General features: G+C 51.9%; 2 protein-coding genes across 3 annotated transcripts; both read left to right on the forward strand.

Moving 5' to 3' along the window:
- The first annotated feature begins 9,124 nt into the window (after window positions 1-9,124).
- On the forward strand, window positions 9,125-18,322 carry AKAP17A (A-kinase anchoring protein 17A). 2 transcript variants are annotated; one of them, XM_068533788.1, is made up of 6 exons: window positions 9,125-9,281; window positions 10,904-11,681; window positions 12,295-12,443; window positions 15,386-15,626; window positions 16,365-17,329; window positions 17,566-18,322. In XM_068533788.1, exons 2-6 carry the CDS (start codon window positions 10,920-10,922, stop codon window positions 17,588-17,590), a joined length of 2,142 nt encoding a protein of 713 aa, XP_068389889.1. In that variant the 5' UTR covers window positions 9,125-9,281; window positions 10,904-10,919; the 3' UTR covers window positions 17,591-18,322. The 2 variants fall into 2 exon arrangements, with proteins under 2 accessions (XP_068389889.1, XP_068389890.1); XM_068533789.1 differs by having other exon boundaries at window positions 16,365-18,322.
- A 9,660-nt stretch (window positions 18,323-27,982) lies between these two features.
- On the forward strand, window positions 27,983-56,923 carry ASMT (acetylserotonin O-methyltransferase). Its single transcript, XM_068534097.1, has 9 exons — window positions 27,983-28,066; window positions 29,167-29,280; window positions 34,355-34,529; window positions 36,724-36,853; window positions 39,839-39,907; window positions 42,639-42,757; window positions 44,684-44,824; window positions 53,348-53,470; window positions 54,429-56,923. The coding sequence occupies exons 1-9, from the start codon at window positions 27,983-27,985 to the stop codon at window positions 54,503-54,505; spliced, it is 1,032 nt and encodes a 343-aa protein (XP_068390198.1). The 3' UTR covers window positions 54,506-56,923.
- The last annotated feature ends 13,184 nt before the right edge of the window (window positions 56,924-70,107 follow it).

Consider the following 70,107-nt stretch of genomic DNA (forward strand, 5'->3'; position numbering starts at 1 on the left):
TGCCCAGGCTGGGAGGTGTTCATTACCAGAAAGGCTTGCTCTTCTGAGCTTCAGGAAGGTGCTGAGTTCCCGTGGACAAGCCTTCCAGTGAGAAGGCGGTGCTCAGGTTTGGGTCTACGGACAAGAAGATCGAGCAAATACCATTGTTCCTGCATCCAGGCTAAGCTTACCCTCACAGCTTTCCGTGTGCAAGGAAGAAAATCATAAAGCTAGCTTGCGTTTCTGCAGCTGCCTGGGACAAGAGGGTGGTACAGTGAATGCTAGGAAACTGGCTGGTTTATGGAGAGAGCCGGGCGTGGTGACCCTGGCCACAGTGGGTAGAGGGAGAAGGGGGACATGGCAGGCAACACTTTCTCCAGCTCTAAACATCCCTGGAATTGTGCATGTCAGTCGTGTCCCAGTGGCCACAGGATGCCTGGTGAGCCATGAGGTGAAAATGGAACAGAAAGAAGGCAGGAAATGAAGAGCCGGCCTGAGCCACCCCTCACCATGGGGAGCTGAACGGTCACCGAAGCCCCACCTCTCAGCGAGCCTGGGTGACTGAGAAGGGCTGGCAACCCAGCTGTTGGGGGGAAAACCCAGCACTACTGGTGAGAGTTTCCCTGGGTTTGCTGATTGCACGTCCTGCGGGGGCAAAATAGAACCATCGTGCCCCAAATTCAGTCATCGGCGTAACGATGCTCATGTCATGTGATCACTGACAACAATAAAAATTGATGCAAAAATCCACAAGGAACAAAACGTTAGCATTTTAAATAAGGATGGGACCCATGAGGTGAAGTTAATTAAACATTATGAGAGGTTGATGGTCCCTTGGTCAAGAGAATTTTGTCAAGTCGGGCAATTCTCTCAACCTAAGATGAGATGGGTGAAGAAGGAGACTTTGAGAATATTTTTTGATGAGCGTTCATCCATCAAGGTTGGGACAGTAGAAATGTAGGAAGGATGGATGGATGGGTGGATGGGTGGCTGGATGGGTGGGTGGGTGGGTGGATGGGTGGCTGGATGGGTGGATGGATGGATGGATGGATGAGTGGGTAGGTGGGAGGTTGGATGGGTGGATGGATGGGTGAATGGATGGCTGGAGAGGACAAAGGTGGCCAGTGCTCTAACATTGGACCCTAGTTCAGTTCACTGGTCGCTGGGATTCTTGATCCTTGCAACTGTGAATGAAAAATATTGCCTGCCATATCAGTAAATAAAGGATGTTGCGGCCATCAGGCCACTACAGCCACTGCCAACGGTGCACCCTGGGGGGACTCAGGATGGAGAAAACCAGGATCCTGGCCCCAGATAGCTAAGGTGCACATCAAAGGAATGATTCTGATGAGCCCAGACTCTTGCATCTTCCCATACATAGAAACGCGCTAAATTCATGCACTTGAAATGTCTGGTTTTCTTTAATTAGCTGTGATCTTTTAATGTTCCCACCACCTGGTCTTTGTTGCAAAAACCCCTAGATACCCTGGCTCTTCCCTGACCTCTTGGCAGCAGTGCCTCAGAGCCATCTGAGAGGCTGCCTCCCGGACTTAAGTCCTCAGCAAGTCCACCAAACAGAACACAATTCTCAACTCTTAGCTTGTGCATTTTTTTCAGTCCACACAATGCTTACCCACTGCCCCCGTCGCCCTCGGGGTCCAGCTACAGGAGGCGAGAACCCGGTCCCCGAGGATGAGTCCTTCTCTCGCCGACCTCTCGGGACCGGGCTCTGTCTGTGAGTCTGTCTGGCAGCCCTCACTTGTTGGGGGCCTCTTGACCACAGTCCTGGGCCTCCCCCACCCCCAGCTGTCACCTGCCATGGGAAACTTCCAGTTGGCCATCCGTACACAGGTGGCTCTGGAGACCATGCTCCTTCCTGGCTCTGCTCATCCCGGCCAGACACCTTCCACTCTGCTCTGAATTACACCCCTGTTGCCCTAAAGAGGAAAGGGAAGGCCCGCACGTTGGTGACAGACCTCAGGACGTCATTTCTGTGAAGGGTGGGACTCTCCTTTATCTCAGATTTGTATCTTTATCTCCTGTTCTGAGACTGCCCTCTGCTCTGATCTTCACAACATCTGATTTTCTCCTCCTCACACAGGAAATAAGACCCCCCCCCCCACATAACATATAAGACCCCACCCCCCCATAGCATATCTCCTTAAAATATCACTTGCACATCAACAGCTAATGAATTCCCGGAATCTGCAACACAGGAAGCAGCATTTTCTCATCAGGCTACGTTTTCAATGAAATCTCCCTGCCCCCCTGTTCCTTAGCAACCTTAGATAACCTATCGTGGTGCCCTGGGTCCTTTCTCATGGAGTGTATTTGATTCTTGTGATCTCATCATTAACAGGGCTAGACATGGATGATCTCTCCTGGTGACCTCACCTCCAGACCACTTCCAGTGACTGGGATGGTGTCTGTCTCCTGTCGACCACCCCTTAGGTCTCTGTGTCCGCAAACCCAAGCTCAGATGATTAACGTGTAGTGCAGTGGGGGGAAGAGAAAGGGACGGTGGGAGAAAGTCTCTGAGAGAACCACACACGTAATACCTTTCCTTCCAAAGACTTGGAGAGGTGAGGCTGGTACCGTTTACTAAAAAAAAAAAAAAAATTCCAGCTCTAATTATGCAGATCTGGGTGGGGGGAAAGAATGTAGAGATTTAAGGAACGCTCTCGAGAAATGACGGGGAAGGCACCAAAGCATGAAGACACTTTACTCATGTCTACAAAGTGGGAACAACCACCCTGAAAATATAGTCCGTCTTTGCACAGAGTGAGGAGGGAGGGCCCTTGCTAAACTGACCTTCTGCTCCAGGAAACACTGTGTGTCTCTCTGCGATCGTGTGATGGGCCACATGGGCCACATAGGCTGCGATTGTGTCATGGGCCACATAGGGGAGGGGATTGGGAGATGAAATCCATCTTAACGCAGCAATATGTAACCGCAGCCTCCACTTGGATGCTGACGGCTGGTGTATGGTTCAGCCTCTCCTGGACCCGCCAGGATCTAGTTGTCCTGGGGACCCCACCGGAGGGCTCTGTGACCTCCCCCAGGGAAAGTCCCATAAGGACATTTGGCCACTCCTGTCTGGGCTTGTGCAGAGGACGTCTTTCCGCACCAGGAGGCCAGGTTCCCTTCAACTTCCTTCCACAAGCCCTGCAGCACTGCCCTTAAAGCTCTCGCCCTGTTCTCCTGAGGGGACCCACCCTCGCCCTCCCCAGGCTTTATGTCACCCTTTCTCATCTTCCTTCAAAGCACTGCCATAAATTGTAGCACTTCTGTGCTTTGCTTGTGTGTAGTGAAGACTTAACCTGACCCAAAGACAGGCCTGTCTTTGCCCTCTACCCCTGAGAGGTGACCTCCAGGCCCCTGCAGTGTCCTGCTTCATAGGCGTGTCTTTGTTTGCTTGGGGACTTTGGCTGCTGGACCCTTTAACGATGCGATTTATGATGGGGACTTTGGGACATGCCATATCAGTTCCAAACTCCAGGAGAAGATGGAGACTACAAATATTAGTATCCTGAACCTCTGGAAGGGGCCGGAGACTAAAGGACAGCCACGTGGATAGTCCGTGGTTGAGTACCAATAAATACTGGATGCTGAGGCTCAGGTGAGTTTCCCTAGTGGACAATATTCTGTGCATATTGTCACACATTGATGCGTGCATGCATGGATGGGTGGATGGATGGATGGATGGCTGGCTGGCTGGATGGATGGATGGGTGGATGGATGGATGGGTGGATGGATGGATGGATGGATGATGGATGGATGGATGGATGGATGATGGATGGATGGATGCATGCATGGATGGGTGGATGGATGATGGATGGATGGATGGATGGGTGGGTGGATGGATGGATGGATGATGGATGGATGGCTGGATGGATGGAAGGATGGATGGATGATGGATGGATGATGGCTGGCTGGCTGGATGGATGGATGATGGATGGATGGATGGATGGATGGATGATGGCTGGCTGGCTGGCTGGCTGGATGGATGATGGATGGATGGATGGATGGATGGATGAAATGGATGGATGAATTGGGGGATAGATGGATGGATGGTTGGATTGTGCCCAGTATCTTCTCCTGTACCGGGGATGCACCTCCAATATCATGGTTTTTCCTGCTCTAGACTCCCCCAGGGCTCCTGAGTTTACAGGACAGCTCCCTTAAGGCTGCGGGCACCTCCAAGCTAAGTCAGCCCTCCTGGACCCACCTGCCTCCTTCCCCTTCCAAACTGAACCTTCTTCTGTTGGTTCCCCCTCAGTGCATGTCATTGACCTCACCCGGTGGCCAGAGCCTGGGACCTCAGAGTCATTCTTATCCCACCACCCCTGACCCCTGTAATCCAACCAGACACCCTTGATCAATCCCTGAGTCCTTTATCCCAGCCTAATCCCCTTTCTCTATCTTCGACAGTGATGCGGTCACCCACCCCAAACTACTGATTCCACAGTCTGAAGTCACCGTTGAGTACCACTGTATCATCACAACAGTGGGGGCGTGTAACACGTCTGCAGCATGAGGTTTTCATGTAACACTCAGCGAGTGAGTGGGTGAGTATATCTGTGCCTGACTCAGCACAAGGGTTGCTGTAACGGCTTACTCAGCATCCTGTGTGTGTGCATTAGGGCTGTTTCCAATTTCAGGTCTCCTAATGCAGCCAGAAGCATTAATTGCACATATATCTTTTATACCTACAGGGACTCTCTCTCTCTCTATATATATATATATATACACACACATATATATATGTATATACACACATATGTACATTATATATGCATACTACATATATGTGTGTGTGTGGCCACACACACACGTATGCAGAACTTACACATATACTTTTGTATATCTGTGGGGAATAATTCTATAGGATGAATTACCAACACTGAGACTGAAGACTCAAAGAGAATGTGGGCACTTTAAAAATGGTAATTGATAGATTTTGTTGAATTTATTTTTGAACATCAGGCTAATTTGTACCACCAACACCAGCAGAGGCGAGAGTGCATTTCTGCAGTGTCTTCAATTGTGGTGTGCCTTTTTCTTTTTATTGTGCTGCTTAGGGCATGATAAATTGCGTAGAAAGTTCTGGAATAAATAAAAAATGATCTAATAGGAGACTGAGTGGCAGAAGGTGGATTCCATAAATAGGGGAATGTTCATGGGAAATGACTGGACTGATACCTTTGCTGAGGATGGATGACCCTTCAGACTTTGGCTTCACATCCAGACCAGAGGATTAATATGGCGGAGCTCTCGCCAGTGTTCATTAAGGAGGTGGGTGCGCCACCTGGTGGAAAGGGGTTGTTTTGAATAAAGTGTTGAGAGGCATGGATCTGTGAGGTGGATGGAGAGAGGGATGGCTGGGTGGGTAGGCGGATCGATGGGCAGATGAACAGGTGGGTGAGTGGGTGGATGGAAGGATGGGTGGATGGATGGGTGAGTGGACAGATAGGCTGATGAGTGGGTGGGTGGGTAGACCAATGGATGAGTGGATGGATGGATGAATGGATGGATGGATGGACGGATGAAGAGACAGACAGATGGAGTGTGGAGGATGAATGGACAGATGAACGGACACACAGGTGGATGACTGGATGGACAGCCAGACAAATGGTTGGATGGATGGATGGATTGTTGGATGAAAGGACAGATAGGTCAATGGGTGGATAGATAGATGGGTAGATGAATGGATGGATGGGTGGGTGGGTACATGGATGAATGGGTGATGGACAGACGAATGGGTGGATGGGTGGAGGGTGAATGGACACACAGATGGATAGGTGGATGGATGGATGGATGGATGGGTGGGTGGATGAGTGGCTGGATGGGTCAATGGATGGATGGATAGATGGGTAGATGAATGGATGGATGGGTGGGTGGATGGATGGATGAACAGATGGATACGTAGGTAGATGGATAGATGACCAGATAGGTAGATGTCTGCATACGTATATACATACATTTACAGATACCCATACTAACACCAGGCACTTTTCTCGTAGGAATGGATTAACAGGGTCCCTCGATATGGCTCAAAGTGAAAGGAATACTGATACAGAGGGGGGAAGGTGTCTAACCTGGAGGGAAGTATCTGAATCTAGATGGAAGCCAGAACTGGAGTAGCTCTGGGTTCAGAAACAGGTGTCCAGCTTACTGTTCTCAATTCTCGCAGTGCCTCATTGAATGCCTACATCCAGCATGAACCTGAGTACCCCTGTATCAGCTGTAATTGGTTACTCTAAGATGAGGGCACAGTGGAGGAGGGTGGGTCTAATCTAACGTGAACGGGGCCCTTATGAGAAAAAGAGATGGAGACACACACACAGAGGGAGGACGATCCTTTGAGGATAGAGGCAGAGATGGCAGTGAGGCTGCCACAAGCCAAGGGACACTGGAGATTGCCAGCAAACCACCCAAAGCCAGGAGACAGACCTGGGACAGATCCTTCCTTGGAGCCCTCAGAAGGAACCCACCCAGCCCACACCTTGGTTTCAGACTTCTGGTCTGAAGGGGGTACATTTCTGTGCTGTCTGGGGTAATGTGTTACAGCAGTCCTAAAAACTGAATCGAGCGATGATAAGAAAATCACTGCTTATTTAAGCACGAGAGGAGGTCATTTTCTGCGTGGGGTAAAGAGGCATGTTCTTCTGTGATTAAGGAGGGCTGAGGATCCATATGTTTATTCCAGATGTAGCAGTCATATATGGCTGGGTAACAAAGGGCTCCCAACGTAGAGGCTGTAAACAACACATGTTTATCATCTCCCAGTTTCCCTAAGTCAGGAGTCCAGGCAGGGACTAATGGCGTCCTCTGCTCAAGGGTTCACTGGGCTGAAATCAAGCTGTCAGCCAGGGCTAGGGGTCTCACCGGGGGCTTGGGGCTCTCTTCAAAGCTCAGTGCTTGTTGGAAGAATTTCAGTTTCTTGTGTTGGAGCATTAAGACCGTCATCTCCCAGAAGCCACCTGCCAATCCCGGCCAAGTGGTCTTTTTCCACCAGGCAGTTTGCTTCCTCGAGGCAAGCAGGCAGTTCCTCTGTTGTTTCAAAGCTCTCCGACGGCTTAGCCCTGACTCCGACACCTGATTAGGTCAGGCCCATCCAGAATAATCTCTCTTTCCATTAGCTTGAATCAGTGGATTATAGACTTTAATTACAACCACACAATTCCTTCACCATTGCCATATAATCCTGGGAGCGAGATCTCATCCGATCCCCCGTCCCCGTCACGCTCAACGAGAGTGATTTATATACCCACGCATATATCACGCCAGGACAAAGGATTAGGGCTACAGGTAATTGGGAACTTTCTTTGTTTCTGGGGTATATCCCCTGAAGGAACGTTTTGCTCAAAATTGTAAAAGGATTTTCCTTGAACATTTCCCAAATTATTACAATCCTCTCTTAGTCTTGCCGCTTCCAAAGAAGTGAATACCTCATTTCTTAATTCACTTTGCAAATTGCTTGGTAGAACACAGCGGAGAAGCAGTTTCCAAATTTAACAGTTCTCCTGGGAAATAAGCAAGCCATCCACATGCAAGCAGCCTTTGGGAGAACGGCTTTCAAGGGAACACCAAACACCTTTATGTTCTCCAGAAGCAGAAGACAAAAGAAAACAGAAAAGATGCATATACCCCACTGAGAAGCCTGCCTGTGTTCAAAGAGGGACCCTCTTACCTTGGGGGACCCTGGAGCCTCCGTTTCCTCCTTGTCAGGTGGATGTCATGATCATATTTGACTATATGGGTAGCATTTAATTCGACTACATATCTCACCCATAGCAGATACCCAGCAAATACCCAGGAGCCTCTTTTCAAAACTCCACCTGACATAGGGTGGAGTTACCCACCCTCGCCCCTTCTGAAGCAAATGCTTTGGCACTTTCCGTGTTGAAAAACAGAGGGTCTGTGCTCTTGTTCTCCGACCCTGGGTTTTTTTTTTTTAAATAAATTCATCTACTTATTTATTTTTATTTTTGGCTGTGTTGGGTCTTCGTTGCTGCGCACTGGCTCTAGGCGCGCGGACTTCAGTAGTTGTGGCGCGCGGGCTCAGTAATTGCGGCTCATGGGCTCTAGAGCGCAGGCTCAGTAGTTGTGACTCACGGGCTATAGAGCGCAGGCTCAGTAGCTGTGGCGCACGGGCTTAGTTGCTCCGCCGCATGTGGGATCTTCCCAGGTCAGGGCTCGAACCCGTTTCCCTTGCATTGGCAGGCGGATTCTTAACCACTGCACCACCAGGGAAGCCCCCAACCCTGAATTTTCAATGTGGGGACTTGTGACATATTTGGGGCATCAGAATCACATGACTTGTGCAGCGCCTGGCATAAAGTGGGAGCTTAATAAATTGTCATTTGTTAATTTATATCATAAAATTATATGTATATTATTATGCATAAAATATATGTAACATGTAAAGTTATGCAAAAGTTCATTACATATGAAATATGTTACGTATAACGCCTAAAGCATATTATTACTTATTTACAGTTAAATTTTAGATATTATTAGGCTTCACCTTAAAATGATAAAATACATAAAGTATATGTCAAGTAATTAAAAATAATCGGTGTGTAATTTCTGTCATTTTCAGATATTATTAAAAATAAATATTATAGAAAAATAAATGTTAAAATGTAAAACTTTCAAAATGTAAAAATAATATATGTTTACACTAACATTGTATTACATATGTAGATGTAATTACCTTATAATATAATAACGTTATGCAACGAATCAATTCCTATAATACAATAATCAATATGTAATTAGATAATAGTTTATAATGAAATTATACTATATATTATGTGCGATGCATAATTATAATAGTAATTTAGGCCCAAACACCTGGTCCCGGTCCTAAGTCAGGTGGCCTCACACTCCTGCCCCAGGTGTGGCCTCCGCCTGGACCTGAACACAGGTAGCGGCCTGGGGGCGGGGTGGGCTCGCGCATGAGCAGTGCAAAGCCCGGGAGGGGGGAGGGGAGGCCCCGGCCGGCACCACCCCCTCGTCTCCGGAAGTCCCGCCTCTGGGGGCGGGACCAGGGCCTGGAGGAGAAACAGGGAGCCGCCGCGCGGCCGCTTCCGCGGGCCCCGGCGCCGGAAGCGGAGATGCGTCACAGGGGCGGGCGACGGCGGCGGCGGCGGCGGCGGCGGGTCGCGTTGGGGGTGCCTCCGGTGGACGGTCGCGACGCCGGGCGGGGAGGCCGCGCCTGCCAGGGTCGTCGGGGGCCCGCGGAGAGCTGGGGCCAGGGCGGCGGCGGCCTGGGACGCAAGCGGAACCCCGCGCCGGTGAGCGCCGGCCGCAGCCGCCTCCGCCTGCGAGCCGGGCGGGGGTCTGGGGGCGGGGACCCAGTGGCCGTGGTATCAGAGGGCCGGGGTCTGCGGGGCTCTCGGGAACGGGGACCCAGGGGCGGGGGACCCAGAGGTCGGGAGTCTGCGGGCGGCCAGGGGGCGGGGGTCGTAGGCCTGGGGACCTGGAGTCGGGGAATCGAGGGCCGAGGTCTGTGAGGAGCCGGGGGCGGGGGACCTGAGGTGACGAGGTAGCAGGGGCCGAGGTCTGCGGGGATCTTGGGGCCGAGGACACCGGGGGCTGGGAGAGGAGCCAAAGGCGGCCAGGGAGACGGGCGTTCCCAGGAGGCCACTGGTCCCCGGGGGGGGGGGCGGGGGGGAGGGCAGGGCCGGTGCCAGAGAGGTAAGGAGGCGGGGCCGGGGGGCTGGGGGTTCCGAGGTTAATGGGGTTGGCGGGGGTGTCCGGGACCACAGGCAGCGGCCCGAGACAGGGAAGGCGGGAACTGGGGGACGTGGGGGGGCAGTTGGAGGGGCTGGAGGTCCTGGGGACCGCGTAGGGGCAGCTGGTGGTATCAGGGCAGCGAAGGGGCTGGGGGTCGCGCCCAGGATGCAGGAGAAGCCAGGCGACCAGGGAAGCTGGGAATACCAGGGCTCCCGGCAGGCAGGCGGGGGAGGGGGGGTGGGTGTCCCAGGGCTCTGGTTTGGGCCCTCCCTGCGGTCTTTGGGGTCCTGTGGAGGGGGGAGTCACAGGTCTCAGCCCAGGCCAGAGTCCCTCTGCGGTGCCCCTGACCCTGCCACGTGGCTCTTCCCTCCAGCTGGGAGGCCCGCACCCCTTGGGTTCCTCCTGGATCTGGGGAGGGAGCTCCGAGAGCTAGCGGGTGGGCGGGCAGACCGGCTGAGGCCGCCACCTGTAGGGCTTGGTGTCCGTGGGTCTGGGTCAGGCTCAGCGCTGCTGCGGCCTGGCTTTCTGGAAGCAGGCACTTGTCCCACCAGGAGGGAAGAGCTGGGGGAGGAGGCCCCCCCCCCCGGTTTCCGAAAGGCCCTGTCACTTTTATGCTTTATTTGGGCACAGAGAGGGTGCCTCTGCCCACAGTGGGGAAATTGAAGTCGATGGCCCTTGGCTGTTTTTTTCAGCCTGAAACTTCCTTCCTGTTTCTTCCGTGGAAACACAGGGCCGCCGCCTCCACAGACCCTCCCAGATGCCTGTCCTGGGCCGTCCCTTCCCTCCCCCGTGAGGTGTCTGCACCTTCTGGTGGAGGTGGCGGGTGGAGCCGGCCTGCCCCGTGTACGCTGAGGGCAGCGACCGACCCCGCCGAGCTGGGCTCCCGCCGCCCTGGCCCCAGGAGAGCTGCCTCTGGGTACTGGGGGCAGGTAGCGCTGCTGGAGGAGTCGGGCTGCCAGCTGTGCCTAAACGTTTTGTCGGCCCGTTTTCTCCCCTGCTTTAGTGTAATCTCATTAAAAGCGCCAGCGTCTCGGGCTGAGGGCCTTTCCCTACGTAGAGGCCCGTGTGCCTGACGTACAGAGAGCAGACTTGCCTCCCTGCGCTGGGCCCGCGGCACCGGCCAGCCTGGGACACCTCGCCCCGGTGCCCGGCCCTGACCCCTCGCGCGCGTGTTTTTCAGGCCTGAGGTCCCGGCTATGGCTGCGGCTACCATCGTGCACGACACGTCCGAGGCGGTGGAGCTGTGCCCTCCCTACGGCCTGTACCTGAAGCCCATCACGAAGATGACCATCAGCGTGGCGCTCCCGCAGCTGAAGCAGCCGGGCAAGTCCATCTCCAACTGGGAGGTGATGGAGCGCCTGAAGGGCATGGTGCACAACCACCAGTTCTCCACGCTGCGCATCTCCAAGAGCACCATGGACTTCATCCGCTTCGAGGGCGAGGTGGAGAACAAGAGCCTGGTCAGGTCCTTCCTGGCCTGCCTGGACGGCAAGACCATCAAGCTCAGCGGCTTCTCCGACATCCTCAAGGTGCGCGCCGCCGAGTTCAAGATCGACTTCCCCACCCGCCACGACTGGGACTCCTTCTTCCGGGACGCCAAGGACATGAACGAGACGCTGCCGGGCGAACGGCCCGACACCATCCACCTGGAGGGGCTGCCCTGCAAGTGGTTCGCCCTGAAGGAGTCGGGCTCCGAGAAGCCCAGCGAGGGGGTGCTGGTGCGGGTGTTTGAGCGCTTCGGGGAGATCCGCAACGTGGACATCCCCATGCTGGACCCCTACCGCGAGGAGATGACGGGCCGCAACTTCCACACCTTCAGCTTCGGGGGCCACCTGAACTTCGAGGCCTACGTGCAGTACCGCGAGTACGCGGGCTTCATCCAGGCCATGAGCGCCCTGCGCGGCATGAAGCTCATGTACAAGGGCGAGGACGGCAAGGCAGTGGCCTGCAACATCAAGGTGCGCGCGGGGCCCCGGGGGATAGGCCCCAGCGGCAGGCCCGCGTCCTGCAGGACGTCAGGCGCGGGGAGGGGAGCGGGCGGCCCTGTTCTTCTCACGGAAGCTGCGTCTTCAGGGAGGCGTGAGGGAGCCCAGCGTCTTCCCGTGGCCACGCGGGGGGGGGGGACGGGCGGGCACGCCCTGGAAGGAGCTCCAGCCGGGCCCGGCCGGCGCACCGCAGGCCCCCACACGTCCCTGAGACGAGGCGACGGCTCTTTTACGGCCGTGCGCTGTGCCTCGTGCCGGGCGGCTCGGGCGCCTGGGCGGTGGAGGCGCGGCCGCCTGGCTGCGGGGCCGGGCGCGGGGCTTCCCAGGAGGAGGAGTGACCCGGAGCAGTGGCACGGGTGCGGGGGTGTCCCTCTGGTTCGTGGTCCCCTTCCCTCGGGAGGAGTCGGGTCCCGAGCGCTGTGAGGCTCGGGGCCGCGAGCACTCAGCGGGAGGGCGTCCCGGGAGCCCCTTCCCTGCGGTGGGTCTGGGGGAGCCGGCCTCAACGCGGGCGGGCGGAGCTGCCACCGTCAGGGAGGCTCTCGGGTCGCACCAACCCGCCCCAACCCGCCCCGTTCTCCCTCGGAAGGTTTCTTTCGATTCGACCAAACACCTGAGCGACGCCTCCATCAAGAAACGGCAGCTCGAGCGGCAGAAGCTTCAGGAGCTGGAGCAGCAGCGGGAGGAGCAGAAGCGCCGGGAGAAGGAGGCGGAGGAGAGGCAGAGGGCCGAGGAGAGGTGCGTCCTGCCCGGGCCCGGGCCGGGCCTCGCCCCGCCCCGCCCCGCCCCGCCCCGCCCCGCCCCGGGAGCGCCCGCCTGGCCGCCGTGTGCGCATGCGTCTGCGGGCTCGGGCGCATCTGTGCGCGCGTCTGCGGGCGTGGGCGCGTCTGCGGGCGGGGGTGCGTCTGTGTGCGCGTCTGCGGGCTCGGGCGCGGGCGGCAGCCGGAGACCCCGCGGGCAGGTGCGCCCCCCGCCCCCTCCCCGGAGATCGCCGCCCGCCTCCCGCGTGGCCCCTGCCCCGTTCCCCGCACGGGCCTTTCCCTCCGAGCCTCCCTGAGCGCCATGCGCGGGTCCTGCCGACACAGGCACGGAATCTTGGCTGTTCTGCAGGTTTTTGCGTTCAGGCTGAAGCTGCTTTTAAGTGAAGTATAGAACTGATGACGCTCGCGGGTTTTAACAAAAAAGCCTCACGTAGTAGGTCTGTAGAGTAACTGAGGTTCACGCGTCTAAAGGCAAACTCGGGGGACGACCTTTCCCCCTTTTATCTTTTACTTTGTGACTTATAAAAGCAACCTGACCAACGATACTACCTGCATTTTGGAAAACAAGGAGAGATTCTTCTTGGTCCGTCACGGCTGCTGTGCGTTTGTTTCTTTCCAGCGTGTGTGTGTGTGTGTGTGTGTGTGTGTGTGTTACAGTCAAGGTTTCGTGTGTTTTGCAGAGTGTTGTTCAGTCTTAGGCGTGCGTGATCTGGGCAGTTCATTGCTCACCAGTCTGTTTACCTGTTGGCTGAATTGACTTAGCTCTTGCCCCGGCTGTCGGGTTCCTGTTTTGTTTTCCCTTCTTCACCGATAGCAGTAACACAGATGCGGAGATGTCTCGGCGGGTAGCAGTTCCTTTGTCTGCACCGGAACCCAGCTCCAGGGTGGCGGGTCCGCACGCCGCCGCTGTTCTCCGCTCAGCCCCACGTGGCTCCCGCGGGGAGGCGGGGGTGGCTGGGCAGGGGCGAGCGTGTGGCCGTTGGTCGGGGGCCAGGAGCCCCGGAGTGAGGCCGTCGGTGCAGAGAGAGGAACGGGCGCCCGGGGAGTGTAGGCCGTGCCCTCGGCGTGGCTGTCCTCAGGAGGCGGCCCTTGGCGGGGACGGTTTGGGTCGCGCACTGAACCGGGCCGCGGCGCCAGCACGGCCCCCTCAGGCAGAACCGGGAAGCGCCAGTGGCGTGTGGACCACCCACTCGCCCTTGTCCCAAACGGGCCTTGTCCTGCCTCTTCCAGGCTGGACCGTGACCACAGGCCCCCGAGCTGGGGGGCGTAGAAGTTACCCCACGGCCTTCCTGACAGCAGCTCTGAGGTCTCGTTAAAGGCAGTTTGCTTGACCTTAATGGCAGGAAAAGCGGGCGGGGACCCGGGGCTGAGAGTGGCCTTTGAGGACAGAGAGCAGGATACGTCCTGGCGAGGACCCGGGTTCACAGCCGCAGGGCGGCGCCCCGGCTGTGGCCGCGGAGGGGGCAGGGCTGGCCTTGGACGAGCGGTGGGCCCGGGAGGCGCCCAGGGTGCGCTCTGGTGGGCAGGGCTGTGGGGCGGAGCCTCGGCGTCTGCGCCCCATCACGGGCGGGCGTGTCTGGGTCCTCTGGTGTTCATAAGGAACGGAGTGCAGCCGGCCAGCAGCGGTCACGTTCCTGGTCGTGGCAGGTCGTGGGCCATGAGCTCCACGCTTGAGGGCTGTGGTCACTTGAGGCCCGTGAGGCCGCTAGGACCCGCAGCTCTTGACGGACACCTGCTGCGGGAGGCCTTCAGGTGTGTGTGGCCTCCTGGACACCGGCACCCTCGAGCTGTCCTGCTTCCCCGCGTTAGCCCGGCCTCGGTGCCCAGCCCGCCCCCTTCCTGCGTGTCCGGGCGAGCTTGGGTCCTCCCGCCTCCTCGTCCGGGCCTGGCGCCCTGGGAGTGATGTCGGCTCTTCTGCAGACGGTCTGCCTCCTGGCCTCAGGGGTCTCTTCTGTGTCTGGTCCTGCCCAGAGCGACCTCGCCTCTCTGCTGTGCCGGCCCCACCGGCGACTCGGCGAACTTTAAAGCTCGAGGGAGATGCGGGTGTGCCGGGTGGAGACATCCGTTGGTCTTCAGACCTTCCCTGGGGGTCTGGAGCCATCCTGCTTTCGGTGGCATCCTCATTTCCGAACGAGGAAAGGATGTTGTTAGGGTCTAGGCTGGCGGGTGTGGTGCGGGGGTGTTCATGGAACAGTCGCTGTCTCCAGGGCGTGTGTATGCAGTGACCTCGCAGGGTGTCCCCAGGCAGTGCGTGCTCTCGGGACCCCTTGATCGGGGGACACCCCAGGGCAGACCGGGTCGGGTTTGCGTCCCCTTGCCTTTGTCGTTTCTACCACTTCCTGTGAAAGGCCATGCAGTACAGTCTCTCGTGTTTGGTCTTGCCCTTAGCTCGCTGCTTCCGGAACCTTCCTGCGGCCATGTACGTTGCTGATTCCCTCCCGCTCAGGGCCCACGGGTTCCCGGGGTGTGAAAGCCCGGGCCGGGTGTCTCCGCTGCCACTGGGACTGGGGCCGGTCCAGCACGCTGGCTCTGTGCTCGGGGTGCGTGCGGCCGGCGGAGGGGCGTCGTCTCCCCGCGCTCCGCGCCGCTGCTGCCGCAGCCCTTTCCCCGTCCGTCTGTCGTCGCCCCTCCACCAGCGCGGTGCATCTTGTTCAAAACTCAGCTTCCGACGCGTCCTCCCCGGCCGTCCGTCCCTTTCTTCACGTTTCCGGGCTGGGGTCGCACTCAGCGAGACTCTCCCTCGGACGGCGCCGGAAACTCTCACCCCCTGTGCCCCGCGCTCCTCGGGTCCTCGGATGCGGCTGAGCTTTCTCCGGGGATAAAGCGCTGAGATGATGAGTCCCGCGATCGCCGTCCCGGGGCCCCCTTCCCCGCGCGGCCCGCGGGCCTCACGGAGCCCCGTGTGTGTCGCTCGCGCAGGAAGCAGAAGGAGCTGGAGGCGCAGGAGCGCGAGAGGAAGCGGGAGGAGAAGCTGCGCAGGCGCGAGCAGAAGCAGCGGGACCGCGAGCTGCGCCGCAGCCAGAAGCAGCTGGAGAAGCTGCAGGCGGAGGCGCAGCGGAAGCTGCAGGAGAAGATCCGGCTGGAGGAGCGCAAGCTGCTGCTGGCCCAGCGCAACCTGCAGTCGCTCCGGCTCGTCACCGAGCTGCTGAGCCGCGCCAAGGTACCGCCTGCCGGGGGTCGGGGCGGAGGCCGGAAGATGCGCGGTCCTCGCCGGGGCCCCGGGAAGCCAGGCGCCTGGAGCCGGGCCGTGCCCCCTCGGTCCGCAGCTGCAGAGCTGACGGGTCTCAGCGGCGCTGTGCGGACGGCCCTCCCGGTTCCCCTCGCTGCTCCTGCTGGAGGCCAGGCCGGTAACTCCCGCGAGCCGGGCCGGGGGCGTGGACGGACCTTGCTGGGCGCTCGTGGTGCTCAGGCGGGCCGCGGAGTGAGGCGCGGGGCGACCCTAACCTGTTGTCTGGTTACAGTTGTGATCAGTCCGCGGGAAGGAGCGTGGCGGGCGCGCTGAGACCTGTGGCAGCGTGTTCTTGTTTCATGGTGAATATTGAAGACCCTGAGCAGGCCCGGCCTCGCGCCTCCGCGCCGTAATCTCAGCTCCCCGTGGCCGGCGACCTTCGCACCGACAGCAGGCCCCGTCCGCCAGCTGGAGGGGCCCGGCCCGCGCAGAAGGCCCGCCCCGGGGCTGCGGCGAGGAGCTTGGCCAGGGCTTTCCTCTCCCGGCTGGGCAGGACGCGCGGGCGTGGTCAGGTCAGGTGGGGCGGGCCAGGCTCCAGCCGGGCCACCCGCCCGCCCGCCGGCCCGGTCCCCCAGGCCCCCCAGGCCGTCCGCCTGCAGAGCCGCGCGGCCTCGGAGCGTCCGTGTGGGCTCAGAGCCCAGCTCAGGCGCGGCCCCCTCTGTCCCGCAGGCCGTGAAGCTGCGGGCGCAGGAGCAGCAGGAGGAGACGCTGCGGCTGCAGCAGCAGGAGGAGCGCCGGCGGCTGCAGGAGGCGGAGCTGCGGCGCGTGGAGGAGGAGAAGGAGCGCGCGCTGGGCCTGCAGCGCCGGGAGCGCGAGCTGCGGGAGCGCCTGCTCAGCATCCTGCTCAGCAAGAAGGCGGACGGGCCCCGCGCGCCCGCCGAGCCGGGCGCCTCGCACGCCCACCTGCTGCAGCCCGTGCTGGACATGCTGCACACCGTGTCGGCCGGCTGCGCGGGCGCCGCCCCGCCCCCGCCCCCGCCCTGCGGCCCCCGGGAGGCCCCGCCCCGGCCGGCCGCCGGCCCCGCCCCCGGCCCCGCCCAGAGCGTGAACGGGAACGCCGCGGAGGAGGAGGCCGCGAGCAAGGAGGGGCAGCAGCCTCGCCGGGTCGCCGCCGACGACGGCCCCTCCGGCCCCGCCGAGAAGAGGTGCCCCGGCGTCCTCGCCTGCATCCCCGACAACAACCAGCAGCCGAAGGCCGCGCCCGCCGCCTGCGAGCAGAGCGCGCCCAGGAAGGACGCGCGCTCCGAGCAAGACAAGTGCAACCGCGAGCCCAGCGGGGGCCGCGGCCGGGCCAGCGGGGACCGGGGCAGCGACGACAGGCCCAAGCGGGAGCGCAGCCGGCCGCGGCGGGCGGGCAGCCGGGAGGACGCGAGGCCGCACAAGGAGCGGCGGCCGCACCGGAAGCGCTCGCACCAGGACGGCAGCCCCCGCCGGCGCAGCGCCAGCCCCGAGCGCGAGCGCGAGCACGAGCACGGCCGGTCGCGGAGGTCCCACAGCGGAGACCGGCACGGCCGGCGGGAGAGGAGCCGGGACCGGGACCGCAGGGGCAGCTCGGGCAGGAAGCGCAGCCGCCACCGGCGCAGCGAGAGGTCGCGCTCGGGCTCCCCCAGCCGGCACCGCAGCACCTGGAACAGGTAATGCACGGAGGGCCCAGGCAGCCGTCCCGGAGGACCAGGACGGGGGAGCGCACGTCCTGCAACTCGCTGCCCCCACGCCCCCCACGCCCCCCCCCCCCCCAGCACACCCAGGGAGCCCCCTGGTGAGGAAGGCAGCGCCTCCAGTCTCCTCTCCTTCGTGGCCGTGGGTCTGGTTCAGAGGCATCGTCCCCGGTCACGAGCTTTCGTTTCCCTTAAAACTGTTGATCCAATAGCTTTAACGTCAGCAGCCCTCTCTGAATCAGGAGGAGCACGTAGGCCGCCCGCCGTGAGAATTGCAGACCACCCCGCCCCGCCTGCCCGCCCGCCCGCCCCGGGCACACAGGCTGGCAGCGCCGAATCCCTGCACCTGCTCGGAGACGCCTCTCGTACTCACTTCACGGGAGCCGCCTGTCGCCTCTCGGGGACGGACTGTCCAGTGTGGCGGCCGCAGCCCCACGGGGCGTGGAAACGAGGAAGTCTCGCCCTGCGGGTGTTTTTTTGTTTTTTGGTTTTTTCCGTCATTTGTAAGTTCAACGGATTGGGAACAGAGTTTGGGTGGGATGCCAAAGGAAAATGGCTCTGGTGCATATAAGTCATCGGCGGGGAAGCTGTACATTCTGCAACACGGAAACTCAGATGTGCCATCTTTCTAGGTGTGGGCAGGTGCGGAAGTGGTGCGGAGGGTCCCAGACACTCACTTTTTTACAAATTCAAGTAATTCAGCGTAAAAAAAAAAAGGTTGATGAAAGTTAGTTTTGGTTCCTAGTCAAGGTTAGCCTGTGTGGTTTTTTTTAAGAAACCGTTTTGCTAAATTATTTTTACTTGGAACGTTTCAGATTTAATGCTGCAAACATGTTAAATTTTATAATCGTTGGCTTCTCTGAGTGAAGCTCAGAAATACTTAAAAATAGCTGTATCGTCCGCCTTAGGAGAGATGGTGTTTATTCCAGTTTGCATTTTTATGGTGAAATAAAATCCTTTTCCAATGAACTAATGTTCCCCATACTTACGTGTTTTCTTTCTTAAGTTCTTTGGGCTACTTCACTGACCTGAGCGTAATTTGGCATATTTGAAATCGCCGATTTCTAAAGATTCATTTCACATGCTGTGACTATTGTAAAATAACCCCCTGGAGGAGAACACGCGTCCTGGGACTCATTTGATTTGTGTACCAGGAACATAAAAAGTTTAGCAAGTTCACAGAAGCAGTCTTTAAAGCTACAGTGCCATTAAAAAAAAAAAAAAGATTTAAAGAAAGTGGTTCTCTTCCCACCTTGAGTTGATGTAGCAGGTAGGTGTCAGTGCCCCTGTTGGGACCCCGAGCTGCAAGTGATCCCTCTGTCTGTCTGTGTTTAAGTCAAACCCAGATCTTCTCAGCACGTGGAGGGCAGTTATATGCCTTTTCCACCCTAGTCACATCATCGTCAAAATCCAGGTCGGCACAACAGACTTGCACTTTCCTTCTCTGCGCTGGCATTGGTCTGGTCTGTCACCAGCCGAGGTGTGGGTGCAGGACGTGCTCAGATGCCCAGTGATTGGAGATGCCTCTCGGAGATGCACACGGGCAGCTGTGTCAGGATTCCTGCAGCCTGGCATGGAGTGTTTTTTGCCCCATCAGCAGCTCTGAGAAGGTCGGGGGACTGGGTGTCACCCTGGGTGCCCAGGATATGTTGCTGGGTGAGACAGGCCCCCTGAAACATGGGGATCTTGAAGGAGCAAGTACAGGAATGAGGAGCAGGCCACGTGGCGCTGTGTGTGTATGTAGGGGAGGTCTCTGAAGTCAAGGGAGATCTCCGTGAGGTCAGAGGAGGTTTCTCTGAAGTGAGGGAGAGTCAGATCAGGGGGCATCTCTGAAGTAGGGGAGGTATCGCTGTGGACGAGAGTCAGGCATCTGAATTCTAAACCTGTTCCACTGATGATGCATCTTCCACCTCCAACACCACTGAGCTACGCGGCAGAAGGCGGAGGCGTGATAAATGCTGCCCAGGCCAATCGTCCCTTACTGACCGGTCCTCCGCCTGTTGGATCTGTCAGTTCCTGAGAGAGGGGTGGCATTGACATCTCCAACCGTAGCAGCAGATGCATCTTTTTCTCCTCAAAGGCCTATCCGTTTCTGCCTTTTGTGTTTGACGCTGTGTTGTTAGTTGCATACAAGTTAAGGATTGTCACGTCTCCTTGGAGAACTGGCTCCTTGGTCGTTTGCAGTGCCCTTCTGTACCTTGATAATTTTCCTTGTCCTGAAGTCTGTTTGGTGGTAAATGGGGAGGAAAGGAATTTGATGGAAAGAGATGTCCGTTACGTGTATGTGTCTCCTAGACACACACACAGCATCCAAGGGTGTCAGGGAAGAAGAAGGTTTTGGCGTAAGCCATGATTGTTCTCTCTTTTCAAGCCAAGCTCTGCAGAGGAGAGGACAGTAGTCTTTTGTTGTGACACAGCAGATACTTTTAGAGGCAGCGTGACTAAGAATGAGGATTCGGGAGCCTGGCTTAGAACCGTTTCACCCAACAGCCCCTCTTCTGTGAGGCCGACGGCAGTGATTTGCATGGGGACCAGGTGAAGAGCACCCCTACTGCCCGTGTGGGATCCTGGTCGTTTGAACTTATCTTGGCTTTAAGACACTTGTCATCCTTATGACTTAGGGTGGGATTTCCCAGGTTACCAGTGCAACCAACCCTTACATCCACGGATTCAGTGAACCGCAGGTTGAATACTATGTTTACCATCCGCGGTTGGTTGAATCCGTGTGTGCGGAACCATGGATACGGGAGGTGGACTCTGGGACTTCAGCATCGGCGAAGTTTGGTACCGGCGGTGGGTCCTGGAACCGATCCCCGTAGATACCGAGGGACAGTTGTGCTTTCATTTATTTTCTAAAAGTTCTCTTGTTTTCTGTAGGAGTTGTTAGCGATAAAAAATAGAGATTAATTGAAACACGTCTGTTAACTGATTGGATTTTATCTTCACAAACCAGGATTTTTCTTAGTTCTAAGGTGACTAGATTGTAACCAAGGGCGCTGTGACTAAGGAACACGTTTATTGAGGAAACAGAAGGTTTCCACCCTAGAAGCATTGTCCTGCCAACTTCTGGGGTGAATGAATGGGAGGTTTGCTCCTCCTTTTCTGTCTGTCTGTCTCATAGCATTTTGTCCTGAGCCTCTTTCTAGCCGAGTGGGATCATTATCTCATTGTGGGTAAATAAAAACCACCCCCAATTTGTCACAGTTTCACCCGGTGGAGATGTTCTCCAGACCTAAGGGCCTGGGGGTCACAAGGTGGTCTGGGATTTGGGACTTGACTGTGGCTCTTGTGTCCTCTGGAACCTAGCAACCTGCATTTGAGGAGAGATTGGGAAATGACAAAAGGCGCAGAGCTCTCAGGGAGGGCTCCAGGGAAGAACGAGATTAACGTGGTGTCGGGCAGTTGATTCACCCCTTTCACTGCCATCTTCACTCCTGCAAACCCTGAATCTAACAGGCAACTATCGATACAAAGGGATTGTTGACCTGCTTTCGTTTTATGGTTGCTTATTTACCTGGATTTTTAAAGTACTGCCATAGAGGAGGTTGTCATCACCGTAACCATTCCTTGCCCTCCAGGCATATCCCTGCTCAGCACGCACGGCAGAAACCCCTCCGACTCACCCGAGTCACCTAGGCTGCCGTCTTGCTCGATTCCCCAATTCCTGTCTTTGCCCTGTAATCTCCCACCTGGGGTTTCATGCCAGCTCACGGGGTCCTTGACGCACACACCGTTTGAAGGGGATCGGGTCCATTTCTGAGTCCTCGGCTTCGCTCTAAACTTGTTCTTGTAACTGATCGTCCTGGGAGAGTGGCTCCAGCGTCCCCTTTCTCCTCCCTCTCCCGGCCCCCATGGAGGCACCGTGCCTCCTCCTTCCTCGTACTTGGGCTCTGCGCCCCAAGATGACACGGCTTCTAGGGTCCCAGTGTCACCTGGAGAGGTGGGTCTGGGAGTGACACGGTGACAGCGGAACGGAAGAAGGGCCTCCCGGAGGTGTCTGCTGGGAGATGGTTAAAAAGGAAATGACACCCTTCTGTCCATGTTTCTGCTCCCATCGAGTGCATGAACCAGGTTCCCCCAGACACAAGGAGAACCGGGAAAAAGTTCGTTCTGAGCCGTCATGAGAGGAAGCCCTGTCTCCCTCGTTTAGAGGACGCATTTCCGATCGAACGTCAGTTAATACTTAACATTTGCAAAGTTCTCATTTATACACCTGCTCGTGATGAATCAGAGCACATAAAACACATAAAACCTTCTGTTAACAGTAAAAAAACACACAAAACGTAAATTCTCATACAATTTCAATTTATATGTTTTATTTTTTCTAGTTTTATTGAGATATAATTGACATATTGGTTGGATATTTGTGTATACTGCAAAACGATCACCACAAAAAGCTAGTTAACCTCCGTCACCTCGTGTATAGACATCTTACTTCACAAGTATGATGGGATGACCAGGTACATTTCTAAGCACAAAAAATAGAGCCCAGAATCCTGGCGGGGAGAAAAGTGAGTTGAGAATGCGGATAGAACTAGAAAAGGAAACCATATAACATTATTATTTTAAACACACTGTTATTTTGTGGGGTTTTAAGTGGCTGCATATAGTTATTAAATCGCTAGGGTGTTTAGATTCTATCAGACACACTCTAAAGAATGCAGCAAATTTGAAAAATGTCTATTATATGCCAAACATTGCACCATTTGCATTTGCATTTAGATGATATTTAAAAAAAAAAAAAGCGTAGGGGGTCCCTGAAAGACCCCTGCCCCAGGATGGCGGTCTGGTTTCAGACTTGCAGGTGTTCTGGACTCACCTCGGGGTGAGAGGAAAAGGCAGGATTCCACCCGGCAGGTGTGGGGGGGCGGATGGAGCACCTGTAACAGGTGTTTTCCAGGTGGTGCTGATGCAGTGTCGGAGGAGGGCGTGCACTTCGCGGAGCGTCCCTTCCCGCCCCTCCCACCTGCCCCGCTGCCCACGCGCACATGGCGTGCCTGAGGCCCAGCCCCCTCCTCCGGGCAGGCCTTGCCGGGTGCCATACGCACCCCCCTCTCACATCAGGCCCCTCCAGTCAGCCCGCGGACAGGCTGACGTCTCCACCCCCAAGCTGTGTATGGGTCTCCCCACACCCGCTTCAGCCTGAGTGCCCCCATCTCTGCTCTCGTCCATAAAACCCCCGCAGGAGGGTCTTCTCTCCTGCCCTGCAACTCAGGCACTGCCCTCACACTCCCACCACCCTCACCGCCCCGTCAGAACGCTCGCACCCAGGCGCTGTAGATGGAACGTTTGCGTCCCCCCAAACTCAGACGTGTTGGGGGGGGCCCTTACCCCCAAGGCGATGGTGTCAGGAGGTGGGGCCTCTGGGAGGTGACGAGGTCATGAGGGTGGAGCCCCCGTGGATGGGATTAGTGTCCTTAGAAAAAGAGACCCCAGAGAGCTCCCTGGCCCCTTCCTCCGTGTGAGGACACAGCGAGAAGACGTCCATCTAGGAACCAGGAGGAGGGTCCTCACCAGATGCTAAATCTGCCCTCACCGGGATCTCGGACGTCCAGCCTCCGGGACCGTGAGGAATAAATGTGTGTTGTTTATAAGCCCCCAGTCTGAGGTATTACAGGATCTGCAAGTAATGAATACCAGGTGGTCTCCAAGTACGTCTGAACTCACGCTTCTCCAATCACGTTCCCTCTTGCTTTAGGGCAGCAAGTTAAATCGTCCTGCGGCCCCAGGCTCCAAACTAAAAAGAAAACAAATTGCTCAATTAAAAAAACCAAAACCCACTAGAACGCAATACTACTACTCTACTAATCATCATCACTGATAGTAATAATAAAAGGGAAATAAACACTGACGAGGATGTGGAGAAATTGGGTCCGTTTGCACTGTTGGTGGGAATGTAAATAGGGCAGCTGCTGTGGGAAGCAGTTTAGCAGTTTCCTAAAAACTTAAACAGAGACGTACCGTGGGACCCCGTCATCCCACTGCTAAGTGTACGCCCAGAGGAACTGAAAACAGTCATCTAAGAAAAGCTTGTACAGGGATATTCATAACAGCAGTATTTACAACGTCGATAAATGTGGAAACAACCCAGGTGTCCATGGATGGATGGATGGATGGATACGCAGAATGGGGTGTAATATGACTCAGCCGTGAAAAGGAGTGAAGCCCCGACACAGGCTACCACGTGGGTGGACCTTGAACTCACGATGCTCAGTGAGAGAAGCAGACCCAGAAGGACACAGTGTGTGATTCCGTTGATAGGAAACGTCCAGAACAGGCCAATCCATAGAGACAAGAAAGGAGATTCATGGTTGTCAGGGGCTGGGGGAGGGGGAGGGGGAATGACTTTTCATGGGGACGGGGTCTCCTTGGGGGGATGGGAACGTTTGACAGAGGCGATGTTTGCACAACACTGTGAAAGTCCTAAATGCTTCTGAGCTGTTTACTTTAAGTGGTTAAAATGGTCAGTTTTATGTTATGTGCACTTTACACGAATAAAAACCTAAGAATATGGTGTTTTGGCTTTTTCTTTGATTTCTCCTTTCCCGGGTTCTTGGTCTAACTCTGTAACGGAACCAAACTCGGGTCCGCTCACCTGTGCGCAGTAAAGCCAATCTCCTTCACCCCTGTGGCGAAGGAAAGTGCAGCTTTATTGCAGGGCCCAGCAAGGAGAACAGGGCTGGTGCTCAAAAAACCCAAACTCCCCGAAGGGTTTCGACAAAGCATTTTTAAAGGCAAAGTGCGGTAGGCGTGTCCCAGGATGTGTGATCAGCTCCTGCACGATTCTCTGATTGACTGACGGTGAGGTACCAGGACGGGGTCACAGGGGTTAACGTCATCAGTCCTTAGGTGCCAGTAGGCCTGGGGGCTGCGTGCTCATGATCATCAGGTAGTTCATTTCTTCCACCTGGTGGTGGTTTTAGCATCTGCAAAACAACTCCGGGAACCTGCCTCAGATACTGTTATCTAAGTACTTTAGGGAGGAGCTACGGCAGAGGGCATGGGGGAGGGGTCTGTCCCGGGAAGGCCCCAGAGGGTCCTACTCGGTTACAAGTCCCTGGGCGCCTCGATCTTTGAAAAGGTTTAGAAGGCTGGTTTGGTTCCGGGGCTGGAGGGTGTACAGCTCCCCAGACGTCGGCCAGCCCCGCCCTCCTGGGCCGCGGGGCGGAGCAGAGGATGGTGAGGCCCCGCCCACCCGCCATGCTTCAGCCTCTCCAGGCTTAGGCCCACGCGGCTCACAGCCCGGGGCGTCTCTCCTGCTCGTGCATCGTCCTTACGCCAGCTGAGTATCTCCTCAGCCTTGGACCCCACCCGCTGCAAGGCGCAGAGTTAGGGGTGCACCTCTGAAACAGGAACCCTGCCGTCCGCTCCTGAGCCGTGACTCGCCGCTCCTGGTGAGAAATCTGTATGGGTTTCCTGGGGCGTCTGTGACAGATGGCCACAAGCTGGGGGCTTAAAATAACAAACAGTCATCCTTCCCCAGTCCTGGAGGCCACGCATGTGAGGGTCAAGGTGTCCCAGGGCCGAGGTCCCTCCAGAGTCTCCAGGGGAGGGTCCTTCCCGCCTCTTCCAGCTTCTGGGGGCTCCAGGCGTCCCTGGGCTTGTGGCCGCCTCGCTCCCGTCTCTGCCTCTGTCTTCACGGGGCTTCTCCTCTGTGTCTGGGTCTCTCCTCTTCTGTGTCTTAGAAGGACCCTGTCATTGGATGTAGGGCCACCCTCCTCCAGGAGGACCACATCTCAGACCCTTCACTGCATCACACACGCAAAGACTGCTTTTCCAAATAAGGTCTTTTCTGAGGCTCCAGGAATTTTAGGGGGACAGTCTTCAACCCAGTGCAACATCCCAATTTCAGAGATGTTAAGTGTTTGGGTTTTTTGAATGTACATTTTGGAATTGATTCAACCATTTCTCACCTAATGACTAGATCATGTTGAATCTCTGATTTTCCATCTTCCTTGCACGTCAGCCCTGGGAGTGTTTAAAAAGCCGAAAGCCTGATTTCCTGATTCGGGGGTCCAAGCCAGCCCAGGAACGGCCCCTCCCCCAGGCGGCTCCCACATGCAATCAAGGTGGAGGACTTGGGCAGGTAGAGGGTCCTGCTCCTTCTCTGTTTCCTTAAATCCTACTGTGGTTCCTGAGGTCAGAGCCTGTGGCCAGATGTGAGGGTAACCGTCTCGAGAACGAGGTGTCTCGATGCTGAAATCATCAGAGGCTCCAAGTCCGTGGATTCACCCCCTAAGCTTCCTTAGACCTTTTGACAAAAGTGCCCGCGATTCACGGGTTAACTTTGGGGAGATCCCACGTTTCTACCGCAGCAGCCGTGTTGGGAATCACAGTATAGATTTTTCTCTCCAGGAAAGGGGATTTCTCTCCATCAATTAAACTCCCTGTGATGTTCTCTGGGCAGGCGTGAAAGCATTCTTCAGAGACATTATACATTTGTGCCTACGTTTAAGTTAGAGATTTTAAAAAAACATTTATTTTATGGAGGTAGAGTTGATTTACAATGTGTTAATTTCTGCTGCACAGCAAAGTGTTTCAGTTATACGTGTATATGTATTCTTTTTCATATTCTTTTCCATGATGGTTTATCCCGGGATATTGAATATAGTCCCCTGTGCTCTACAGTAGGACCTTGTTGTTGATCCATCCTAAATGTCATAGTTTGCATCTACTAACCCCAAACTCCCGATCCATCCCTCCCCCACCCCCCCCCCCCTTGGCGATCACAAGTCTATTCTCTATGTCTGTGAGTTTGTTTCTGTTTCGTAGGTGTTTGTGTCATATTTTAGATTCCACGTATAAGTGACATTATATGACATTTCTCTTTCTCGGGCTGGCTTGCTTCACTCAGTATGATCACCTCTAGGTCCACCACATTGCTGCAAATAGCATGATTTCATTCTTTTTTATAGCTGAGTCGTATTCCATTGTGTATCTGTGCCACGTCTTCTTTATCCATTCCTCTGCCGATGGACACTTAGGTGGCTTCCGTGTCTTGGCTACTGTGAATAGTGCTGCTGTGAACATAGGGGCGCGTGGATCTTGACCAGTCAGTGTTTTACTGGATCGTATGATTTAGAGATGTTCTTAAAACGCGTATGGTTGTTTGCAGTGAAAGCAGAAGAGGCTGTTTGCAAGCTCCCGTGCTGGAAGCAGAGGAGCGGTGGGCATATCCGCCTCTGCCCTGCTCGTGTGTGTCCTCAACACTGACGTGCAGGGACCCCCGGAGACAGAGGCAGGGAGGCCACGCGGCCCAGAGCAGGCCGTGCATTTTCCTGCAGCCTGTGCGTGCGATCACCCGAGGCTACTTTCGTGCTCTGGTTCTTCCTAAGTTTCCACGGATGGGCAGACCTTGTTTCGTCATGCTTTGCTTTACTGCACTTTACAGATGGTGGACTTTTTAGAAATGGAAGGTTTGGGGCCCCCCTGCGTCTAGCAAGTCTATCAGCGCCATTTTCCCAACATCATTTGCTCACTTTGTGTCTCTGTGTCACATTTTGGTCGTTCTCGCAGCATTTCAAACCTTTAAATTATTTGTTACGGTGTCTATGGTTTTTGATGTTATTACTATGACTTACAATATTTGTTTTACTGGGGTGGCCTGGAACCAAACCCGCAATCTCTCCAGCGGATATCTGTGTGCCTTTTGCTTTTATTTTCTTTGGCCTCGCTGCGCGGCACGTGGCATCTTAATTCCCCAACCGGGGGATCGAACCCACGCCCCCTGCCGTGGAGGCGCGGAGTCTTCTTAACCACTGCACTGCCAGGGAAGCCCCTAGACTCATTTTTAAAGAGCACTCGTCAACATAACTTCTTTTCTGGCCGATGAGAGTAGCCTTCTGTCAGGATGCCGTCTTCCTTCTTCTGGTAGAAACGGGGGCCGTTCAGGGCCCGGCTGCGGCAGCTCGGCACGGCCAGGCCCCTTGGGGCTCTCGTGGCCTCCAAGTCCTTCTGAGACGGGCCGGGACCCGGGACCCTTTGCTGCAGGGCTTGCACCTGGACACACCTCTCCTGGAGCAGCAAAATACAAAGAAACTCTAAGGGACTAAAAATAACTGCGTGCATGCGCAGTTGGGGCCAATCTGGACAAAAGATAAAAAGACCAAAAACCCAGCTGTGACCTCTGAAGAGCCAGGAGCAAAAGCAAGGCACTGCGCATGCCCCCTGCACACGACACCACCTAAGGGGTGGGCAGCCCACCTAAGCCGCCTCCCCTCCAGCCCGACCCCTGGACACACCCCTACCCTCACCCCGTATAAGGAACCAGCTCCCCCCTCCTCGGGGAGCGGGGCCAGGGCACCTGGTACCTGTTCTCGCTCCCCCGCTGCTGCAGCAGGGACCCCAGTAAAGCTTTGCCTGAATTTCTTGTCTGGCCTCTGGTCAATTTCTATTGCTTAAGGAGGCCAAGACCCCTGGTCGGGAACACTTTCTGCCCCTGGAAGAGTAAATCCAAGCCCCGACCTTGAATTTCATAGGTTCAGACTCTGCGTGTGTCCTGGTTCTTCTCATCGCTCAATCTCATTACTAGACTAATCCCCTTAAGTGAAGATCCCGCATTGATCCTGCAGCCAAGGGGGATTTGGCTGAGAAAGGGCTGCTTGCGTTTTAATCAAGCAAATGGTCTCGATGGCCAGTCCCTCTGCCCTCCTGTGGGTCCCTCCCAGGGGTCCCCCATCGCTCTCGCCTTCAGGCTGTGTCCACCGTGGCATGGTCAGCTGGCACTGAGGTCCTGCTTGCCGGGATCCAGGGTTGAAAAAGGCAGGAGGGCCACCACGGCAGGGGCAGGTGCGGGGGGAAGCTGCAGCCCCCATCTGGGCTCTGAGGGTTTAAACCTGAGCGTTAGAAATGGCTGGAAAAGTTGGGGAGCAGCTCCCCAGCGGGGCTGGGCCGTGGCAGGACCCGGTTCAGGGCGGGTTCTGGGCTTCCTCTGGGATTAGCATGGCTCACCATGGTTCATTGGTGATTGAAACGCCTCCAGTGGCAATAACTGATCACCCTGGTGTAGCGGATTAAATGATGGCGCCCCCCAAAACATATGTCCTTGTCCTAATCCCCAGAACCCAGGAACGGGACCTTATTTGGAAAAGGGGTGTTTGCAGATATGATGAAGTGAAGGGTCTGAGATGAGGTCATCTGGATGAGGGTGGCCCTACATCCAATGACAGGGTCCTTCTAACAGACAGAAGAGGAGAGACACAGACACAGAGGAGAAGCCCCGGGAAGACAGAGGCAGAGACGGGAGGGAGGAGGCCACAAGCCCAGGGACGCCTGGAGCCCCCAGAAGCTGGAAGAGGCGGGAAGGACCCTCCCCTGGAGCCTCTGGAGGGACCTTGGCCCTGGGACACCTTGACCTCAGACGTCTGGTCTCCAGGACTAGGTGAGGATGAATGTTTGTGGTTTACAGCCCCCCAGTTTGTGGTCATTTGTTACAGCTGCACCAGAAAATTCATACACCCCCTCTCTCCCCATATGAAGGGCCCAGAGCCTGTTCAATCCATCCAATGAGTCATCAGCGCCAGGGATTAGTGGGCATATGGGTCTGGGACCAGTTCCACAGCTGATGGTGCAAGGGCGGGCAGGGGCTGGGGGTGCGGGTGATTTTAGGGCTGTGTGCTCATCAGGGACAGAAGGAGTGCGCAGAAACCCCGGGGGTCCCCATAAGCTTTGTCATCCCCTTAATCAAGCTGATGGAATTTTCTAGAATAATCCATCTTGGGCTCACTCCCGGGCCTCCAGCAAAGAGCTTGTGGCATCAGCACTGAGCCCCTGGCCGTCCCCTCAGCTTGCTCACAGACCCGTGATTCCCGAAGCCAGGACGATTGGGCCCTCCAAGCCAGGCTGGCCTGGAAGGAAGATGGGTTCCCCCTGGGGAGGAGGGCTACCGTCTCCTGAAGGAATATTCCAGTGCCTTCATGGTCTCCCAGGTAGGAAGCTCTGAGAGCTAGCGGGTGGGCGGGCAGACAGCCTGAGGCCGCCACCTGGATTGTTTGGTCTCCTCTGGGGGTGGGGGGTGAGAATGTCCTGGAACTCTGGACAAGACTATGTGCAGAAGCTTGGCCCTCGGGGCCTGGGGCCCTTCTGGGGATCTGTTGACCCCCATGGACTGCGTCTCAGAATGGTGTTCATGAAAGCTTAACCTGAGCTAGATAAGATTACAAGGGAGATGGTGGTTATTGGAATACAGGTAGCAACTTATTTCAAGCACTCTGTGGTCGAGGAATACGGGTGCTCGTCTGCTACACCCTAAACACAAGGTGATGCGTTTAAAATCGAGGCAGCTTTGAAAGGTTCACCCACGATGTAGTAGACGTGAGCGTTTCATCCCTTCTCGTGGCTGAATGAACGTTACGTGCGGTGAAAGTGCCAGACACAGAAGGTCACAGGGTGTGTGACTCTGTTTATAGGAGCCGTCCAGGACAGGCAAATCAGACAGACAGAGAGTGGGTTTGTGGTGCCAGGGGCTGGAGAGTAACGGCTCATGGGGACGGGGTCTCCTTTGGGGGGAGTGAGAAGTTTCTGGAACCAGACAGAGGTGGTGGTTACACAACATTGTGAATGTGCTAAACGCCCCTGAGCTGTTTAGTCTAAAATGGTTAAAGGTGATTCCTGTGCTACTTGAATTTTTGCTTCAATGAGAAGTGGAGGGAAGTTAGAGTTGGACTTCACGCTGTAGAGAGACAGGGGTGGCGGGTGTGTTGAATGAGGTTGTGAGCGGCGGGTGCCGGCCTTCGGCCGGATGCACTGGGAACCCAGTCCGTCCTCGCTTTGGGGTCCAGGTGGTGAAGGTCGCCGTGTGCAGAGCCGCTGGGCGGCGGGTAGGGGCAAAAGCCAGTCTCCCGCTTGCTTGAGGGCGAGCCAGTCTCCTCCGCTTGCTTGAGGGCGAGGCTGGGCCTGTCTCCGGGAGAGCACAATCCCTCCAGGCTGTCTCGAGTGAGCCTCCAGCCTCACCACGTGGCAGCTGACCGTCCTCGGGGCCTAGAGATGCCCCGAGCTTGGCCACGCTGGCGGGAGGGGAGGGGTGTGCGGGTCTGCGGCAGCAGGACGGGGCGCTGTCTGCAGCTGGTGGTCCATGCAGACCCCCGGCTTCGGGGAGGGCACTGCCGGCCGGCAGGGTCCCACGGTCTGTGCGGCCGCTGTCGTGCACCTGAGGCTCCTGGCCACGTGGTCACACGTGCGTGGTCTGGGCGGACTTTGTCCTCGAGGCGGGTGCTCAGATTCAGGAAGGGTGGACCGAAAAGGGGAGCGAAGCGTCTTCCCCATCCAAGCCCCGGGTCCCCCGAATGCTACCCGGGGACCCCCGAGGGCCACGACGCCTATCTTAGCGCCACTGAGATAGAGGGAAGAGGACCTTACAGAAAACAGAGTAACTTGCTGCCTCCCCCTGGCTTGAACACGCGACCTGGCTGTGCTGCCATCCCGTCCCCAGCCGGCTGGGGCTGCCCGCTCTTTACTCGGTGCCAGCTGCGTGCTCACAGGGCGTTCGGTGGCTTGTAAATCTTGGGAGGAAAGTCGCTTTGGTGCACGCAGTTTCGTGCCATGTGCTGTCACCCGTAACAGAACCAGCGCAGATGCAATTGTACTAGAATAAAACTTAATACAACCTGAACAGAACGAGAGAGTTAATAAAATCTCCGTAGAATAAAGCTGAATGCAGCCTTAAAAGACTAAGTCAGGGCTTCCCTGGTGGCGCAGTGGTTGAGAATCTGCCTGCTAATGCAGGAGACGCGGGTTCGAGCCCTGGTCTGGGAAGATCCCACATGCCGCGGAGGAACTCGGCCCGTGAGCCACAACTACTGAGCCTGCGCGTCTGGAGCCTGTGCTCCGCAACAAGAGAGGCCGCGATAGTGAGAGGCCCGCGCACCGCGATGAGGAGTGGCCCCCGCTTGCCGCAACTGGAGAAAGCCCTCGCACAGAAACGAAGACCCAACACAGCCATACATACATACATACATACATACATAAAAAGAATGTAAGCAGACAAGAATATCATTAAAAAAAAAAAAAAAGAATAAGTCAATAACCTCCCAATAGAAGCGTGATGACAGCTTTACTATAATAAGAGTTAATACAACCTCACTACATAAAAGCTAACACCGTCTTAATCAGATAAAACAATACAACCGTTAATAGGACAAGAGTCAATAGAATCTCAATACGATAAGAGGTTCATCCAACGTTAAGAGAATAAAACGTACTACAACCACATAGAATAAGAGTTCATAAAATCTTCATACACAAAGAGTGGCTACAACCTTAATACGGGAGCTCATACAATCATAACAGGGTAAGAGGTAATGCAAACCTCACAGAGGGAGAATCAACACAACTTTAACAGAAGAAGAACTAGTACCATCTTTAGAGAATACACCTTAACACATCCTTAGTAGAACGAGACTTAATAAAACCTTAATAGAAAAACTCTGAATACAACCTTCATGGAATGAGAGTTAATAACATCTCAATAGAACAGGAGTGATTGCCATTTACTATACCAGGAGTTAATACAACCTCACTACAAGAGCTAATACCATCTTAATAGGATACAACTTAGTGCAGCCTTAATGCGGTAAGACTTCATGTGCCCTTAATAGGATAACAGCCAATAGTCCCTTAAGAAGAGTAGATACAACCTTAATAAAATAAGAGTTACTGCAACCTTAAGGGAATAGGAGTGGATACAATCTTAAGGAGAGTTAATATAAAATATGATCTTCGTAGAGTGAGCCGTTGATGGAACTTTATTTTAATATAATGGTTCTCAAATGGGGACTGTGCCCCCAGGGGCACACTTGTCAAGGTCTGGGGACATGTTTGCTTGTCACAGCTGGGGTGGGGGGAGGGGGCGCTCCTGACATCTGGTGGGTGGAGACCAGGGAAGCTGGTCCACACCCCGCAGTGCCCAGCACGCCCCGCATCAGAGGATGATACAGCCCCAAACGTCGGTAGTGCTGCTGCCTTAATAGAATAACAGTTACTAGAACCTTAATAACAGAATTAGGAATGAACACAACAGTATTACACTCCCCTCTCCCACACGCATTTGGAGGGCTTTCCAGTGTAATCGTGGGTCGGGAAGCAGCAACTTCCCTAGTTAACATAGACACAGGTCTTATTTTTATGCTGTTAAAACAAGCCTCATAGTAAGTGTGGGCAACACACTGTCTCAAGAAACCGTCTCTCCACTGCACACCTGAAACTAAGACAACACGGTAAACCAACTCTACTCCAGCAAACTTTTTTTTAATTTTTAAAAATGAAAAAGAATAGATAAGCAATAAGGACCTACTGTATAGCGCAGGGAACTATACTCAATATTTTGTAATCTATATGGGAAAAGAATCTGAAAAAGAACGTATACCTGTATTCTTTGATATGTAACTGAATCACTTTGCTGTACACCTGAAACTAACACGACATTGTAAATCCATTCTACTTCAAAAAAATAAAAATAAAAATTGTACCCGAAATCTAGGGTACAATTCTGGAAAAGAAAAAAAGAAAAAAAATTGTCTCTCCTCGTGGGGTGTTGATGGATCCACCTCTCATGGCCAGTATTATCCCAAACCATGTGTGCAAGGGAAAAAAAATGCATTGATGGTTTATTCATTTTTTTTACCCTTTATGTATTATTTGGAGGCACCCTATTCACTTCTTTAGATGGAGAGAGGAAAAGAGAAACCATCTTAAGACTCTTGACACCAGCAGGTAGGGAACACCGCTGACACCTTAAGGGAAAAAAAAGGAATGCGTATATTTCCTTGTTTGGAAAATGAAAACAATGCAGAAGGAAGGGTCCAGAATGAAAAGGCAGAAGGCCTTGTCTGTCCCCCATCCCCCGAATTTCTGCTCCCAGGTGATCACTGTGACTAGCGAGGGACAGAGAGAGGATTATAGGATTCTGAAAACTCACGGGTGGTCTCCCGTGGTTGCATGTGCCCCTCGCTATCCCTCGGGCGTCCCCTTTGGGGACCTCGGAGTCCCTCACGGGGGGCGTGCATTTCCCAGGACAGGCTCCTGCTGTTCTTTCTGCAGCCTGAGGCTGTTCCGGGCGGGTTCCGTGAAGAGCTTCTGTGGACGGACAGGGCGGGGGCAGCTGCTGCAGACGCCTGGACCTCCCAGGCTCCCACACCTTTGCTCCTGCCCGGCTGGCCAGCCCATGAATGACCCCCTTGGCCCCTGCCTCTAGGGGGGCAGCCCCCACCGGGTCCTGGCGCCCACCCTCCCTGGGGACCAATCCATCCTCTCCATGGGGCAGGATTAGGGCTCAACCCCTCAAACAGCAGGATCAGTCTCTTCTTGGGTGCAAGGTGGAAGCATCACTTAAAAAATGTTTTTGTTGTGGTAAAATAGACATACTCTAAAATTTACCATTTCAGCCATTTTTAAGGGCACAGTTCATTGGCATCAAGTCCATTTATATTGTTGGGCAACCGTCCCCACCATCATGTCCAGAACTTTCTCATCTTCCCAAACTTTGTCCCCATTAAACCCTGACTCCCCCTCCCCGAGCCCCTGGACCCACCATCTACTTTCTGTGAATTTGACTCTTCTAGGGAACCCCGATACGTGTCCTTCTGTGTCTGGCTTCTCTCACTCAGCGTCATGTCCTCAAGGTTCATCCACATTTTACCTGGATCAGAATTCCCATCTTTTCTAAGACTGAGTCATATTCCATTGTTTTTACACTGTATTTTGTTTATCCATCCATCCATCAGTGGACACCTGGGTGGCATCCACCTTTTGGCCATTATGAAGAATGCTTCACGTGAACACACGGGTGTCCACGCTATCTGTTCGGCTCCCTACTTTTGGTTCTTTTGGGTCTACACCCAGCAGTGGAATTGCTAGATCCTATGGTCATCCTATGCTGAATTTTCTGAGGAACTGCCCTGTTCTCCTGAGCACTTCCAGATGCACGCTCCCTTCCCACGGTGTGTGCCTCTGAGCGTGGTTCTTAAGAGAATTAAAGCTGAGTCTGGTTTCTGCCGTTGCCCCGAGGTTCTCTTCGCCGCCTGTGAGCTGGGAGTCTTTGACCTTCTGGCCGAGGCCCCGGAGGCCCTGGGCTCGGCTGCAGTGGCTGCACGTCTGGGCGTCAGCTCCCGAGGGACAGAGCTACTGCTGGATGCCTGTGTGTCCCTGAAGCTGCTTCAAGTGGAAGTGAGGAGAGAAAAAGGTAAGCATCCTGGCTATTTTGAAGGAGGCATTTTAAAGGTGCACCCTCAGCACATTTTTTTTTTTTCTGTAAAGGGCCAGACAGTAAGTACTCTCAGCCTTGTGGGCTGGCCGTGTGGTCTCTGCAGCTGCCACCCATCTCTGCCTTTGGCGCACCCAAGCAGCTGGAGACAAACAAATGGGCGGGGCTGAGTGCCAATAAAACTTCATTGACAACACAGGTGGTAGGCCAGGGTTCCAATAAAACTTTATTAACAAAACAGGTGGTGGAACAGGGTTCCACTAAAACTTTATTGACAAAACAGGTGGTGGGCCAGGGTTCCAACAAAACTTTATTGACAACACAGGTGGTGGGCCAGGGTTCCAACAAAACTTTATTGACAACACAGGTGGTGGGCCAGGGTTCCAATAAAACTTTATTGACAACACAGGTGGTGGGCCAGGGTTCCAATAAAACTTTATTGACAAAACAGGTGGTGGGCCAGGGTTCCAATAAAACTTTATTGATAAAACAGGTGGTGGGCCAGGGTTCCAATAAAACTTTATTGACAACACAGGTGGTGGGCCAGGGTTCCAATAAAACTTTATTGACAAAAACAGGCAGAGGGCCCAAACCAGAGAGCAAATGTGGGATGTCATTTACCAACTCCCGATCTAGAGGTTTCCTCAGGCTGGTGTATGCACTGGAACCCCAATGAAGTATCCAAGGAACAAGATACAGATGTGAAAAAAAAATCTCTAGGGAGTAATTTTCCATCAAGCTGAATTGATTCAATTCAGGGGTTGCCGTTTATGATGCGAGTATATTATTTTGGTGTTGAAGCTGCTTTTCTCTTATGGAAGGTGGTGATGGTAGGTGGGTTTTTTTTTTGTTTTTAATGTCCTTCCTTTGCAGAATTCAAAATTGTCAACCCTGTGTCGGTCATCCAGATGGTTCTTTAGAGTTTTGTCAATCCGTGAAATTGCAAAGTGTAGGGACTATCGCTTGATAGAACAAGAGTGGGTGGCCCGGAGGTGGGAGGGGTGGGTGGTGGGCTTTTTTCTTGCAGCAAGGACTTGTGTACCTGTTGGATTTCTGGGGTGCAAACAGCGGGGGCGAGTTAACTTGAACAGGAAGACATAATCTGAGGGGTTGACAGCGCTCAGATAGCCCGGCTTGGAAATCAAGCAGGTGCCAGCCACACCACGTGAACAAGCTTTGCAGGTCCCCCTCCCGGCCCCCACTGCAGCACTGCCCCTGAATGCCCAGCCCATGCTGAAACCCGGCCAGGACACACCCGTGGAGGATGCTGGACGTTCTGTGGGAAGCATCTGGGGGTGGGAGGAGCCTGTGGTCCCCGCTGACACGCGGCCCAGGCAGGTGAGCATCTGGGCAAGCGCACAGGCTAGGAAGCCCCGTGACGGCAGCGTCCACTCCGGCTCTGCCTCTGGGGTCCCCGTGGAGACCCGCAAACATTGGGCAGGTACACATTGTGCAGAAGCAATGAAAGGCTAGATCCTTCCTCCTCATGAGCAGGGCAAGCCGCTCCTGTCCTAGGAGGGACGCCATGAACAAGAACAGGACCACGCTGGACCCCAAGCACCGCAGCTGGGCCCCCGGGACGGGCTCAGGCACCGGACGAGCCTTTCGGACATGTGGCCCCGAGATGCCCAGGGCCGTCCCCCCTTGTCGGGGGCTGGAGGGATGGAGTGGCTTAGGGTCCAGCCGGGGAGCACGGTGCCGTCTGCCCCGGGGGCTGTGGGCCTCCTGCACCTTGTGGGGAAGATGACGGCCCCACCAGGCTCGGGTCCCTGCTGCACAGCTGAGCTCACCCCAAAAGCGCCCCTTTCTCCCCTGATCTTTGTTTCCTCTGCACGAGTCGGGCTGTTGCCCCCATATGTCCATTTTAAAACCAGTTGTTATTTAAAGGTCCGCAGACCGTAATATACATTTCCCTCGGGCTCGTTGGCTGTTTCCACCCGCTCCACCGGATCGCCCCGTGGGATTTGCCAAAGCTGAACCCAGCAGGTGCGTCTGCTGCCCACAGGTCAGCCGGTCCTTCAGGACGAGGGTCGAGCTGTTGGGATTTCCATGGTCCCAGGCAGGAATCGCGCTTCGCGCAGGATGTTGCCAATGCTGGTGTCGGCATGTCGGCGATGCCTCGGTATCTAACGCGTTTTGGTTTTTTTTTTCCCTCTGTTCTGTGTGTTTTCAGCTGTGTATGAAAGCACAGAGCTCGCCAGCACCTACCTGGCCAGAGCCAGCCCCAAGTCCCAGCGGGACATGCTGCTGTACACGGCCAGGACCACCTACCTGTGCTGGGGCCACCTGGCCGCGGCTGTCAGGTGGGTGCGGTGTCGGTGGCGCTCCTGAGTCCCAGGGCTGCCTGGGGGCTGGTTGCAGGGCATCCGAGGAATCGAAATGCCGGGTTTCTTGTAGAACCAAACGCGACAGCATTAGCTTTGGGAAGGAAGGTGATCTCCGCGTCTTACTCTTCCGCCGTCTTCTCAGCATTAGCTTTGGGAATCTGGAGCAGATGTGTGAAGTCACCTGGTGTCGACCGACGGGATTAATCTAATGATGTCGTGATGAGAATCCTTTTGCTTCGGGAGTCTCCAGGGGAAGTAGGGCTGCCCCAGGGCAAAGCAGGAGGATAATCTGGAACATGCGGGTGGAAAACCCTGTGTGCTGCTCTCTGTGTGATCGCCCGTGCTCCGCACCGGGCTTCTCAGCCTCCCCCCGCTGGCATCTGGGGCTGGAGGACTCTCTGATGCGGGGCGTGCTGGGCCCTGCGGGGTGCGGCATCTTCCCTGGTCTCCACCCGCCAGGTGCCAGGAGCACCCCCTCCCCCCAGTGCGACAACCAACAATGTCCCCAGACATTGACAAGTGTCTCCTGGGGGCAAAATCAGTTGTAATTGGGAATCACTATGGTAGAGACAGGTGGATAGAGCTATAGACAAGTGACAGATATTGATAGATCAATATTATTAGATAAATACTGATAGATAACTAGTGATACATTATAGATGATAGATGATCGATAGATAATATTGATAGTTTGATAGGTGATTGATAGATATTGATAGATATTGATAAAATGATAGCTATTGATAGGTGTGGATAGATGATAGGTAGATAGATGGATCTATAGATACGTGAATCTATAGGTAGATGTTGTTGATAGATAAATATTGTTAGATAAATGCTGATAGATAAGTACTGATAGATAGTGATCAATAGATGATAGATATTGACAGATGATTGATAGGTAATACGGATAGTTTGAGAGATAGATGATGATGGATAGGCATTGCTGATAAATATTGATAGAAGATGATGAATATTGATAGGTGGGTCTAGATAGATGATAGAGAGATAGATGAATACAGCAGTCCCCAACCTTTCTGACACCAGGGACCGGTTTCATGGATGACAGTTTTTCCACGGATGGGGCGAGGGGGGTGGCAGGATAACCCGGGCAGTAATGCAAGCGATGGCGGGATAGTTCAGACGGTAATGCGAGCCGCGGGGAGCGATGGGGAGACAGGTGAAGCTTCGCTCGTTTGCCCACTGGTCACCTCCTGCTGTGCGGCCCGGTTCCTAACAGGCTGTGGACCGGTACCGGTCCGCGGCCCAGGGGTTGGGGAACCCTGGCTGAATAGATAGATAGATAATAAATGATAGATAATAGAATTATAATAGGTGACTTACAGAGAGAATCTCTGATGCTAGGTCAGGGTTTCTCTGCACTACTGACATTGGGGCTGCGTGACTCTGTGATGAGGGGCGTCCCGGGCCCTGTGCGGTGTGGGGCAGCTCCCCTGGTCTCCACCCGCCACGTGCCAGGAGCTCCCTCTCCCCCCAGTTGTGACAACCAACTGAAGACATTGACATTATTGAGAACCGTGGCTCTACATTTTCTTTCTTAATTACTTTAACTTAAACCCCATCTTGAGCCTCCGGTAGCTTAGCTGTGAGAACCCGGGGACCCAGTTCTGCCACTGGTTTTGGAAAAGATACAGGTCATCAGATTCACGCTTATCATCGTTGTTTGACTTCACGTCTCTCTTCCAAAGTCACACCCACGTGAGACTCACCGCGCACGTAGTGTCAATGCTGTTCTGAGCGTCTGCAGGTGGCCCAGGGCTGGTGTGTAAAGTGCCTCAGGGTCGGGCCCACAGCTTGGAGCCAAGGGGACTCTCAGTAAGTCTCTGAGGGAGACCAGCGTGTCAGGGGTCTCGTGTCACAAGCAGACAAGAGGGCCCAGTAGGGGCAGTGGCACCGCAGAGCATGGACGCCTGTCTAAAGGGCCAGCCCCCCATCAGCTCACACCAGTTGTTCCCACGCGGCCATGGGGTGACAGCTGCCCCAGCTTCCGAGCTTTGTGTTTTACAAGAAGCAGGGTGTCTCGATTTTAAGGGGACGTCCCCTGAGTTTTTGACCTTCGGGCCCGTTCAGTTAAAGAAAGAAGCCGTGAGCAGCAAAGCAAGCACAGCACGAGCTGGACACAGCCCAGTGGACACTGCCCGAGGGTGCAGGTAACCAGCAGCGCCTCCACGTCTCCGCAGCTCTGGCTGGACCCTCTGGAGTCGGTCCGAGGGACTTCAGTGCTTTGTCCCATGTGCAAAAGGAGCCTGGTTTTGGAGCAGTGGAGAGGAACAGTCTTCTTCCTTCTGCCTCGTGCTGGTGTGTCTGGGTCCCACGCGTAGGCACGGATTTCTGCTGCTGTGTATTTTTCATCAGCGTCTCCCGAAGGTCAGGTGGGAAGGAGATGCCTCACCTGACCGAAGGCTGGGTCACCTCATATCCGTGGAAGGTGCAGGGGGCTGATTGCGGCCAGACTAGATCCAGGATGGAAGGGGGACACACCGCAGGGAGACAGCACACCTGTACATCAGGGAGCCGGGCAGCGGGGCCCAGGAGGACCCAGAAATCCCCCGCCCCCACCCCCGGCCTCAGGGGAGCCGGAAGAAGCTGTGGGTAGACCCGCTGGCCCTCCATCTGCAAGGAGGGTCCCATCCCCAGGTGCCAGGGGCTGCGTCCGCCTGGACCGAGGCGTCGCCCCATTTCACGTCATCTTTACACTCTCTTTAGACTGTCGTTCGTTTCTTCTTTCCTCACATCAGAGAGGCCTGCTAGATGGGTAACCTGCAGCTCTGAATGTGCAGTTATTTATTGCAAATTAGAAAGGAATTCGTGAGTGTCTTGGGTTACTTGTTTCCTGTTTGTTCTGTCTGCGATGTAAGGACGGGGTCTGTGAGCGCCAGTGTGCGGTAACTAATGGGCAGTAAAGTCTCAGAACCTGAGTGATGCCCGCCCCGTTTTCAGAGACGGGAAGAACCAGTATCTGAAGGCCTTTGGGGTTCCCTCCGAGGAGCTCTTCACTGCCATCTACAGGTCATGCCAAGCACCTGCTTTTTTTTTTTTTTTTTTTTTTTTTTTTTGGCCTTGCTGCACGGCATGTGGGATCTTAGCTCCCCAACCAGGCGTTGAACCCGAGCCCCCTGCAGTAGAAGTGCAGGAGTCTTAACCACTGGACCACCAGGGAAGTCCCAAGCACCTGCTCTGATAGGGTTATGCTTATTATATTTTAAAATTTTATTGAAGTGTAGTTGATTGACAGTGTTGTGTTACTGTCTGCTGTACAGCAAAGCGACTCAGTTATACACATATATACAATCTTTAATATTCTTTTCCATGATGGTTTATCCCAGGATATTGTGTATAGTTCCCTGTGCCCTACAGTAGGACCTTGTTGTGTATCCATCCTGTATACACGAGGCTGCATCTGCTAATCCTGACCTTCCAACCCTTCCCTCCCCCACCCCCTCCCCCTTGGCCACCACTAGTCTGTTCTCTGTGTCTGTGAGTCTGTTTCTGTTTCATAGATAAGGTTCATTTGTGTCATATTTTAGATTCCACACATGAGTGATATCATATGGTATTTGTCTTTCTCTGACTTAACTTCACTTACCTGATCATCTCTAGGTCCATCCATGTTTCTGCAAATGGCATTATTTCATTCTTTTTTATGGCTGAGTAATATTCCATTGTATATATGTACCACATCTTCTTTATCTGTTCATCTGTCGATGGACACTTAGGTTGCTTCCATGTCTTGGCTATTGTAAATAGTGCTGCGATGAACATTGGGGTGCATGTATCTTTTTGGATTAGGGTTTCATCTGGATATACGCCCAGCAGTGGGATTGCTGGATCATATGGTAGCTCTATTTTTAGTTTTTTAAGGAACCTCCATACTGTTCTCCATAGTGGCTGCACCAACTTACATTCCCACCAACAGTGCAGGAGGGCTCCCTTCTCTCCACACCCTCTCCAGCACTTACTGTTTGCAGACTTTTTAATGATGGCCATTCTGACCAGTGTGAGGTGATACCTCACTGTAGAGTCACGCTTATTTTTAAAAGAAATACAGGGCTGAGGAAGTGTGTCCAAATAGAGCAAAACAGAAGGAAGTTGATATTTAATTTAAAATTTAAAAAAACCCCAGATTTGGCAGTTCTGATGTTTGTGTGGATCAATTCCCTGTGTCGATGCCAATATTTTAATCTTCATTTTAAAGTAGAAAAACAAGGCCTTGTTTTGATTTGGCTGGAGTGATGCAGGGAATACTTTTTTCTTTTATTTTTTTGTGGCTTTCTGTACAAAGACGCAGGTCTGGGGGTTTGCATGAAGCGCTGGTGTAAACGTTGTGAGATGGTGATGACTTCGTGACTATTTGCAGTGCTTGGCGCTGCTCACAGGTGCAGCAGGAAAAGCACAAAGGATGGGGGCGTAGCTGAGGGTCCTCTACGAGCTGGCGCCTGTCCTCCCCTCCCCCCCTCCTACCTTTCTCCCCCCTTCACTCCCCTCCCCGCACTTCCTACACGGAGACCAAACCCACAGAGCAGACTCCGCAGAGAGGCCAGAGGAGAGAGGGACCCCCAGGCCCTCCTCACCTACCCAACATCCTTGAATCCTTCTCCGCCCCCTCCCAAGACCCCCCGCCCCGCCCCACAGTCTCTTCCCCACCTCCGCGAATCCCCCCCCTTTGGAGGCCTGGCCCCCGCGTGTGTGGACTCCCTCCTGGACTTGTAAAGGGGCCCAGGCCGCCTTGCCCTCCGCCCTGTGGGGCGGGGGACACGCCCTGGATTTCCCTGACTCTGACCTGCTCTTACGATGGAAATGATGCCAGAAATCTTGGCTCTCTGGGCACCGATGCCAGATGGAAATACGGAGACAGAGTTTTGGAGGAAAAGAGAGAATCGCTGTACCCTTTGTCAGGCAGAGAGGGAACACAGCAGGCTGGTGCCTCAAGGACTGTGCCCCCCACCTGGGCAACGGGGAGAGGGTTTTGCCGCTGGGGCTCGTGGCAGCAGGCTAGTGCCTCAAGGACTGTGCCCCCCACCTGGGCAACGGGGAGAGGGTTTCACCGCTGGGGCTCGTGGTCTGGAGTAGGCGATAAGGCTCAGAGTAAGGCCGGTCTTGCCTTTCTTTTCTTCTGCAAATTCACGGCCAAAGCTGGCGTCAGGTGGCTCAGCGGCCAGGCCTGGTGTTCCTGCCTGAGGTTATCCGCCTGTGACCTTCTTTCTGAACTGAAGAATGTTGCGAGGGAGGGTAGGGGGAGAGGAACGCCAGGTGCGAGTGTAGTTCATACGGAGTCAGAGTGTAATTAACTTTGTGCGGGACACATCTAGCTGCAAGTGTCTGCTAGTAGCAACAGCTGAAGAATAACCAAGACTGCTTAATTCTTTCAGGCCTGATGAGGCTGTTTTCCTAGCCTGTTCATTGTTTCCTGATTTTCCTTGTTTACCAGAAAAGGAGAGTCTCATTTCTCTTTTTTGGCTGCAACAGAGGCGGCCTCCCGCCGGGGCCCCTAGAGGAGGATCCCTTCCTCCCGGCCGTACTCCCGGGCCCCGGGAGCCACGTGCCTGTCTGTGTGTGGGGCGTTGACGCGGGGCCCCCGACACCCCGGGTCTCACCCACCTCCAGCAGCTCGGGTTCCAGTACACAGACGCAGAGCCTGCCATTGTACCCGCGGGACTCGGCACAGGGCTCCCCGTGTCGGCGCTCACGATGTCCGCCCCGGATTCTGCACGATTCTCACGGGCGCGCCTTCCCACGCCAGGTCCCAGGGCGAGAGGCCGCAAGCCGTGCGGGGCCTGCAGGACGAGTGGAGGCTCGGAGGGCCGAGGGTAGTGGCTGCCTTGGACCCGTCACCCTTCCCGTGCGTCTGTGACCTCGGAGGTGAGTGTCTGCCCCGTACCTTGGAGCTGGGTTTGGAACTCGGTGTGGGGAGCGTATGAATCCTCGGTTTTTAAAAATTGAAGTCTAGTTGATGTACACTGTTGTGTTAGTTTCAGGTGTACAGCAGAGCGATTCAGTTTTATACATACACACATATATATATATATATATTCTTTTTCAGATTCTTTTCCCTTATAGGTTGTTACAAGATACTGAATATAGGTCCCTGTGCTCTACAGTAGGTCCTCGTTGTTTGTCTGTTTTGTATAGAGTACTGTGTGTATCTGTGAATCCCAAACTCCTCATTTATCCCTCGCCACCCCCCTCCCCCTTAGCAACCACAAGTCTGTCTCTATGTCTGTGGGTCTCTTTCTGTTTCATACATAAGTTCATTTCTGTCATATTTTAGATTCCACTTAGAAGTGATATCTTATGATACTTGTCTCTGACTTACTTCACTTAGTATGATCATCTCTGGGTCCATCCATGTTGCTGCAAATGGCATGATTTCATTCTTTTTTATGGCTGAGTAATATTCTACTGTATATATGCACCACATCTTCTTTATCCATTCCTCTGTCAGTGGACATTTAGGTTGCTTCCATGTCCTGCAGGGAAACAGTGCTGCAGTGAACATTGGGGGTGCATCTTGGGATCTTTTCAGATTATGGTCTTCTCCGGATATACGCCCAAGAGTGGAATTGCCAGTTCATACGGCAGCTCTGTTGTGTAGTTCTGAGGAACCTCCATACTGTTCTCAGTAGTGGCTGCAGCAGTTTACATCTCCACCCACAGTGCACAAGGACACCCCTGGTTTGAACAGTTCCCGGTGACCCCGTGAAGGAGGAAGATGGAAATCCCAGTTCAGACAGCAGGGAACAGCTTCCTTTCACTTCCCAGAGGCTGTCGTGGCCACAGCTCCTTACTGTAGCCAACTAGCAACGGCTCCAAGGATGAGGGCGTGGGACACAGACGTGGGTCTCCGTGTGGGCAACAGTCAGAACCCTCTGGGCGGGGTTGGAGGGTGGTCTGCTGAAACTCCGAGAGCAGAGTCTTCTCATGCTGCCTTCCTGGTGGAGGAAAATACCGTGTGAGCCTGCAGGGATCAGGAGAGCTTACTGGGGTCCTGGGGGACAGATGTCACTCCTCCCTTGGGATGTCACTCCTCCGTTGTGATGCTGATGGAGATGAGAAGGATGGCCGGCCGTGTCTGGGCGTTGGACACTGGGCAGCTCTTAGAACAGACGCCGGACTGGGTGGGTGGTCCTCCTCCCTGTCTTACGGGATAAGGAGGTGGGGCTCCGTTGAGGTCGAAACAGCAGCGGTGAGCGCCGCCCCTTGGTCTGGTTTCGGGAAACCCTGCGGCTCCCTCCCCAACCCAGCGCTGCCTTCCCATAGAGGAGGGACGGAAAGCACGGGTCCCCCTTCGGATAGGGGTGTGAGGCTTCAGAAAATCATCTCTGGTGCACAAGGGGTGTCTTTGCCATGTTGGCTGGTAGCACGTTCCTCTAAGCAAGAGCAGACTTGCAATTGCTCTGCCTTGGGGGTAGCTGGGCATGAAAACACAAGACAGGAGGGTCTCCAGGACCTGGGACGTGCAAGCCGCTGGCGTCTGGGAGGGTCCCCCTTGTTTCTCACTGGGGCGTCCCCTGGAAATATCCCCCACAGGGACCCATGGGTACATCTCACTCCGGCATTTGCCCAGGGCTTCCTCTGCTTGGCTGTTGTCTGTCTTCAGGTGGACAGATGCCCCGGCACGAGAGGACACAGACAGGTCAGAGTCTGTGTGGAAGGCTGGCGTGTGGGTCGGCCCAACCAGGAAGACCCCCTAGATTCCAGGGCTTGTAGGTGAGCCTGTAACTATGGAGACCAGAGTGTGGGTACCACCCAGGTCCCCACGCTGTCACGTCCTGTGTCCGCTTGCAGGTGGTTCCGGGGCTCTGGCCAAGGCGTGCATGTCTCTGTACCCGGGGTCTCAGGTCACCGTGTTTGACATCCCAGACGTGGTCCAGATGGCAAAGAGGCACTTCTCATTCCCGGAGGATGAACGGATTAGCTTCTGTGAAGGTGGGTTTCCAAGTGCTGTCTGTGTCCACGGGGAAACGGATGCGTCACGGGGGGGGCGTGGGATAAGGCGGCGGTGGACTGTCAGAGTGGGTTCCTCCACACTCCAAATATACTCCCCCTCAGCCTAGAACTGTGAGTCATGACACATGGAAAACTCTGGGAGGGTATGTTGTTTTCTTGCAATTAATTCTTTCTTGAGTATTGTACTGGGTTCAACAGTGTCCCGTCCAAATTCATGTCCACCTAGAATTTGTGAATGGGACCTTATTAGGAAATAGGGTCCTTGCAGATGTGACGAAGTGAAGGATATGAGATGAGGTCCTCCTGGAGGAGGGAGGCCCTACATCCAATGACAGGGTCCTTCTAAGACACAGAAGAGGAGAGACACAGATACAGAGGAGAAGCCCCGGGAAGACAGAGGCAGAGATGGGAGGGATGCGGCCACAAGCCCAGGGACGCCTGGAGCCCCCAGAAGCTGGAAGAGGTGGGAAGGACCCTCCCCTGGAGCCTCTGGAGGGAGCGCGGCCCTGGGACACCTTGACCTCTGACGTCTGGTCTCCAGGATGGGAGAGGATGGATTTCCTGGTCCGTGGCCATTTCTTACGGCCATTTCAGGGCACCCACACAGGCATCTAAATCCAGGTCATTTATGAATGACAGTAAATGACATGGGTTGAAGTTAGGATCAGGGGTCAGTTCCTGACTCAGAAGCTTGAGAAGCTTCTCAGGCTTTCCAAGGCTCAGAGACTACAGCAGCTTTGCCAAGAGCTGGAAGGGACGTCCTCTTGCTTTGGAAACTTGGGGTGCGGCTCCCAGAGATGGGCTGTCCCAGGAACTACGGTCTAACCAGCAGACGCCCTGTACCTCCATTTATGGAGGAAACTGGCCTTTCGTGGTTCTTTTTTTCTGCTCGCTCAGAAGAAAAACACCAGCTGGGGATATCATTTCCGTCCACTCTTAGATCTGCTGTAAATTCACTATGATTATTATTATTATTTTTGGCTACACTATACGGCTTGTGGGATCTTAGCTCCCCGACCAGGGATTGAACCTGTGCCCACTGCAGTGGAAGTGTGCAGTCTTAACCACTGGACCACCAGGGAAGTCCCTCGCTATTATTATTATTTTTTAAATCACCTCCACGGGACTTCCCTGGCGGTCCAGTGGTTAAGACTTCATCTTCCAATGCAGAGGGTGCAGGTTCTATCCCTGGTCAAGGAGCTAAGATCCCATATGCCTCACGGCCAAAAAACCAAAACATAAAACAGAAGCAATATTGTAACAAATTCAATAAACACTTTAAAAATGGTCTACATCAAAAGATCTTTAAAAACAACAAATCACCGCCAAGTTCATGGCATCTCATGGGACAGGCCATCAGCATTGCATCTGGGGCCAGATGTGGGGTAGACACTCCCGAAATGTTGACTGATCCAGACGAAGGATCATCTCCTTTTGAACAACTCTGGATCTCATAGGCTGATTTCAAGGTGACAAGAACGTGCTGAATCGTGTCCTTGAAGGGCTGGATACCATCTTTATTTAAAATTCTGAAATTTGGGGACGTCCCTGGTGGTCCAGTGGGTAAGGCTCCACAGTCCCAATGCAGGGGGCCCAGGTTCGATCCCTGGTCGGGGAACTAGACCCCGCATGCACGCTGCAACTAAGAAGTCCGCATGCCGCGACTAAAGATCCTGCGTGCTGCAACTAAGACCTGGTGCAGCCTAAATGAATAAATAAATAAAAATAAATATTTAAAATTCTGAAATTTTGACCATCAGGAATTTGTTGGGGGGTGTGGGGGGCTTAATGCTGATTTTTAAAAAATTCTTTTTAATTTTTATTTATTTTTGGCTGCGTTGGGTCTTCGTTGCTGCGCGCGGGCTTTCTTTAGTTGCGGCGAGCGGGCTTTCTTTAGTTGCGGCGAGCGGGGGCTACTCTTCGTCGCGGTCCGCAGGCTTCTCACTGCAGTGGCTTCTCTTGTTGTGGAGCACGGGCTCTAGGCGCGTGGGCTTCAGTAGTTGTGGCGCATGGGCTCAGTAGTTGTGGCTCTCGGGCCCTAGAGCGCAGGCTCAGTAGTTGTGGCGCATGGGCTTAGTTGCTCCGTGACACGTGGGATCTTCCCGGCTCAGGGCTCAAACCCGTGTCCCCTGCATTGGCAGACGGATTCTTTTTTTTTTTTTCCAGTTTTTTTTTTTTTTAATCAGCCATCAATTTTATACACATCACTTTATACATGTCAATCCCAATCGCCCAATTCAGCACACCACCATCCCCACCCCACCGCTGTTTTCCCCCCTTGGTCTCCATACGTTTGTTCTCTACATCTGTGTCTCAACTTCTGCCCTGCAACCCGGTTCATCTGTACCATTTTTCTAGGTTCCACATGCATGTGTTAATATACGATATTTGTTTTTCTCTTTCTGACTTACTTCACTCTGTATGACAGTCTCTAGATCCATCCACGTCTCAACAAATGACTCAATTTCGTTCCTTTTTATGGCTGAGTAATATTCCATTGTATATATGTACCACAACTTCTTTATCCATTCATCTGTCGATGGGCATTTAGGTTGCTTCCATGACCTGGCTATTGTATATAGTGCTGCAATGAACATTCGGGTGCGTGTGTCTTTTTGAATTATGGTTTTCTCTGGGTATATGCCCAGTAGTGGGATTGCTGGGTCATATGGTAATTCTATTTTTAGTTTTTTAAGGAACCTCCATATTGTTCTCCACAGTGGCTGTATCAATTTACATTCCCACCAACAGTGCAGGAGGGTTCCCTTTTCTCCACACCCTCTCCAGCATTTGTTTTTTGTATATTTTCTGATGATGCCCATTCTGACTGGTGTGAGGTGATACCTCATTGTAGTTTTGATTTGCATTTCTCTAATAATTAGCGATGTTGAGCATCTTTCCATGTGCTTCGTGGCCGTCTGTATGTCTTCTTTGGAGAAATGTCTATTTAGGTCTTCTGCCCATTTTTGGATTGGGGTGTTTGTTTCTTTAATATTGAGCTGAATGAGCTGTTTATATGTTTTGGAGATTAATCCTTTGTCCATTGATTCGTTTGCAAATATTTTCTCCCATTCTGAGGGTTGTCTTTTCGTCTTGTTTATGGTTTCCTTTGCTGTGCAAAAGCTTCGAAGTTTCATTAGGTCCCATTTGTTTATTTTTGTTTTTATTTCCACTACTCTAGGAGGTGGATCAAAAAAGATCTTGCTGTGATTTATGTCAAAGAGTGTTCTTCCTATGTTTTCCTCTAAGCGTTTTATAGTGTCCAGTCTTACATTTAGGTCTAATCCATTTTGAGTTTATTTTTGTGTATGGTGTTAGGGAGTATTCTAATTTCATTCTTTTACATGTAGCTGTCCAGTTTTTCCAGCACCACTTATTGAAGAGACTGTCTTTTCTCCATTGTATATTCTTGCCTCCTATGTCATAGATTAGTTGACCATATGTGTGTGGGTTTATCTCAGGGCTTTCTATCTTGTTCCATTAATCTATGTTTCTGTTTTTGTGCCAGTACCATATTGTCTTGTTTACTGTAGCTTTGTAGCATAGTCTGAAGTCAGGGAGTCTGATTCCTCCAGCTCCGTTTTTTTCCTTCAAGATTGCTTTGGCTATTCGGGGTCTTTTGTGTCTCCATACAAATTTTAAGATGATTTGTTCTAGTTCCGTAAAAAATGCCATTGGTTATTTGATAGGGATTGCATTGAATCTATAGATTGCTTTGGGTAGTATAGTCATTTTCACAGTATTGAGCTTTCCATTCCAATAACATGGTATATCTCTCCATCTGTTGGTATCATCGTTAATTTCTTTCATCTGTGTCTTATAGTTTTCTGCATACAGGTCTTTTGTCTCCCTAGGTAGGTTTACTCCTAGGTATTTTATTCTTTTTGTTGCAGTGGTAAATGGGAGTGTTTCCTTAATTTCTCTTTCAGATTTTTCATCATTAGTGTATAGGAATGCAAGAGATTTCTGTGCATTAACTTTGTATCCTGCAACTTTACCATATTCATTAATTAGCTCTAGCAGTTTTCTGGTGGCAGTTTTAGGATTCTCTATGTATAGTATCATGTCATCTGCAAACAGTGACAGTTTTACTTCTTCTTTTCCAATTTGTATTCCTTTTATTTCTTTTTCTTCTCTGATTGCCGTGGCTAGGACTTCCAGAACTATGTTGAATAATAGTGGTGAGAGTGGACATCCTTGTCTCGTTCCTGATCTTAGAGGAAATGCTTTCAGTTTTTCACCATTGAGAATGATGTTTGCTGTGGGTTTGTCATATACGGCCTTTATTATGTTGAGGTAGGTTCCCTCTATGCCCACTTTCTGGAGAGTTTTTTATCATAAATGGTGTTGAATTTTGTCAAAAGCTTTTTCTGCATCTATTGAGATGATCATATGGTTTTTATTCTTCAATTTGTTAATATGGTGTATCACATTGATTGATTTGCGTATATTGAAGAATCCTTGCATCCCTGGGATAAATCCCACTTGATCGTGGTGTATGATCCTTTTAATGTGTTGTTGGATTCTGTTTGCTAGTATTTTGTTGAGGATTTTTGCATCTATATTCATCAGTGATATTAGTCTGTAATTTTCTTTTTTTGTAGTGTCTTTGTCTGGTTTTGGTATCAGGGTGATGGTGGCCTCATAGAATGAGTTTGGGAGTGTTCCTTCCTCTGCAATTTTTTGGAAGAGTTTGAGAAGGGTAGGTGTTAGCTCTTCTCTAAATGTTCGATAGAATTCACCTGTGAAGCCATCTGGTCCTGGACTTTTGTTTGTTGGGAGATTTTAAATCACAGTTTCAATTTCATTACTTGTGATTGGTCTGTTCATATTTTCTATTTCTTCCTGGTTCAGTCTTGGAAGGTTATACCTTTCTAAGAATTTGCCCATTTCTTCCAGGTTGTCCATTTTATTGGCATAGAGTTGCTTGTAGTAGTCTCTTAGGATGCTTTGTATTTCTGCGCTGTCTGTTGTAACTTCTCCTTTTTCATTTCTGATTTTATTGATTTTAGTCCTCTCTCTCTTTTTCTTGATGAGTCTGGCTAATGGCTTATCAATTTTGTTTATCTTCTCAAAGAACCAGCTTTTAGTTTTATTGATCTTTGCTATTGTTTTCTTTGTTTCTATTTCATTTATTTCCGCTGTGATCTTTATGATTTCTTTCCTTCTGCTAACTTTGGGTTTTGTTTGTTCTTCTTTCTCTAGTTCCTTTAGGTGTAAGGTTAGATTGTTTACTTGAGATTTTTCTTGTTTCTTGAGGTAGGCTTGTATAGCTATAAACTTCCCTCTTAGAACTGCTTTTGCTGCATCCCGTAGGTTTTGGGTCGTCGTGTTTTCATTGTCATTTGTCTCTAGGTATTTTTTGATTTCCTCTTTGATTTCTTCAGTGATCTCTTGGTTATTTAGTAATGTATTGTTTAGCCTCCATGTGTTTGTGTTTTTTACGTTTTTTTCCCTGTAATTCATTTCTAATCTCATAGCGTTGTGGTCAGAAAAGATGCTTGATATGATTTCAATTTTCTTAAATTTACTGAGGCTTGATTTGTGACCCAAGATGTGATCTATCCTGGAGAATGTTCCATGCGCACTTGAGAAGAACATGTAATCTGCTGTTTTTGGTTGGAATGTCCTATAAATATCAATTAAATCTATCTGGTCTATTGTGTCATTTAAAGCTTCTGTTTCCTTATTTATTTTCAGTTTGGATGATCTGTCCATTGGTGTAAGTGAGGTGTTAAAGTCTCCCACTATGATAGTGTTACTGTCAGTTTCCTCTTTTATAGCTGTTAGCAGTTGCCTTATGTATTGAGGTGCTCCTATGTTGGGTGCATATATATTTATAATTGTTATATCTTCTTCTTGGATTGATCCCTTGATCATTATGTAGTGTCCTTCCTTGTCTATTGTAACGTTCTTTATTTTAAAGTCTATTTTATCTGATATGAGTATAGCTACTCCAGCTTTCTTTTGATTTCCATTTGCATGGAATATCTTTTTCCATCCCCTCACTTTCAGTCTGTATGTGTCCCTAGGTCTAAAGTGGGTCTCTTGTAGACAGCATATAAATGGGTCTTGTTTTTGTATCCATTCAGCAAGCCTGTGTCTTTTGGTTGGAGCATTTAATCCATTCACGTTTAAGGTAATTATCGATATGTATGTTCCTATGACCATTTTCTTAATTGTTTTGGGTTTGTTTTTGTAGGTCCTTTTCTTCTCTTGTGTTTCCCACTTAGAGAAGTTCCTGTAGCATTTGTTGTAGAGCTGATTTGGTGGTGCTGAATTCTCTTAGCTTTTGCTTGTCTGTAAAGCTTTTGATTTCTCCATCAAATCTAAATGAGATCCTTGCCGGGTAGAGTAATCTTGGTTGTAGGTTCTTCCCTTTCATCACTTGAAGTATATCATGCCACTCCCTTCTGGCTTGTAGAGTTTCTGCTGAGAAATCAGCTGTTAACCTTATGGGAGTTCCCTTGTATGTTATTTGTCGTTTTTCCCTTGCTGCTTTCAATAATTTTTCTTTGTCTTTAATTTTTGCCACTTTGATTACTATGTGTCTCAGCATGTTTCTCCTTGGGTTTATCCTGTATGGGACTCTCTGCGCTTCCTGGACTTAGGTGGCTATTTCCTTTCCCATGTTAGGCAAGTTTTCGACTATAATCTCTTCAAATATTTACTCTGGTCCTTTCTCTCTCTCTTCTCCTTCTGGGACCCCTATAATGTGCATGCTGTTGCATTTAATGTTGTCCCAGAGGTCTCTTAGGTTGTCTTCATTTCTTTTCATTCTTTTTTCTTTAGTCTGCTCCGCAGCAGTGAATTCCACCATTCTGTCTTCCAGGTCACTTATCCGTTCTTCTGCCTCAGTTATTCTGCTCTTGATTCCTTCTAGTGGAGTTTTCATTTCAGTTATTGTATTGGTCATCTCTGTTTGTTTGTTCTTTAATTCTTCTAGGTGTTTGTTCTTTAATTCTTCTAGGTCTTTGTTAAACATTCCTTGCATCTTCTCAATCTTTGCCTCCGTTCTTATTCCGAGGTCCTGGATCATCTTCACTATCATTATTCTGAATTCTTTTTCTGGAAGGTTGCCTATCTCCACTTCGTTTAGTTGTTTTTCTTGGGTTTTCTCTTGTTCCTTCATCTGGTATATAACCCTCTGCCTTTTCATCTTGTCTGTCTTTCTGTGAATGTGGTTTTTGTTCCACAGGCTGCAGGATTGTAGTTTTTCTTGCTTCTGCTGTCTGCCCTCTGGTGGTTGAGGCTGTCTAAGAGGCTTGATGGGAGGCTCTGGTGGTGGGTAGAGCTGACTGTTGCTGTGGCGGTCAGAGCTCCATAAAACTTTTCGGCAGTCGGATTCTTAACCTCTGCGCCACCAGGGAAGTCCTTAATGTTGATTTCTAAAACCATTGTATTAAAATATATTGAATCTCAATGACCCAGTTTTGGGGCCCCTTAAATTTTGTGCGCACAGGCAGTGCCTCACCCTGATCTTAACCCTAATCACACCCCTGGGGAGTCTTCCTCTTACTTCTTGGAGATACACGATCAGTGTTACTTTGGTGCCTCATTTGGAAAATGGGTGAAGAAGCAGACTTTGGAGGTTGGGGGAATTAAGTGAAATACTACTTTATTATGTGCTGTTACCCCGTTGAGGTTGGGTGTCTGCGATTGGTCCCCAAGGGCAGCTGGTAGAAGGTGCAGGCATGTCGACCTTCATTCCTGGGTCTGCATTCTCTCCAGGCTGTAGGCAAACGGACGCCTGACTGAATTTGGCCCTTGGGCCGTAGTTTTCTAAGAAAAACCCCTGTCTTTCTTCACTGAGTGGAAGAAAATCCATTTGGAGGAAGCTCCTTCTCCGTGCCCTATCTCATGGGGGAATATTCTGGGGTCCATATTTCCTGGGATACTCAGCACAAGGAAGAGAGCCAGGGGATAGCCTCTGTGTCATCCAAGACATCCTCCCCAATTCCCGTGAATTTGCAGAGTCTGGACCACACAGGTCAGCTGAGGTAACCCTGTACGGCTCAGGGCTATCCAAGCTCTCTTCCCACATTGATACTTCTTGCAGGAAAAATGGTAGGAGAGTTGAGTGCTGGCCACCACCTACAGGTAAGAGTCTCTCTTGGGCATTTTTATTCAGTCAGGGAAACACATATGGACCCTGTTGGTCCAGTTTGACTCATCGGAATGGAGCTTCTGATGCATTGCCTGGGACCTCCTGAAATCCATGGCTTAAAGGATGCTGTCTGTTTACACGGGACCTTCGGAAAAAAAATAAAAATAAAACCATTGTCCAGATCTGATGGAGGGAAAGGGTCCCCCAAACATCGTTCAGAATAGTCCTGTCTTCACTGAGATTTCTTTTTGTTCAGGGTCTGGTTGAAAGGTCACCAGCTGGGAAGATCTGGGGAAAGCTCGGTCCATACAGGTGGCCTGTCCCCACTGGGTGTTGGTGTGGTCCAACGGGATTGAGATGCAGGCTGACCCCAGGGCACTCGCCCTGGGTTACAGGAGATTTCTTTAAGGACCGCCTTCCAGAGCCGGATCTGTGCATCCTGGCCAGGGCCCTGCATGACTGGACGGGTGAGAAGTGCTCACACCTGCTGGGGAGAACCTACCAAGCCTGCAAGACAGGTAGGAGGTAGGGCTGCGTGTCGCTGTGCTGGCAACTCGGGGCAGGGTTGGCAGACTCTCCTTGGGATGCCGGGGACTGAGTTCATGTCACAGGTAAGGGCGTCATCCAACCCAATGGCTCTCCTTCCGCATCAGTAATTAAAACCGACCAAAAAATGGCATTGATAACCATTCTGCAGCGTATCCCAATGAAAGATGGAGATAGCCGCTGTGTGCGAGGGGGACAGTATCCTGTGAGGTCACCATCCTGAGGGTCCATGAGGACGTGGGCACAGCCGCTGTGTGCGAGGGGGACAGTATCCTGTGAGGTCACCATCCTGAGGGTCCATGAGGACGTGGGCACAGCCTCTGTGTGCGAGGGGGACAGTATCCTGTGAGGTCACCATCCTGAGGGTCCATGAGGACGTGGGCACAGCCGCTGTGTGCGAGGGGGACAGTATCCTGTGAGGTCACCATCCTGAGGGTCCATGAGGACGTGGGCACAGCCGCTGTGTGCGAGGGGGACAGTATCCTGTGAGGTCACCATCCTGAGGGTCCATGAGGACGTGGGCACAGCCGCTGTGTGCGAGGGGGACAGTATCCTGTGAGGTCACCATCCTGAGGGTCCATGAGGACGTGGGCACAGCCTCTGTGTGCGAGGGGGACAGTATCCTGTGAGGTCATCATCCTGAGGGTCCATGAGGACGTGGGCACAGCCTCTGAGTGTGATATGTTCACAGTCCCAGCCAAGCGCTGAAGGTTTCCTTGCTTTCGGGACATCACCACGTCTCAGGCTTTTGAATTGCTTCTCCCTCTCCAGGATCATCCATTTTCCCCAGAAACTGTGGTTCTGTTAGTGGGGAATCAGTTTTAGAGGCGGAGTTGCCATTTCTGGGAGGGCAGTGTTTCTAGACCCCTTCTGTGGAGACAGCTAGGAAATGGATTGAACATGCTGAATTATTCACATTTCCATCCATAGGGGCATTACCGGGCAGTTACTCAGTTTGTATAACTTTGTCCGTGTGTGGCGTCCTACACCTGGAGCCTTGTTCCTGAGATCATCAATACTACTTGCTTGCCTTGTCCTGCTGTGTGCATGACGTCATTCCAAAGGAGCAAAACCAAGGTTACTACAAACAAGGGAACTGCCAGGCGGTGCTGTGTCTTGTCTGCAGTTCTTCTGTTTAGAATATCCACGAATTGGTACCTCCACGGTCACAGAAACTATGGTTGTCGCCCGGAGGTGATGTTGCCAATCGAATCACAGCCTTCTCATGGCCTTTGGTTTGCTTCCAGTGTTTAGGGCTTGCCTTTGCTTTTTATGTGTTAATTCTTGGATGACTAACACATTTGCATGATTCAAAAACCAAATGCTGATGAAAGGTACATGCAGAGAAGTCCAGCTTGTAATCTGACCCCCTCACGCATATTTCTCCCCAGCTCTTTTAGGAGAGCTGATTTATGCTCTTTTTTAAAAAAAAAAAAAAATTACAAAAATAAATAAATAAAGCCGCCATGTTTCCTGGGTGAAGCCACGCCCGGGAGGGACCTGGCACCTGGGCCGCTGCCCACAGCATCCATGGTCACCCTGCCCCTCACCCGCCTTGTCTCCGAGATCCAAACGCAGCACCTGCCGCTTTGCATATTTCTCTGGATGGCCAGAACTTTGCAAGGGGCGCCATCGATGATGCTGAAGCCAGGGGCAGCCCTCGGAAGCAGGAGGAGCATGGCTTTGCAGGTCTGGAATTTCTACCCAGCAGAAAGCTGACCTCGGGCACGTCACCTACCTTCTCTGCACCCTCACCCTTCAAATTTAACAGACGGGACTGGGTAATCTCTAAAGTTTGTCTTAAATGCCCTGTGATTCTTTGAATACGTCCAACCAATGCCTCTCAGCTGGGGTGATCTTGCCCCCCGCCCCCGGTTGGGGACACACCCGGCAGTGTCTGGAGTCGTCTTGGGCTGTCACGCTGGACTGAAGGATGCTGCTGGCCGCTGGTGACTCGGTACCAGGGTTGCTGCGCAACACGCCACAGCGCACAGGGTACCCCACATCCGATAGTGGCCCAGCAGCCCCCGACGCCCACAGTGCCGGGCTCGAGAGACTGGGTCAGGATGTGGTCACACTGCAGCTTCCCCGATCCTTGTGGCTGTCACGACAGGACTGGCTCTTAGGGGTGCGTTGATTTCTTAAAAGTCCTCCTGAGCCGAGGGCTCTGGGAGGGTCACGCTGTCTTCGTGGGGGTAGGAAGAGAAACAGGACCTTCTTCAGGAGATGATGGAAAGCCAGCTGCTGGTCCCAGACTGTGCTCCCCAGCGTTGGTCCAGCTCCGTGGCCTGGGGAGGGACCGGGTGGACTCAGCAGGAAGGACCCTCCAGGGCGCCAGGAATCACCTGCTCTGGCTTCTTCCCAAATACCTCTCAGGACAGCCTGGAGCCTTGGAGGGAGACATCCTCCTGTTGCCACGGCGACGCTGGACCATTTGGGGCAGGACCGGGATGCCTGTCTGCCAGCAGATGGCGCTGTTGGGCGGTTTAATGGACGTTGGCTCCACGGACCACGGACGTTGGCTCCACGGACCAGAGGAGGCTGGGGTGGCCCTAAACGGAGAAGACGCCCCCACTTTATGCCTTTGCCCCCGAAAATGTTAGGTTTCACGAAAACAAGTACCTTTTCATCATTTTCCCCTGTGAAGGGCGATTACAAAGTAAGAATAAAAGGCATCATTCTCCAGGTTCTAAGGGAGGGGACACTGCCCCCCGCCAGCACCCTGTCCCGCGGAGAGACACCCTGGGCCGGGTGGATATAAACGTACAGTAGGGCCGGCTGCATCTCTCGCAGCAGGGCCCTCGAGCCATTGCCAGAAACACCACCTCTTTCTGGAGGTTTTCTGCCCCCATGAAGAATTTGCGTGGTCAGCGGTGATATGGAAGGCCCCGGTCAGCTTGTCTAGAAGAAAAGCTGCTGAAACACACAGCACGGCATGAACCCTTTGGATTAAAAAAAAAAAACCAACACAGTTCTTGTACAAGGTTGTCACAGAAAACGAAAACCCCTTCTCTTTTGTTTCTCTGACGTATTAGCTTCCACGGGGGACGACGATGTATGCTGAACTGATGAACATTTCCCAAAGAACGTGTTTGCCGCTGCCTGGGTAATTGCAATGCCTCCTGCATCCTCCAGACTTGGGGCCCCAAGTCTGCACAAAGTAGAACCCCTTTGTGCGCAGGGGCCGAACGCATCCATCCATGTAAGTTAACGGTTCCTTACAGCAGAAACTAACACAGCACTGGAAAGTAACTATACTCCAATAAAAAGTCATTTTAAAAATTTAAAAAAGGGACTTCCCTGGCGGTCCAGCGGTTTAGACTCCGGGCTCCCAATGCAGGGGGCTCGGGTTCGATCCCTGGTCAGGGAACTGGATCCCACACGCCGCGGTGACGGTCCCGCCTGCCGCAAACTAAGACCCAGCGCGGCCACATAAATAAATAAATATTTTTTAAAAATTAAAACAAAAATTGGCCTTTCTGGCTTTTTTCACTCCTGCGGAACGACCGTGTCTATGGGAAAAACATTGAAGGGAAATACGGTATTGAAGGGAGACGGCAGTAGGCACACCCAAAACCCTCCTCTTTTACAAAGCTTTCACGCCTAGGATCTCATGGGACCCCTGGGGCCGAGTGTGCAAAAATGGACTTGCCGGGCTTGTGCAAATGCATGCAGGGAGACGCTTGCGAAGGAGCAGAGACTGTCCTGTTTGGAACGATGCACCAGGGTGGGACTGTCACCCCCAACCCCTGGCCCGTGGAGACGCTGGTGATGAAACTGCGCCGGAGATGGCTTACGGGGTCCTCCAGATCCACTGGGGTTCATCTCTGGGCTGCCCTGTGCCCATGTGATTGACACCTACCTGGCTCTGTAACTGCCTGATTTCGGGGAGGGGGCGTCGGCCAGTGGGTGAGAAGGGGCTGCTGCCTAGCAGGGTTTTCCTGGGTTCTTCTCCCCAAACTGAGCAGCTCTTCCCCTTGGTCTTCGAGACCTGGGTGGGGGGGGGTGCACCCCCCTCTCTTGGGGATTCCCCTTGGCCGAGCTCACGCTGTAGGAATGTCTCGTCTATGATCTCCAAGACGCTGACCCATGTAGGAAGGAAGCAAGTATCTTCTTCAGTGCCAGGCTGTACAAACGGATATTATTCGGACGTTATCAGAATTGCAAAGGGCCATCCTCAGCTAGACAATACCTTGGCACCGTTTATTTTAAATTTTCTAATGTGATTCCTTAACAAATGTAAATCCGTATAGTAGGGTTTTTAAAAATATATATTTATTTATTTATGTATTTATTTGGCTGCGCCGGGTCTTAGTTGCGGCACACGGGATCTTTAGTTGCGGCATGCAGGATCTAGTTCCCCGACCAGAGATCGAACCCCGGGCTGCCTGCACTGGCAGTGCAGAGTCTTAACCGCTGGACCGCCAGGGAAGTCCCTGTGCCATATTTTAGATTCCACAGATAAGTGACATCATATGATATTTTTCTTTGTCTGACTGACTTCACCTAGTATGACAGTCTCTAGGTCCATCCACGTTGCTGCAAATGGCATGATTTTATTCTTGTTTATGGCTGAGTCATATTCCATTGTGTATATGTACCACATCTTCTTTATCTCTTCTTCTGTCGATGGGCATTTAGGTGGCTTCCATGTCCTGGCTATTGTAAATAGTGCAGCTATGAACATTATTTTACTTTTTAGAATAATAAGTGATCTTCATGATGCTTATAGATGGACATGGCTACAGAATGGTTAGCTTTGGAAAAGTAGAAATTGCTTTAAAAATTTGTCATTAATAGTAAAACCATCCTCCAGATAACCTGACCCGCCACCCAAGTCATTAAGCTACCAGCAAATCAAAACCTAATGAGACTTTAGTTGGGAAAATAGATTCTAAAATTAATCATAAACAGGTTCACATCTCTCAGGATGGCTACTATCAAAAAAGACCCCAGAAAATAGCAAGTGTTGGTGAGGATGTAGAGAAACGTGAACACTTGTGCAATGTTGGTGGGAATGTAAAATGGTGTTGCTGCCGCAGAGAACAGAATGGAGGTTTCTCAAAGAGTTAAACACCGAGCTACCATAGAATGCAGCCTTTGAGTATTTACCCAAAAGAATTGAGAGCAGAAACTCGGAGAGGTACTTGCACACCCACGTTCACTGCAGCGTTATTCACAACGGCCAAAATATGGACTGTAAATGTCCATAAACGTAAATGTTCATGCATGGGTGATGGACACACAGAATGGGGTCCATCCACACAGTGGAATATCACTCAGTCCTAAAAAAGGAGGGAAGTTCTGACGCAGGCCACAACGTGGATGGACCTTGAGGACGTGAGGCTCGGTGACACAAGGCAGTCACAGAAGGACAAATCCTGTAGGCTTCCACTTATATGAGGTCCCTAGGGGAGTCAAATCCATAGAGACAGAGAGTAGGAGGGTGGGTGCCTGGGGGTGGGGAGTGGGTGTTTAATGGGGACAGTTTCAGTCTGGGCAGATGAAAGAGTTCTGGAGATGACGCTGGGGATGGTTGTACAACGTAAATATACTCAAGACCACTGAGCTGTACACTTAACAATGGTCACTTTGATGTTGTGTCTTTTTTCCATCATTAAAACAAATCCCTTATAAAGGACTGTAGGCACATTCCCCTCAGTGCAGACGCAATGACCCAGGCCGGAGAAGGAAGCTGCTGGCTTTGGAGGACAGGGGGGTAACCTGTGCAGACAGAGGACCGAGAACAGGGGACAGACAGTTCCACGCGCCCCCCCCCCCACCCCGGGAGCGGAAGCTGGGATTCCTGCTACCTGCCCTGGGAGAAGCAGCAGGAGCGTGGAAGGGTGGCATGGGTGTGGGTGACCCCGTCTGGCCCCTGGAGTTTCCCCTCCTTAGCAGGTGTGAGGTGGGCTCCAGGTGGGCGTACCTGCAGATGGGGGTGGGGAACGCGCTCGTGGGGCAGAGCACGCCCAGTCTCCCCTCTGCAGCCAGAGCACAGGGGAGACAAGTGCCTGTGAACCCCTGTCCCCCAGGGAGGCTGGCTCAGGGCCCCCAGGGGAGGGCACCTAGAGTGAGGAGGGGGTCCTAGCAGTGGGGAAGGGGCCACAGACAAGGTAGCGGGGGTCGCTGAGCTGCCCTGAGGAGCTGAGCCTCTGCGAGACCTGAAAGCAGGTGACCCCACCCGACTAGGTGAGAGGAACCTGCGCAGGTAGGGGTGGCGGGGGGCTGGGGGACACAGGTGTCCTGTCCCGGAAGCCGCGTCCCAGGTAGGAGCGAGCAGGTGTCCCGACGGACAGCAGGGGGCGCTCCTGCCCCATCATCCCGTCCACCTGCTCGGTCGACCCGTGGTCCCTAAAAGTCATCACGGAGGGAAGGCTTCGATGAGTGTCTGCAAACAGATGTTCCCCTGGTGAGGCCTGCCGTGCTGACAGCTCCCCGGCCCCTTTAACACGTCTGTGCTGAGACAGCACAACCCCGGTTAGCCAGGAGGATACTTCCCTGTGTCCCCGCCCCTGTCTTTCCTTTCCTCGCCACTGAGCTGCTTACCTGAGATTTCCGGGCGTGACAATTTCCGGAGAATTCGTTCGGTGGCATCGAGAATTGGGCCACAAAGCACAGCACGGGAGCGTCCGTAGAGGGAGGGACATGGGGTCGGCTCCCGGGCTCATTTTAGCGAATGTGGTGGAAATCTGTCACCTGTGCCTTGGCCTCGCTGCTGCTTCTACCCTGCAGCCCTCTCCCTGGGCTTGCGATGGTTAGATTTTCCATCACTGGATGTGTCATGTGGGCATCCGGACACCCTGGCCCGGTGGAATCCGACTCGGGGACGCATCACGACCCTTAGCGTGGGCGGCGGGGGCCGGAAGGTGGTCCTCGTCATCCACAGAAGGAGGTTGGCCTGCGGGGGGGGGGCGACACTCCTCCCCACCCCCCAATGGGAAGAGACCCGATCGGCTTTTCCAAAGATGATGACCGTGCCACTTAAAGCACCTGGGCATCGCCGGGGAGACGGCACAGTGGGAAACACACAGGTGCCCTGGGCTGGCCAGGTACCTCTCCTCCCCGAGCATCTCGGCGCCTTTGCGCCGGGGGTGGGGGAATGAGGGGGTGGGGGTGGGGGTGGGGGGGTGGCGGGGAATTGAATGTCAGGCTGATGCAGTTCCCCAAGAAAGATGCCTGGTGGTGGTGGCGCTCGAGGCGATCGCTCTGCTGGGGATTCTGGGTCGGAAGTGGCTTCCCATCTACTCGTGTCTGACTTATGACTTCTAGTAATTGTCCTGCTGTTTTACGTGGAGACCGGACCAGTGTGTGACTACATGTATTACTTCTGTAATTATACAGCATCTGTTTATACCTGGTTCTATGATACATAATCCAAGGATGGCGCCCGTCTGTAGATATCTCCGGGTCTGTATTTATGACCCTGCGTGTGTGTCTACACCTGTGTGTGTCCGGGATGATAGGACTATATCTGTGTCTTTAATCCCTGACCACATTGCTGTCTCTGTATAATCTGAAAGCTTATTCTGTGGTCTGTCTATAAGTATAGGCAACCTATGTGTTCTAAACACAATTTTTTTTTTACAACGTTACAATTTATTCAAATACTTGGCATCTCTGTGCATTTTTTTTCCCCAACTACAGAGACACCTCATTTATTCCAGGTGGCCATGGAAAGAGGTATTCCACACGACTGAATTAAAGTCTGAATTAAACAAAAAATGTTTGAGTATAAATCTTCCTAAATTGAGTATGAATTTCCCCTACATTCTTCAATGGAGTTTGCCAATCCTCACTCAACTTTCTCTCTTTCTTTCTTTTTCTTCTTCCTTCCTTCCTTCCTCCCCCTCTCTCCCTATTCTGTTTATTTCTCTCTTCTTGCTTTCTTGATTTTTTTTTGGTTTTTAATAACACAGGGTTCAAAACACCTGATATATTTCTTTATATTCCTTTCCATGATGTTTTATCACAGGATATTGAGTAGAGTGCCCTGTGCTCTACAGTAGGACCTTGTTGTCGATCCATCCTATATATAATTGTTTGCACCTGCTAACCCCAAATTCCCAATCCTTCCCTCCCCACCACACCCGCCTTGGCAACCATAAGTCTGTTCTCTATGTCTGGCTAAACACATAATGAGATGTGTAATCTCAGGAAGCAATTTTCCCCCTTGGGATTATAGAATTATTCTAATAATGATTAATAATATTTTTTAAAGTGCTAGTCTGTGCAGGGCACCATCCTGCATGCTTTCCATATTTCATTCATTATTTTCATTATCAACCTCCCCCCAAGGCAGGCATCCTTATCCTCACCTTACAGATGGGGAAACTGAGGCACAGACCGTCACTGACTTGCTGGAAGTGAGCTTCAGCACTGAGCTTTGAGCCTGGGGGTGCTGGGGTCTGAGGGTCATGGGATGACCAGAAGTCACCCGATTGCTATATGGAAGAGGGATGATGTGTGGACTGTTTTAAGGGACATGTCACAGTTCTTTGTTTTTCCAAATCAAGCCAGCCTGGGCTCTGCGTCCCCATTTGAGCTTAGGTGGAAGGGGATAATGAAAATTCTGGAGTGGGGATAACGGGGTCCTGCGGCTAAGACAGACAACTCCAGCTTTTATTTAAAGTCTATGGCCCCCAAACCTAATGTCAAGTGTGTATGGAAAGGAGATAAAAGGCTGTGGACAGAGGGATTCAGCTTCTGGTTTCCATGGAGTTGGTCCAGCACCAGAGGGACGGCTTGTGAAGTGGTCCTGTGTAACCCTGGGGAATATTTTGGCCCTTTGGATGGGAAGGCACTAGTAGAAATGTTTTGTTGAAAGCGTGCTTTTCCAGGAAGGAAATAAACATCAGTGCTCCCCTGGAGAGACAATAAATGAGGGGCGGACACAAGGTCTACCCTCCCCACCCCCAATCTCAGAAAATCAGGTCCTCCTGGCTCATTACCTGGGGGGAAGCTGAGTCCCCCGCTGCTTCTAGGTGGAATGGGTGAGGAGGGAGAGCCTCGGCAGCACATGGCCTTGGTGTAGACGGGAGGAAACGTTTCCGGTGGGGAAGTTGTCTGGCGTGGCTGAAGTTGTGGATGAGAGGGGGCAGAGGAAAAAGAGCCTCAGATGGGACAGCTGACATAGCAACGGAGCCAGACATGTGGGAGCGGGGTGCAGGGCACGCCCACCCAGGCTGCCCGCTGCCTGGCCCACCTGTGGCCCCCAGGGACAGGACATGCGGAGATGTCAAGGCCAGTTCTTGTGTAAAGTAGGCGTCAGATAAATTTCAGTTACTTAATGCAAGAAACTACAAAGCCGCTTTGAAAGTGCATGGTTTTTTTCTTTATAATTTAAAACAAAAATTGGGGATTATCAATAAGAGTTAGGAAAAAGATAGTATGCTTAAAAATTGCACTTCTTGGTGATGACCACTAGTTATAATTGGTGTATTTTTTTGCTAGGCACCAAACATTTAAAAATAGACTGATCATGTCTGTTTACTATTTTATTAGGGTCTTTCCTCCACATTCTGAAACTTTCCTTAACCATGTGATTTTTTTTTTTTTTAAATTTATTTATTTATTATTTTTATGGGTGTGTTGGGTTTTCGTTTCTGTGCAAGGGCTTTCTCTAGTTGCAGCAAGCGGGGGCCACTCTTCATCGCGGTGCGCAGGCCTCTCATTGTCGCGGCCTCTCTTGTTGCGGAGCACAGGCTCCAGACGCGCAGGCTCAGTAATTGTGGCTCACGGGCCTAGTTGCTCCGCGGTCTTCCCAGACCGGGGCTCGAACCCGTGTCCCCTGCATTGGCAGGCAGATTCTCAACCACTGCGCCACCAGGGAAGCCCCAACCATGTGATTTTTGATGGCTGTGTAAATACATTGAATTGCTTCTCTTTTGGTAGGACATTTAGGTCATTTCTGACTCTTTTCACTGTAATAACCTACGGATGTCCTCACTCATTGAATCACTGATGGATTGATTGATTCATTCAGTAAACAGGTTCCAAGCCAGACCCCAGGCTGGGCCCCAGAAGGGGATGTGGAACCCTCAGATGTGGTCCCTGGGGGTGATTCAGGGCTTAGACTGTTCATCCCACAGGCAGATGATAAATCATACAGAGTGTGCTGGTCCCAGAAAGCCACCGACAGTGACACTGGTTTGATCCATATGGGCTTGAGGAATAACTCTAAAATACTGATTTCCGACTCAGCTCTGAGGACCCAAGACTCATGTATGTGGACAAACTTCCACCCAGAAAGACTGTGCCAGTCAAGTCGGAGGGACCATTGCACCGAAGAGTCCACATTAGTCTTTATGACATGTGAAGTCTCATTTGCGTTTCTGCCATAACTAGCAGAGTTAACTTTTTACGGGATTATCGGCCCCAGGTATTTTTTTCCTCAGATGAATTCCCAGTTCCTCGACCTTGCCTTGGCTTCCATCAGATGCGTTGGCCTCTTCTGCTTAATTTGTCCTGTGAAAAGAATCAACTCCCTTTCGGCTTTTATCGCTTTTTATGCTTTTTGAAGTAAAAGGTAACAGGTCATTTGTATGACGATAAACGTGACACTGCTTATTCTAAGAACTTTGGGAAACCGGGAGGATTTGTAAAAATGATAGGATTTGGATCCCTTCTGCCCAGAGCACACCCCCGTGTGGCTTGTTCGTGCCGACGCTGGCTTTTGGGTTAAGTGCTGCTTCCCGAGCGGGGGTCCTCTCCCCATGCCAGCTGAGTAGGGCTGCCCGCCCGACCCCCATGCCCCTGCCCCCTCCTCTTTATCTGCATCATTTAGGCCCCGGGCTACATGCAGCCTTGCTGGACTTTTCCCTGTCGTGTACCGGGGACCAGGCTGCACCAAGAGGAAACCACAGGGACTTCCCTGGTGGCGCAGTGGTTAAGAATCTGCCTGCCAACGCAGGGGGCACGAGTTCGAGCCCTGGTCCAGGAAGATCCCACATGCCGCGGAGCAGCTAAGCCCGTGCGCCACAATTACTGAGCCTGTGCTCTAGAGCCCGCGAGCCACAACTACTGAGTCCGTGTGCCACAACTACTGAAGCCCGCGCACCTAGAGCCCGTGCTCCGCAACAAGAGAAGCCCCCACTCGCTACAACTAGAGAAAGCCCGCGCGCAGCAGTGAAGACCCAACGCAGCCAAAAATAAATAAATAAATTAATTAATTAAAAAAGAAAAAGAAAGCGGAAACCACAGCCTTGGACCGCCGGCCGCTGCTAGCAGTCACCTTTCCCCAGGTGCGTTTTCACGTGCAGAGACACCCCACCCCCATCCCGGCTGCCCACCTCCCGAGCAGGTGCTCCACACACAGCGCTTGGTACTCCGGAAACCATCCAAATCGTGCCCGGAGGAGACTGGCTGGACGTGACAGCCAGGTCCCGGGGCTGCCGGAGAGCAGAGTCTCCGTTGACAAGAAACGAGGCTCTCACGGAAATAACACAAGTGGCTTCAAACAGCAAAAGTGAAGACAGTCCCTGTGGAAGACATCAGGATGTAGAGAAAGGAAGAAAGGATCAGAAAAGCGTCCGTTACCCTCCACGCAGGGCTAATTACTGTGTGTTTCTGAGGCACTTTACCTATTGATAAATACTTGAAGGAGGGTGGGTTTCAGCTGGAAAAATATGAGTCCTGGCCTGCGTGCAAAGCGTGATGACTTTGTGTTTGTACAAAAAGCCTGTTTGCCTGCTTTGCCCGTTTCCAATCAGTTTGTAATTTGCCACTTAAGTTTTTTTTAACCTTTTTAAAAAAAATATTTATTTATTTATTTATTTATGTTCGGCTGCGTTGGGTCTTCGTTGCTGCACACGGGCTTTCTCTAGTTGTGGCGAGTGGGGGCTACTCTTCCTTGTGGTGCGCAGATTCTCATTGCGGTGGCTTCTCTTGTTGCAGAGCACGGGCTCTAGGCACACAGACTTCAGTAGTTGTGGCACGTGGACTCAGTAGTTGTGGCTCCCGGGCTCTAGAGCGCAGGCTCAGTAGCTGTGGCGCATGGGCTTAGTTGCTCCGCGGCATGTGGGACCTTCCCAGGCCAGGGCTCGAACCCGTGTCCCCTGCATTGGCAGATGGATTCTTAACCACTGCGCCACGAGGGAAGTCCCTAACTTATTTAAAAAAATTTTTTTATTGCAGTATAGTTGATTTACAGTGCTGTGTTAGTTTCAGGTGTACAGCAAAGTGAATCAGTTATACATATACATGTATTCACTCTTTTTTTCGGTTCTTTTCCCATATAGGTCATTACAGAGCATTGAGTAGAGTTCCCTGTGCTATACAGTAGGTTCTTATTAGTTATCTGTGTTATATATAGTCATGTGTATATGTCAATACTAATCTCCCAACTTATCCCTCCCACTTAAGTTTTTTTGATTTGCCATTTTTAATTTGATGGCAAAGCAAATCATCCAATCTCTGTTCACCGTGTCCTACCTCTGTCCATTATGTTTAGAAAAGCCTTCCTTTATAAAAGTATAAACGTAGCTTCCAGTCTCTTTTAGTACAGTATTTTATTTTTTACAGTTAAAAATGTGTGGGATTAACTGTGTGGAATTGATGGGGGGGATGCATTCTAGGAATCTACCTCTTTGATTTATTGAAATGGACCATTCAAAAAAAAAGAAACCAAAAGCAAAAAAAAAAAATACCCTGGCACGAAAGTGTAAGAAGCAGCAAGGTGAAGGAATCTCCAAATAATGATGCAGAGTAAAAGCAGCCAGAACCCCAAAGAACGCACGGTGTCGTTCCATTTCTAGGAAAATGTAAATGTCTGGAAATCCCATGCTTAGAAAGTTCTAAACGATGCAGTCAATGCCATAGTGATGGGAAGCAGGTCAGTGGCTGCCTGGGGCTGGGGGGGGCAGGGTGGAGGAGGGAATTCGGGGAGCGATGCTCAGGGCATCTTCTTGCTTGGCCCTTTGTGGGTCATTCCCTGGGGGACGGCCACACGGGGTCCACGGGGGGCAGGTCCTGCGCTTTTCAAAGGCCCTGACATTTGCTGACCATGAAGGGACAGATGAAAGGGGAGGAGAAGGTCGTGTGTGTCTAACTGAGCAGGAGGGGGGGAGGCTCTTTTTGATCCCTTTGGGGGGCTCCGTTGACAACCTTGGATTCCCCACAGCCTGTGTTTCCTGCCTCCTCGGCTCTGGCTTCTGTTGCCCGTGGCTCACGCCCCCCATGTTCGTTTTCAGCAACTTTAACGAGGCTTCCTGAGTAGGTGAGGCTGGACCAGGTGAGCCCAGGCTTCCCCGTGAGACGTCGCAGACCAACATCTCAGATGCCCCGGGAGGCGCCCTGCATCCTCGCTTCCTGCTTTGGATTAATACACGAATCCACGCTGCCCGCTTCCCGGCGCACCTGCTCCCCTGAGCTTTCCGTTCTGTTCCTCGCTTTCTTCCTGGCCTTTCCGTGTCCGAGTTGTAAACCGTCTTCCCCCCGAACTCAGCCATCCTCTTCCAATTTCACATTCCCACCCACCTCTGCGTTTTCCCGTTAAAAGTCTTTTCCTGACAAGCCGGGCATGTGCAGCCTTTCAGGTGCCAGATGTCGTTGGTACCAAGTCTGGGAAAGACTGAGAGCAAAGAATGTTTTGAAAATTCATGGTGGCAGGACTTCCTTAGAGCAGTTTTAACGGCTGACATGTGGGGCTGGATGACTCTGATGTGGGGCGTGCAGCAGCTCCCCTGGTCTCCACCCACCAGGTGCCAGGAGCTCCCCCTCCCCAGTGGTGAAAACCAAAAATGTCCGCAGACATTGCCAAGTGTCCCCTGGGGGCACAGTCACAGTGTTTGAGCGCTACTATATTCAGTTAAAATTCCCTGGCGACAGCATCTCACACGCGTGGTCACGACTCGTTGCTTGAGGACTTCAGTGCATCCCGTGCGACTCCACAGGGACAGGACCCTGGAAGCTTGCACCTCGTTCCCCCCAGGATCCACCCCACACAGCTTTCCCTTTGTATCCGTTCATGGGACTAAACCATGACCATGAGTTCCACCTTGTAATGAGCCTGAGTCCTTCCAGACAGTTGTCAGTCCTGGGGGGTCTTGGGAACCTTGATGCAGCGTCCAAACCCATATCCAATCCCTGGTTTACAGAGGAGCCTGGATGGTCCAGACGACCTTCCCCAGGTGAGGGAGGCAATGATGGGGTGGAGGAGACCCCCTGCTTCTACCTGTGTTGGTTCATGAGCCCCCAGCGCACCTGAGTGCTTCCTGTTCTCCCGCATGCTTATTTCCAGAGCAGACACTTCTTGTCACACTGTTTCTTTTGTGACTGCGTATGTGCTCTTTCAGGTTTTCTCCCCACAATTTTTTTTTTTTAACATCTTTATTGAAGTATAATTGCCTTACAATGGTGTGTTAGCTTCTGCTTTATAACAAAGTGAATCAGTTATACATATACAATATGTTCCCATTTCTCTTCCCTCTTGCATCTCCCTCCCTCCCACCCTCCCCATCCCACCCCTCTAGGTGGTCACAAAGCACCCAGCTGATCTCCCTGTGCTATGCGGCTGCTTCCCACTAGTTATCTATTTTACATTTGGTAGTGTATATATGTCCATGACACTCTCTTACCCTGTCACATCTCACCCCACCCCCTCCCCATATCCTCAAGTCCATTCTCTAGTAGGTCTGTGTCTTTATTCCCGTCTTGCCACTAGGTTCTTCATGGCCTTTTTTTTTTTTTTTTCCTTAGATTCCGTATATATGTGTTAGCATACTGTATTTGTTTTTCTCTTTCTGACTTACTTCACTCTGTATGACAGACTCTAACTCCATCCACCTCATTACAAATACCTCCATTTCATTTCTTTTTATGGCTGAGTAATATTCCATTGTATATATGTGCCACATCTTCTTTTTTTTTTTATTTATTTTTATTTTTTAATTTTTTTTTTTAGTTCTGATTTTTTATGTAGATTCTTTTTTTTTTTTTTTTCACACACACACACTGTATTTTATTTTTACAAGGGATAAATAGACTGACACCAAGCATTGTACATGGATGACCACAACAAAAGCAACAATGATTGCAATTACCAAACATGAAACACACTCATACTATGTCATAATATTGACATTCAGTCCAGTAATCCTCCACTGTAACAGCTCCTTTACTTTGCAGTGAAAATTGATTTGTATATTCTTTGCCTCTGAGTCCTTGTGGGATTTTTTTTTTTTTTAATTCAGACAGAAAGTCACAAAAATTATACTCATCCTCATCAGTTCACTCAGTCCCATGTAATTAATTTTTTTTTTATCTTGATCTTTTGTTAGCACTTTTATGAGTTCATCAGTTTTTCATTAGAGTTCTGAAAATGCTTATTCATTCAGTTCAGCAGTACAGTCAGTTACCAGAAACCTGTACTTGTCAGAGTCTTTTCCATGAATTTCTTGAAGATGAAACCCTTTTATAGGAACATATTTGCAAAATCATCAGAGTACACCCAGAACTGTCTGTAAATGACAAAAGACTTAAAAATGACCACGGTTAAAGATTTGATGAAAGTTCATAATAATGCAGTTGACAAGAAAATTAGTTATTTCTGAGATATACATTTTAAAGTAATAACTAGGATTATTACTTATAACATTATACCAGAACATATAAGATTTTTAGAAATTTCATGTAATGTCTGAAACATTTATATTAACATATTTCCATACATATTTCCATACAAATACAAATATAAGATTTTTAGAAATTTCATGTAATGTCTGAAACATTTATATTAACATATTTCCATACATATTTCCATACAAATACAAATATAAGATTTTTAGAAATTTCATGTAATGTCTGAAACATTTATATTAACATATTTCCATACAAATAACCCAATGAAAGTTTAGTATTAGTTGTTTTGTTTGTTTGTTTTTTTATACTGCAGGTTCTTATTAGGCATCAATTTTATACACATCAGTGTATACATGTCAATCCCAATCGCCCAATTCAGCACACCACCATCCCCACCTCACCGCAGTTTTCCCCTCTTGGTGTCCATATGTCCATTCTCTACATCTGTGTCTCAACTTCTGCCCTGCAAACTGGCTCATCTGTACCATTTTTCTAGGTTCCACATACATGCATTAATATACGATATTTGTTTTTCTCTTTCTGACTTACTTCACTCTGTATGACAGTCTCTAGATCCATCCACGTCTCAACAAATGACTCAATTTCATTCCTTTTTATGGCTGAGTAATAATCCATTGTATATATGTACCACAACTTCTTTATCCATTCGTCTGCTGATGGGCACTTAGGTTGCTTCCATGACCTGGCTATTGTAAATAGTGCCGCAATGAACATTCGGGTGCATGTGTCTTTTTGACCTATGGTTTTCTCAGGGTATATGCCCAGTAGTGGGATTGCTGGGTCGTATGGTAGTTCTATTTGTAGTTTTTTCAGGAACCTCCATACTGTTCTCCATAGTGGCTGTATCAATTTACATTCCCACCAACAGTGCAAGAGTGTTCCCTTTCCTCCACACCCTCTCCAGCATTTATTGTTTCTAGATTTTTTGATGATGGCCATTCTGACCGCTGTGAGATGATATCTCATTGTAGTTTTGATTTGCATTTCTCTAATGATTAATGATGTTGAG

Source organism: Eschrichtius robustus, chromosome X, assembly GCF_028021215.1.
Source record: "Eschrichtius robustus isolate mEscRob2 chromosome X, mEscRob2.pri, whole genome shotgun sequence".
Classification (NCBI taxonomy): Eukaryota; Metazoa; Chordata; class Mammalia; order Artiodactyla; family Eschrichtiidae; genus Eschrichtius; species Eschrichtius robustus.

What these genes read in the sequence shown, in the direction of transcription:
- AKAP17A (XM_068533788.1), top strand. Translation starts at nt 10,920, where the DNA reads ATGGCTGCGGCTACCATCGTGCACGACACGTCCGAGGCGGTGGAGCTG. An exon ending in AGGCAGAGGGCCGAGGAGAG is followed by an intron (nt 12,444 to 15,385) that starts GTGCGTCCTGCC and finishes TCGCTCGCGCAG; the next exon opens with GAAGCAGAAGGAGCTGGAGG. An exon ending in CACCGCAGCACCTGGAACAG is followed by an intron (nt 17,330 to 17,565) that starts GTAATGCACGGA and finishes TTGATCCAATAG; the next exon opens with CTTTAACGTCAGCAGCCCTC.
- ASMT (XM_068534097.1), top strand. Translation starts at nt 27,983, where the DNA reads ATGGCCAGTCCCTCTGCCCTCCTGTGGGTCCCTCCCAGGGGTCCCCCA. An exon ending in GTGCCTTCATGGTCTCCCAG is followed by an intron (nt 29,281 to 34,354) that starts GTAGGAAGCTCT and finishes CGTTGCCCCGAG; the next exon opens with GTTCTCTTCGCCGCCTGTGA. An exon ending in CTCTTCACTGCCATCTACAG is followed by an intron (nt 39,908 to 42,638) that starts GTCATGCCAAGC and finishes TTCCCACGCCAG; the next exon opens with GTCCCAGGGCGAGAGGCCGC.